General features: G+C 44.3%; 1 protein-coding gene across 4 annotated transcripts; it reads left to right on the forward strand.

The window, feature by feature from the left end:
- Nucleotides 1-3,299: 3,299 nt before the first annotated feature.
- On the forward strand, nt 3,300-52,032 carry CCDC62 (coiled-coil domain containing 62). Of its 4 annotated transcripts, none has more exons than XM_038763666.1 (13): nt 3,300-3,403; nt 16,012-16,204; nt 17,260-17,426; nt 20,029-20,130; nt 22,183-22,354; nt 23,077-23,178; nt 25,854-25,942; nt 28,061-28,176; nt 34,690-35,442; nt 39,366-39,531; nt 43,191-43,316; nt 48,135-48,248; nt 51,338-52,032. In XM_038763666.1, exons 1-12 carry the CDS (start codon nt 3,368-3,370, stop codon nt 48,225-48,227), a joined length of 2,115 nt encoding a protein of 704 aa, XP_038619594.1. In that variant the 5' UTR covers nt 3,300-3,367; the 3' UTR covers nt 48,228-48,248; nt 51,338-52,032. The 4 variants fall into 4 exon arrangements, with proteins under 4 accessions (XP_038619594.1, XP_038619595.1, XP_038619596.1 ...); XM_038763667.1 differs by having other exon boundaries at nt 48,135-48,233; XM_038763668.1 differs by lacking the exon at nt 3,300-3,403 and adding an exon at nt 3,467-3,625.
- The last annotated feature ends 8,916 nt before the right edge of the window (nt 52,033-60,948 follow it).

Genomic DNA, 60,948 nt, shown 5'->3' on the forward strand with positions numbered 1-60,948 from the left:
TATTTGGCTCAGGAAAAGTCGTGATGCAATCCATCAGTCAATCATTAACCAATCAGGGGTATCGACTGAATGCCTCCTGAGGGCTTGGCACCGTATTCACAGCTCAGGAAAGCAGAGCAGATTAGGGCCCTCAGCCCTTGGCCTTCTTCCCGCCGCCATTTTACGAGGCGCTCTCGCGAGAGCTGGCGCAACTTCGCGCCTCTTCGAAGCGCCCCTGTGGCGGGCGGTTTGGGGAGGCCGGGATGATGGCGGCGGTTGTCCCGGCTGGCCACCAAGTCGCCGGGCGACTAAAGAATTAGTGAGACAGCATGTGACTGCCGAAAGTTTTAATAAAGTTTTCATTGGTAAGACCGAAGACCGAATAACGCACCCTGCGGGCTCATTTCCTTAAGGGAAAAGGCCCCGAGGGCCCGATACAATGGGCTTATATACTGCTGTTGCTGATCACAGTAGATTTGAAAACAGTGGGGACTGGATTGGTACAGATTTGGTGCAGAGCTGGACGGAGTCTATCTCCCTATTTGGTTTGGTTCCTCCAGTGGCTACCAATCAATCTGCGCATCAGGCAGAAACTCCTCACCCCGGGCTTCAAGGCTGTCCATCCACCCCCTCGCCCCCTCCTACCTCCCCTCCCTTCTGTCCTTCTCCAGCCCAGCCCGCACCCTCGGCTCCTCCGCCGCTAACCTCCTCACCGTTAGGCCTCGCTCTCGCCCGTCCCGCCATCGACCCCCAGCCCACGTCCTCCCCCGGGCCTGGAATGCCCCCAATCCCTCTGCCCACCCGCCAAGCTAGCTCTCTTCCTCCCTTCAAGGCCCTGCTGAGAGCTCACCTCCTCCAGGAGGCCTTCCCAGACTGAGCCCCTTCCTTCCTCTCCCCCTCGTCTCCCTCTCCATCCCCCCATCTTACCTCCTTCCCTTCCCCACAGCACCTGTATATATTTGTACATATTTATTACTCTATTTTACTTGTACATATCTATCCTATTTATTTTATTTTGTTAGTATGTTTGGTTTTGTTCTCTGTCTCCCCCTTTTAGACTGTGAGCCCACTGTTGGGTAGGGATTATCTCTATATGTTGCCAACTTGGACTTCCCAAGCGCTTAGTACAGTGCTCTGCACATAGTAAGCGCTCAACAAATACGATTGATGATGACGATGATGATGACGATGGGCTGCAGGGTCTGAGGCCCATACCAGATATGGCAACAGAACCGCGTACATTCAAACAATATCTGCAACCTTCCCAGGGTGCATGAGGGGCCCCCGTCAGGGATGCGGTGAGGGGCGGCACTGCTTGGTGTCTTTTCCCCTTGGGGCGGGCGCTTCGTGTCCCGTCAGCCGCGCCCGGGCCCGGCCGCGGGGCTGAGGCGACGCCGCCGCCAAAGCCTCTCCTTTCCCGCCCGGAGACGAGGCGCGCCGGACTGCGCAGGCGCGCGGGGCTGAGGCGCCGCCGCCAAAGCCTCCCAGTTCCCGCCCGGAGACGAGGCGCGCGGGACTGCGCAGGCGCGCGGGGCTGAGGTAGCGCCGCCACAGCCTCCCAGTTCCCGCCCGTAGACGAGGCGCGCCGGACTGCGCAGGCGCGCGGGGCTGAGGAGGCGCCGCTAAAGCCTCCCAGTTCCCGCCCGGAGACGAGGCGCGCCGGACTGCGCAGGCGCCGCCACATTGTCCCCGTTCCCACCCGGAGACGAGGCCCGGACTGCGCAGGCGCGCGGGGCTGAGGCGCCGTCGCCAAAGCCTCAGTTCCCGCCCAGAGACGAGACGCGCGGGGCTGAGGAGGCGCCGCCACAGCCTCTCAGTTCCCGCCCGGAGACGAAGCGCGAAGGACTGCGCAGGCGCGCGGGGCTGAGGAGACGCCACAGCCTTTCAGTTCCCGCTCGGAGACGAGGCGCCGCCACAGCCTTTCAATTCCCGCCCGGAGACGAGGCGCGCCGGACTGCGCAGGCGCGCGGGGCTGAGGAGGCGTCGCCACAGCCCTCAGTTCCCGCCCGGAGACGAGGCGTGCCGGACTGCGCAGGCGCGTGGGGCTGAGGCGCCGCCGCCGCCAAAGCCTCAGTTTCTGCCCGGAGACGAGGCGCGCAGGGCTGAGGAGACGCCACAGCCTCCCAGTTCCAGCCCGCAGACGAGGCGCGCCGGACTGCGTAGGCGCGCGAGGCTGAGGAGGCGCCGCCAGAGCCTCTCAGTTCCCGCCCGGAGACGAGGCGCGCCGGACTGCGCAGGCGCGCGAGGCTGAGGTGTCGCCGCCACACACTTTAAGTTCCCGCCCGGAGACGAGGCGCGGCGGACTGCGCAGGCGCGCGGGGCCTTTTAGCTCTCGCCCGGAGACGAGGCGCGGCGGACTAAGCAGGCGCGCGGGGCTGAGGAGGCGCCGCTACAGCCTCCCCGTTCCCACCCGGAGACGAGGCCCGGACTGCGCAGGCGCGCGGGGCTAAGGCGCCGTCGATAAAGCCTCAGTTCCCGCCCGGAGACGAGGCGCGCCGGACTGCGCAGACGCGCAGGGCTGAGAAGGCGCCGCCACAGCCTTCCAGTTCCCGCCCGGAGACGAGGCTAGCAGGACTGCGCAGGCGCGCGAGGCTGAGGAAGTGCCGCAACAGCCTCTCAGTTCCCGCCCGGAGACGAGGCGCGTCGGACTGCGCAGGCGCGCGGGGCCTTCCGGTTCTCGCCCGGAGACGAGGCGCGCCGGACTGCGCAGGCGCGCGGGCCTGAGGAGGCGCCGCCACAGCCTCTCAGTTCCCGCCCGGAGACGAGGCTAGCAGGACTGCGCAGGCGCGCGAGGCTGTGGAGGTGCCGCCGCAGCCTCTCAGTTCCCGCCCGGAGACGAGGCGCGTCGGACTGCGCAGGCGCGCGGGGACTTCCAGTTCTCGCCCGGAGACGAGGCGCGCCGGACTGCGCAGGCGCGCGGGGCTGAGGAGGCGCCGCCACAGTCTCAGTTCCCGCCCGGAGACGAGGCGTGCAGGACTGCGCAGGCGCGCGGGGCCCAGGCGCCGTCGCCAAAGCCTCAGTTCCCGCCCGGAGGCGAGGCGCTCCGGACTGCGCAGGCGCGCGAGGCTGAGGTGGCGCCGCCACAGCCTCTCAGTTCCCGCTCGGAGACGAGGCGCGCCGGACTGCGCAGGCGCGCGAGGCTGAGGAGGCGCCGCCACAGACTCTCAGTTCCCGCCCGGAGACGAGGCGCGTCGGAACTGCGCAGGCGCGCGGGGGCCTTCCAGTTCTCGCCCGGAGACGAGGCGCGCCGGACTGCGCAGGCGCGCGAGGCTGAGGAGGCGCCGCCCCAGCCTCTCAGTTCCCGCCCGGAGACGAGGCGCGGCGGACTGCGCAGGCGCGCGGGGCTGCGCAGGCGCGGGGCGGCCCAAACGGAAATCGGCTTCCCGCCATGTGCACCTCACACCTCTCCTCGGCGCCTCCCAAGGTACCAAGGCGTCGAAGCCGTCGGGGCCCAGGGCCCCGACCCGCCATGCCGGTCGTGCTCATAATCAATCATTCATCATTCAGGGCTGAATGGCTTACCAGGGTTGTGACGCTTCCCAAGCACTTCCTTTGGCATTCCTACTTGTTCCCTGACAAAGCCAAGAAGGCCACACTGCAGAATTGGCACCTGCAGAGATGATTGGGGTGCCAGGGCCAATTGCAGGTATTTGCAAGCTGAGAGAGGGCCTCTAATCAATTCTTCAAAATGTTAAGAGCAAAGAACTACGCAAAAGCGCACTGGGTCCCTTCAAGGCCCTGCTGAGAGCTCACCTCCTCCAGGAGGCCTTCCCAGACTGAGCCCCTTCCTTCCTCTCCCCCTCATCCCCCTCTCCATCCCCCCATCTTACCTCCCTCCCTTCCCCACAGCACCTGTATATATGTATATATGTTTGTACATATTTTTTACTCTATTTTTTATTTATTTAATTTATTTGTACATATCTATTCTATTCATTTTATTTTGTTAGTATGTTTGGTCTCTGTCTCCCCCTTTTAGACTGTGAGCCCAATGTTGGGTAGGGACTGTCTCTATATGTTGCCAATTTGTACTTCCCAAGCGCTTAGTACAGTGCTCTGCACATAGTAAGCGCTCAATAAATACGATTGATGATGATGATGATGATGGGCATGAGGAACGGCCTAGGTTCATTCATTTATTCATTCAATTGTATTTATTTAGCGCTTACTGTGGGCAGAGTACTGTACTAAGTGCTTGGGAGAGGACAATTTAACAATAAACAGATACATTCTCTGGCCACATTCTCTATTTCCTAGAGAGGGAGACAGACGTTAGCAGATATGTACGTAAGTGCTGTGGAGCTGATGGGGTAGAGGTGAATAAAGGGAGCCAGTCAGCGTAAGTCAGAAGCCAGTGGGAGACAAGGAAAGGAGGGCATAGTTAGGAAAGGCCTCTCGGAGGAGATGTGCTTTCGTTAAGGCTTTGAAGCAGGGGAGAGTAATTGTCGATTTTGAGGAGGGTGGATATTCCAGGCCAGAGGCAGGGTGTGGGCTAGGGGTTGGCGGAGAGATAGACGAGATTGAGGTAAGGTGAGAAGGTCAATTTTCCCACCGGGGTCAGCCAATCACAGCCTTCAAAAAGGCTCTTGCATGTGCTATTTGACACAATCCAGCACAATTTTAAACCCCCCAGCAATGGGTGGTGAGGCCCTCACTAGGCTGCTTTAAGCAGAAAAAGTGTTATTGTCTGTAGTGCGCATAACAAAGTAATGGCCAAAATTTTTCACTGGATTTGGGTTTGGCGCTAGAGAAAACACCGGGATTTTTCCATAGAGCCTCTGGATGGAGATGCGGGGACCAGGGTAGTTCTCCATTTCACCAGAACTCTGTTGTATTGAAGTCTCCCATGTGCTTAGTTCAGTGCTCTGCACTCCTCCCCATTCCCCCGCCCTACCTTCTTCCCCTCCCCACAGCACCTGTATATATGTTTGTACAGATTTATTACTCTATTTTACTTGCACATATTTACTATTTATTTTGTTAATGCTGTGCATCTAGCTTTACTTCTATTTATTCTGATGGCTTGACCCCTGTCCACATGTTTTGTTTTGTTGTCTGTCTCCCCCCGTCTAGACTGTGAGCCCATTGTTGGGTAGGGACCGTCTCTATATCTTGTCAACTTGTACTTCCCAAGCGCTTAGTACAGTGCTCTGCACACAGTAAGCGCTCAATAAATACGATTGAATGAATGAATGAATTCTGACATTTGTTCAGCCCCGACTCTGTGCCAAGCAAGACTTTGGGCAAGTCACTTCACTTCTCTGTGCCTCAGTTACCTCATCTGTAAAATGGGGATTAAGACTGTGAGCCCCCCTTGGGACAACCTGAACACCTTGTAACTTCCCCAGCGCTTAGAACAGTGCTTTGCACATAGTAAGCGCTTAATAAATGCCATCATTATTATTATTTTTAAGCACTCTGCCCTAGGCATCCCAGACTTAGCCCCCTTTTTCATTCATTCAATCGTATTTATTGAGCGCTTACTGTGTGCAGAGCACCGTACTAAGCGCTTGGGAAGTACAAGTTGGCAACATATAGAGACGGTCCCTACCCAACAGTGGGCTCACAGTCTAGAAGGGGGAGACGGAGAACAAAACATATTAACAAAATAAAATAAATAGAATAAATATGTACAAATAAAATAAATAGAGTAATAAATACATACAAACACATGTACATATATACAGGTGCTGTGGGGAGGGGAAGGAGGTAAGGCGGCGGGGATGGGGAGAGGAAGGAGGGGGCTCAGTCTGGGAAGGCCTCCTGGAGGAGGTGAGCTCTCAGTAGGGCCGCCTCCTCCCCTCCTCCCCCGCCCTACCTCCTTCCCCTCCCCGCAGCATCTGTATATATGTTTGTACAGATTTATTACTCTATTTTACTTGTACATGTTTACTACTGTATTTATTTTGTTAATGATGTGCATATAGCTGTAATTCTATTTATTCTGACGACTTTGACACCTGTCTCCATGTTTTGTTTGGTTGTCTGTCTCCCCCTTCTAGACTGTGAGCCCGCTGTTGGGTAGGGACCGTCTCCCTCTGTTGGACTTCCCAAGCGCTTAGTACAGTGCTCTGCACACAGTAAGCGCTCGAGAAATACGATTAAATGAACGAATGAATGAATTCAAACAATCGTATTTCTAGACTGTGAGCCCATTGTTGGGTAGGGACCGTCTCTTTCTGTTGCCGACTTGGACTTCCCAAGCGCTTAGTACAGTGCTCTGCACACAGTAAGCGCTCGAGAAATACGATTGAATGAACGAATTAATGAATTCATCCAATCGTATTTCTAGACTGTGAGCCCGTTGTTGGGTAGGGACCGTCTCTCTCTGTTGCCAATTTGTACCTCTTAAGCGCTTAATACAGTGCTCTGCACACAGTACGTTCTCAATAAATACGGTTGAATGAATGAATGATGATGATGGTATTTGTTAATAATAATGGTGCCGTTTATTAAGTGCATACTATGTGCAAAGCACTGTTCTAAGCTATGGGGAGGTTACAAGGTGTTCAGGTTGTCCCACGTGGGGCTCACAGTCTCAATCCCTATTTCACAGATGAGGTAACTGAGGCACAGAGAAGCTGACTTGCCCAAAATCACACAGCTGACAATTGGCGGAGCTGGGATTTGAACCCACGACCTCTGACTCCAAAGCCCGGGCTTCTTCCACCGAGCCACGCTGCTTCTCTAAGCACTTACTATGTGCCAAGCACTGTTCTAAGCACTGGAAATAATAAAAAACTCAATTCTTCAGTCATTTGAAGGCACAGCAAGGCCTGATAGAAATGTGGGGTTGCATATAAGCACACACATGTAGGTTTACTATTAAGAAATGCATAATTCCTGATTTCAAATTTTATAATAAACTCATCTGTGAGCTGAGAACCCATTATGCTACATTTTAGACAGTACTGTCCTAAAATAACACAATCAGCCAGGACCACTCAATCCATAGAGTGTAACAAGTACCTGCTGATGCTAATAATTGTGGTATATTCTTAGTGCATTGTACTGAACACACGTAAGAATTCAGTAGAGGTAAACGATACAATCGCTAGCCTCAACAAGCTTACAGTCTAACTGGGGAGACAGACATGAAAGAATTTTCACATCATTGGAAAAAGAAGGGACAGATGGATATGTAACTTGATACGTGTTTTGTTTTGTTGTCTATCTCCCCCTTCTAGACTGTGAGCCCGTTATTGGGTAGGGACCGTCTCTATATGTTGCCGACTTGTACTTCTCAAGCGCTTAGTACAGTGTTCTGCACACAGTAAGCTCTCAATAAATACAATTGAATGAATGAATGTGTACAGATTTGAGTGGATTGTGAGTACAAATATGGTAATAATAACACTGGTATCTGTTAAGCATCTCCTATGAATCAAGCACTGTTCTAAGGACTGGGGTAGAGACAAGTTAATTAGGTTGGACACAGTCCCTACCCCACAGGGATCTCACAGTCTAAAAGTGGGGGAGAAGCTGCGTGGCTCAGTGGAAAGAGCCCGGGCTTGGGAGCCAGAGGCCGTGGGTTCTAATCCCGACTCCGCCACATGTCTGCTGTGTGACCTTGGGCAAGTCACTTCACTTCTCTTCCTCCCTTCAAGGCCCTACTGAGAGCTCACCTCCTCCAGGAGGCCTTCCCAGACTGAGCCCCTTCCCTCCTCTCCCCCTCGTCCCCCTCTCCATCCCCCCCATCTTACCTCCTTCCCTTCCCCACAGCACCTGTATATATGTATATATGTTTGTACATATTTATTACTCTATTTATTTTACTTGTACATATCTATTCTATTTATTTTATTGTGTTAGTATGTTTGGTTTTGTTCTCTGTCTCCCCCTTTTAGACTGTGAGCCCACTGTTGGGTAGGGACTGTATATGTTGCCAACTTGTACTTCCCAAGCGCTTAGTACAGTGCTCTGCACACAGTAAGCGCTCAATAAATGCAATTGATTGATTGATTGATTGATTCTCTGAGCCTCAGTTACCTCATCTGTCAAATGGGGATGAAGACTGTGAGCCCCCCGTGGGACAACCTGGTCACCTTGTATCCCCCCAGAGCTTAGAACAGTGTGTTGCACATAGTAAGTGCTTAACAAATGCCATCATCATCAACAAGTATTGGACCCCATTTTTAATAATAATGATGGTATTCGTTAATCACTTGCCATGTGCAAAGCACTGTTTTAAGTGCTGGGGGGATACAAGGTGATCAGGTTTTCCCACATGAGGCTCCCAGTTTTAATCCCCATTTTACAGATGAGGTAACCGAGGCACAGAGAAGTTGTGACTTGCCCAAGGTCACACAGAAAACAAGCGGCAGAGCCGGGATTAGAACCCATGGGCTCTGACTCCCAAGCCCGGGCCCTTTCCACCGAGCCACGCTGCTTCTCTAATGAGGAAACTGAGGCACAGAGAAGTTAAGTGATATGTCCAAGGTCACGCAGCACACAAGGGCCAGAGCTGGGATTAGAACCCAGGCCCCGTGAGGCCCAAGCCCAGACTCTTTTTCTACTAGGTCCCACTGCTTCTCTAGGAAAAGAGGAGAGTTAGAGGAGTTAGCGCTTAAGTAATGGGGTCCATGGGATGTATATGTAAGTGAGCACTAAAATGAACAGGGGGGCCAAGGGAACCCAGCCTTTTACCCGCCGGCTCCTGTTCAATCAATCAATCAATCAATCGCTTTTATTGAGCGCTTACTGTGTGCAGAGCACTGTACTAAGCGCTTGGGAAGTACAAGTTGGCAACAAAGCAAAACATATTAAGAAAATAAAATTCATTCATTCATTCAGTCGTCTTTATTGAGCGCTTACTGTGTGCAGAGCACTGTACTAAGAGCTTGGGAAGTACAAGTTGGCAACAAAACAGAACATATTAACAAAAAAAGTCATTCATTCATTCAGTCGTATTTATTGAGCGCTTACTGCATGCAGAGCACTGTACGAAGTGCTTGGGAAGTACAAGTTGGCAACAAAACATATTAAGAAAATAAAATTCATTCATTCATTCAGTATGGAGCGCTCCCTGTGTGCAGAGCACTGTACTAAGCGCTTGGGAAGTACAAGTTGGCAACAAAACAAAACATATTAAGAAAATAAAATTCATTCATTCATTCAATCGTATTTATTGAGCACATACTGTGTGCAGAGCACTGTACTAAGTGCTTGGGAAGTACAAGTTGGCAACAAAACAAAACATTAACAAAATAAAATTCACTCATTCATTGTCGCAATTATTGAGCACTTACTGCGTGCAGAGCACTGTACTAAACGCTTGGGAAGTACAAGTTGGCAACAAAACATTAACAAAATAAAATTCATTCATTCAGTCGTATTTATTGAGCGCTCACTGTGTGCAGAGCACTGTACTAAGCGCTTAGGAAGCACAAGCTGGCAACAAAACATTAAGAAAATAAAATTCATTCAGTCAGTCAGTCGTCTTTATTGAGCGCTCCCTCTGGAGACACAGGGGCTCTAGGAAGATAAAACTTGGGGAGAAGAAAAATAAATCAGGGAAAGCCTCTTGGAAGAAATGGAATTTTAGACGGGCTTTTTAGTCATAAATTCATTCAGTAGTATTGGTTGAGCGTTTACTGTATGCAGAGCACCATCCTAAAAGCTTAGAAGAGTACGATGCAACAATAAACCGACAAATTCAGTTTACAATCTAGAGGTGGGGAGACAGGAGAAGAGCTCTCGAAGGGGAGTCCTCTGGTAAGTGGATTTTTAAGGGGGAGGGAGATCCAGGCAAGAGGAAGGTTGGGAACAAGGGGTTGGCCGTGAGAAACATGAGAACAAGATACAGTGATTAGGATAGTTTGAGAGCAAAGAAGAATTTGAGCTGTATAGGAGAAAAGAATTGTTAAATAAGAGAGAGAGAGCTGACGTAGCTCCTTTTAAAGCCAATGGTCTGGAATTTCTGCTCCAAGTGGACCATGTCTAATTTCCTTTTTTTTTTTTTTCTCTGTCTCCCCCTTTTAGACTGTGAGCCCAATGTTGGGTAGGGACTGTCTCTATATGTTGCCAATTTGTACTTCCCAAGCGCTTAGTACAGTGCTCTGCACATAGTAAGTGCTCAATAAATACGATTGATTGATTCCATTTGTTTATTTTCTTCTAATGCCTAGTACAGTGCTCTTGCCTACAGTAAACACTTAATAAATACTATTACTTCTACTACGAAAAGCTACTCCAAGCATGCCTTCAGGTTCCTTCATTCATTCATTCAATCGTATTTATTGAGCGCTTACTGTGTGCAGAGCAGTGGACTAAGCTCTTGGGAAGTACCAATCGGCAACATGTAGAGACGGTCCCTACCCAACAGCGGGCTCACAGTCTAGAAGGGGGAGACAGACAGCAAAACAAAACAAGTAGACAGGTATCAATGCTATCAGGTATCAAACAGTGCTCTGCACATAGTAAGTGCTCAATAAATACGATTGATGATGATGATCAATGCTACCAGAATAAATAGAATTATAGCTATGTACACATCATTAATAAAATACAGTATGTACACATAAAATATTTTAAATAAATAAGTAAAGTAATAAATATGTAGAAATATATACAAATGCTGTGGGGAGTGGAAGGGAGAAGGGGAGGGGGGTGATGAGGGGAGGGGAGGAAAAAAGGGGGCTCAGTCTGGGAAGGCCTCCTGGAGGGGGTGAGCTTTTAGTAGGGCTTTAGAGGGTTGAAGAGAGCTGGTTTGGCGGATGTGTGGAGGGAGGGCATTCCAGGCCAGAGGAAGGACGGGGGCCAGGGGTTGACAGCAGGACAAGTGAGAACGAGGCCCAGTGAGGAGGTTAGCGGCGGCAGAAGAGCGGAGGGTGCGGGCTGGGCTGGAGAAGGAGAGAAGGGAGGTGAGGTAGGAGGGGGCCAGGGGATGGACAGCCTTGAAGCAGAGAGTGAGGAGTTTTTGCTTGATTCGTAGGTTGACAGGCAACCACTGGAGATTTTTGAGGAGGGGAGTGACATGCCCAGAGCGTTTCTGTACAAAGATAATCCGGGCAGCAGAGTGAAGTATAGGCTGAAGTGGGGAGAGACAGGAGGATGGGTGATCAGAAAGGAGGCTGATGCAATAATCCAGTCGGGATAGGATGAGAGATTCAACCAGCAAGGTAGCGGTTTGGATGGAGAGGAAAGGGCGGATCTTGGCGATGTTGTGGAGGTGAGACCGGCAGGTTTTGATGACGGATTGGATGTGTGGGGTGAATAATAATAATGATGATGGCATTTATTAAGCGCTTACTATGTGCAAAGCACTGTTCTAAGCGCTGGGGAGGTTACAAGGTGATCAGGTTGTCCCACGAGGGGCTCACGGGCTTAATCCCCATTTTACAGATGAGGTCACTGAGGCCCAGAGAAGTTAAGTGACTTGCCCAAGGTCACACAGCTGACAACTGGCGGAGCTGGGATTTGAACCCATAACCTCTGACTCCAAAGCACGGACTTTTTCCACTGAGCCACGCTGCTTCTTGAATGAGAGAGCGGAGTCAACGATGACACCAAGGTTATGGGCTTGTGAGACAGGAAGGATGGTAGTGCCGTCCACAGTGACGGGAATGGAAAGTCAGGGAGAGGACAGGGTTTCGGAGGGAACATAAGGAGCTCAGTCTTGGATATGTTGAGTTTTAGATGGCAGGCAGACATCCAGATGGAGATGTCCTGAAGGCAGGAGGAGATACGAGCCTTGCAAATATCCCCCGTCACCACCAAGGAAAGCATCCATGGAAACTGCCGCCTTCCCTCCCACGGTTGAGGGCCCCTTCTCTCAGCATGCTCTGGGTCCTCTGGGACAGGAATAAAAGCTGCTCATTCATTCAATCGTATTTATTGAGCGCTTACTGTGTGCAGAGCACTGGACTAAGCGCTTGGCACTGGACTAAGCGCTCCTACACTCACCCTCAGCATGAGGCCTCCACAAAACCCTAGGAAGATTGGTGGCTGCGGGTGGGCCCTGAACTGAGCCCAGAGGAGCCGGAGACCCTGCCCCTCTAGCTACTTCCCCCTCCTGATTTTGTTTTTATGGTGTGCATTTGTGTGTGTACATGTGTGTGTGTGTTTGACTGTTTCATCGTTCCCGATGTGTCCGTCTCCAGTCCCTTCTCCCACTTAAACTCTCAAATGCCCCCCAAGGAGCTGGACCATGTGCAGTTCCTATCTATGTAATCTCTTCCCGTGTGTAATTCAGTGCTCTGCACAGACTAAACACTATAACACTATTACTACTACTACCAATGAGAATTTTTGAGAAGTCCAGCGGCATGAGGAGAACAGTGTGGTAGGAAAATTTTAGTGGATAGACCACGGGCCTCCGGTGTCAGAGGGTCATGGGTTCTTATCCCAGCTCTGCCATTTGTCTGCCATGTGGCCTTGGGCAAGTAACTTCTCTTCTCTTCTCCTGTATATATCATCATCATCATCAATCGTATTTATTGAGCGCTTACTGTGTGCAGAGCACTGTACTAAGCGTTTGGGAAGTACAAATTGGCAACATATAGAGACGGTCCCTGCCCAACAGTGGGCTCACAGTCTAAAAGGGGGAGACAGAGAACAAAACCAAACAAACTAGCAAAATAAAATAAATAGAATAGATATGTACAAGTAAAATAAATAAATAAATAGAGTAATAAATATGTACAAACATATATACATATATAAAGGTGCTGTGGGGAAGGGAAGGAGGTAAGATGGGGGTGATGAAGAGGGGGACGAGGGGAAGAGGAGGGAAGGGGCTCAGTCTGGGAAGGCCTCCTGGAGGAGGTGAGCTCCCAGTAGGGCCTGTATGTATGTACATATGTTTGCACATATTTATTACTCTATTTATTTATTTATTTATTTATTTATTTATTTATTTATCTTACTTGTACATATCTATTCGATTTTATTTTGTTAGTATGCTTTGTTTTGTTCTCTGTCTCCCCCTTCTAGACTGTGAGCCCTCTGTTGGGTAGGGACTGCCTCTATGTGTTGCCGACCTGTACTTCCCAAGCGCTTAGTCCAGTGCTCTGCACACAGTAAGCGCTCAATAAATACGATCGATTGATTCTCTGTGGCTCAGTTACCTCATCTGTAAATTGAGGATTGAGCCTGGAAGCCCCATGTGGGCATGTGGGACAGGGACTGTGTCCAACTCAATTTGCTTGTAACCACCCCAGTGCTTAGTACAGTGCTTGAATCAGAGTAAGCGCTTAACAAATACCACAATTATTTTCTGGGCAGAATAGTATGGACTGGAGAGGGGAGGCAGGGAGCCCAGAGAGGAGGCTGATGCAGCATTCTAGCCATGATGTTACAGGGGTGGAGGTCCTTTGGATGCCAAAGTAGGGTCAGACCCCAGATGTGGAGGGAAAATTGACATGGTTTAGGGACAGGGCGGAGTGTGAGAGTTGGAAAGCGGAGAGGAAGCGAGGACAATATTGCGATTGCAGGCTTCGGAGGTACGAAGGATGGTGTTGAATTGTGATGGGAAAGAGCCAGAATCAAAATGGAAAAAGTCCAATTTAAATTGTTTTAATTATTTATATACAATTTAAATGGTTTACTGTAGTATATGTTTATGCCTTCATATGGCTTATCTAGTCATTCCTGTATATATGTGTATATGTTTCTACATATTTATTACTCTATTTATTTTACTTGTACATATCTATTCTATTTATTTTATTTTGTTAGTATGTTTGGTTTGTTCCCTGTCTCCCCCTTTTAGACTGTGAGCCCACTGTTGGGTAGGGACTGTCTCTACATGTTGCCAACTTGGATTTCCCAAGCGCTTAGTACAGTGCTCTGCATACAGTAAGCACTCAATAAATACGATTGATTGATTGATTGATTCCATTATTCGTGGGTTTCAACCAGGTGTATTTGAACTACTTCCTGCTTTATCCTCATTATTTATCTTACTTGTACATATCTATTCTATTTTATTTTGTTAGTATGTTTGGTTTTGTTCTCTGTCTCCCCCTTCTAGACTGTGAGCCCTCTGTTGGGTAGGGACTGTCTCTATGTGTGGCCGACTTGTACTTCCCAAGCGCTTAGTACAGTGCTCTGCACACAGTAATGATAAATCCCTGAGGACAGGGAACATGTATCTTTTTTCTTTCTTTGTATTTTAATGGCATTTGTTAAGCTCTTTCTCTGTGCCAAACACTAGTGGAAATGCAGGGGTAGATGTAAATGAATCAGGTGGGACAGAGTCCCTGTCCTGCCGGGCCTCACAGTTTAGGTAGGAGGGAATAGGATTTAATCCCCATTTTACAGATGAGGAAACTGAGGCACAGAGTAGTTAATTGACTTTCCCAAGGCCACCCAGCGAACAAGTAGCACAGCCAGGTTTAGAACTCAGATGCTCTGATTTCCAGGTCAGTGCTCTTTCCACTAGGCCACACTGCTTGCTATTGTTGTTGTTTTCCAGGTGCTGAGTACAGTGTCTAGCACTTAGTAGGCACTCAGTAATAATTCATTGATTAATGGTCGTGGCTTTAGTGGAAAGAGCCCAGGTTTGGGAGTCAGAGGTGGTGGGTTCCAATCCTAGCTCCACCACTTGTCAGCTGTGTGACCTTGGGTAAGTCACTTCACTTCTCTGGGCCTCAGTGACCTCATCTGTCAAATGGGGATGAAGCCTGTGAGCCCCACATGGGAAAACCTGATGACCTTGTATCTCCCCCAGCACTTAGAAGAGTGCTTGGCACATAGTAAGCACTTAACAAATGCCAATATTATTATTATTATTATTATTAATAATGATTAGAGAAGCAGTGTGGCCTAGTGGAAAGAGCATGGACCTAAGGAGGCAGAGGACCTGGTTTCTAATTCTGACTCTGCCACTTGTCTGCTGGGTGACCTTGGGCAAGTCATTTATATTTATTACTCTATTTATTTTACTTTTACATATCTATTCTATTTATTTTATTTTGTTAGTATGTTTGGTTTTGTTCTCCGTCTCCCCCTTTTAGACTGTGAGCCCACTGTTGGGTAGGGACTGTCTCTATATGTTGCCAACTTGTACTTCCCAAGCGCTAAGTCCAGTGCTCTGCTCACAGTAAATGCTCAATAAATACGATTGATGATGATGATTATTTAACTGCTCTCTGCCTCGGGTGTCTCTCCTGTAAAATGGGGATTAAGACTATAAGCCCCATGTCAGCACTTAAAACAGTGCTTGGCACATAGTAAGTGCTTAACAAATGCCATCATTATTATATGGGACATGGACTGTGTCCAACCTGATTATCTTGTACCTACCCCAACGCTTAGTATAGTGCTTGGCACATAGGTGCTTAAAAGAAACCATAAAAAATTAATCGATTATATCAAATTTAGAGCAGTGTCGACCGGAGTCTTAGTCCTACAAATGTCATTAGCAGTTAAAAGCTATTGATGAGCTAATCCTCAACTTCATTAAATTTTTGTAAGCTGTCTTTGCATCCAGTGTGGTTTTTATTTAGTTATATTTTACCAGATCATATAATAAAATATTACTCATTTAGTTTTCCTTACCAATTTAAAATTTAATTTGCCCACCTTTGCATTATTTTATATTGCCTGGTACACTTTGACTCAGAAATTTGATCCAGAGAAGCAGCATAGCCACTGCTAAGTCACTTAATGGCCCTGTGCCTCAGTTACGTCGTCTGTAAAATGGGGATTAAGACTGTGAGTCCCACATCGGGGCGTGGACTGTGTCTAGACTGATTAACATCTGTCTATTCCAGTGCTTGGCAAATAGGAAGCGCTTAACAAATATAATTAAATAAATTAAATAAATAAAATATGAGGGGACAGTACACGGATTTAGATACAATAGATCATTCAGCGAGAATACATTTTTCTTTTAAAAAGTGTTATACCTTTGGGAATTGTAGATGGGAACCTATGTGGCATTTTTTCATTTTTACTTGAACTATTTCACTTTTTATTAAAAAAACTAGAAGCAAGTAGAGCACTGCGATATCTTTTGGTTCAGTTTTATTGTAAGATTTGTCTTTGCGTAGTATTTTTTGCATTGTCAAGCCATTTTCTTTGTCACAGAACCTCAGTTCAATACTTGAGACTGCCACTATTGAGAAACAGAGGAAAGAACTGCAGCTGTTGATTGGGGAATTAAAAGATCGAGATAAAGAACTCAATGGTATGGTCGCAGAGCATCAAAGACAGCAACTATCTTGGGAGGGTGATCGGCAGAAAGTGTTGACTTTGGAAGAACGATGTAGCAAATTAGAAAGTGAGTACCTACTCCAAACTGCACAGCACGATTTCAAGCACAGTTGTGTTACTTCTTTTTAACCACTCTCCGTGTTCTTGAATTAGCTCAATAACTGTGACCGTGATGTGGTTAATTTAGTCCTAACTCATTGGAAACAGTCATTTTATTTTCCAATCACAATTCCTTCGTGATCCTGAGTCCTCGCAAAAACCTCCTTCAGTATAAGGACTGTCCTTCACGTGATTTCTTTTTTCCGTGTCGCAAAAATCTCCTTCAGTATAAGAACTGTCCTTCACATGATTTCTTTTTTCCGTGTCGTTCTGCCAATGCTCTCTTATTGACTGAACCCCTTCCATGATCACTAGATGGGTGTGGAAATAATAAAAGTGTGGAGAAAAGCACTGTAGAACCTAAAGAAGGGTATGTATTCTAATAGCGACTTTACAACTTAGATTTATACTGACATTCCTGAAATGTTTCCTTTTGTAAAATGATTGATTTAATAGTCTGTTCATATTCACGATGAGTACCTAAATTTTACTGAGATGATTGTAGTGTTTTCCCCACATATCCAGAATTTCAGTGTACAAAAGAATTATATTTCTCATGCTTAGCTCTGTAGCTTGTAGGCTGTTAAGTTTTTTGTGGGAAGGGGTTGTGAGTACCAACTGTATTGTACTTTCCCAAGTGCTTACTACAGTGTTCAGTGCCCAGTAAATACCACTGATTGAGTGACAGCTTATCATTTTTAAGGATGTAAAACTAAGTAGGCTCGTTGTGGGCAAGGAACATGTCTTCTAACTCTGTTTTATTGTGCTCTCGCAAGCATGTAGTACAGTGCTTTGCACACAGTAAGTGCTCGATAAATGTGATTGAATGAAATACCATTGATTGAATAATTAATTAAGAAGACACGTGGTTGACAAAATTACATCTATTGGACCGATCGAGATAAAAATTTTAAATTTTTTTTAAATGTTTTAGTTCCTTTGCCCTTTTAACCACTAGTTTTGAAGTTAGTACACTTTCAAGTTATTAGCTAGTTCACCAAGCCTTGCTTTCATTTCCCTCAGATGAACTACACAAGAGAAGCGAAATTATCAGGACACTTACAAAAAGAATAAAAATTCTTGAATCCCAGCAGAATGATCGCCAGGTGGTTCTTGAATCGACTCAAATGCAGCTACAAGAACTGGCTGAGAAAGCAGCAGGTGCCTCTCTCCGCTGTGAGGAACTTGAAGTAGGTTACATGATGTTTAAAATTGAGGAGTACAAATTGTATGTATTTAGGTCAGTGCAGTGTGTATTTAAAGTCACGTTCCTTTAAAAATACATTTCCAAAAATTAGTAATGGTATTTATTAAGTGGTTACTATGTGCTGAGCAGTGTAATACACAAATGGGAAAACATAGAGCCCTACTGAGAGCTCATTTCCTCCAGGAGGCCTTCCCAGACTGAGCCCCCCCTTTTCCTCTGCTCCTCCTCCCCTCCCCATTGCCCCCACTCCCTCCCTCTGCCCTACCTCTTCCCCTCCCCACAGCACTTGTATATATTTGTGCATATTTCTTACCCGATTTTATTAATGATGCGCATATATCTATAATTCTATTGATCTATTTTGATGGTATTGACACCTGTCTGCTTGTTTTGTTGTCTGTCTCCCCCTTCTAGACTGTGAGCCCGTTGTTGGGTAGGGATTGTCTAGAGCACTAGACTAAGCAATTGGGAAAGTACAAATCAATGGAGTTGGTAGACTTGATCCCTGCCCACAAGAATTTTGCAGTCTGAGAGTCTAAAGGGGGTTACAAGCATTAAAATAAATTACAGAGGGAAAATGACAGAGTATAAGAATATGTATGTAAGAACTGTGGGACTGAACGTGGGATGAATATCAGGTAATAGTAATAATGGCATTTATTAAGCGCTTACGATGTGCAAAGCACTGTTCTAAGCGCTGGGGTGGTTACAAGGTGATCGGGTTGGCCCACGGGGGGCCCACAGTCTTCATCCCCATTTTACGGATGAGGCCCAGAGAAGTGAAGTGACTTGCCCAAAGTCACACAGCTGACAATTGGTGGAGCCAGGATTCGAACCCATGACCTGTGACTCCAAAGCCCGGGCTCTTTCCACTGAGCCACGCTGCGATCCAGGTGCATAGGAAGCGTGGAAGGGAGGGCAGGTAGAGGAAATGAGGTCTTAGTCGGGGAAGGCATCCTGGAGGAGTTGTGATTTAGGAGGGCTTTGAAAGGGGAGGAGAGTAGCGGTCTGTAGGATATGAAGGGGGAAGGAGCTCCAAGCCAGAGGGAGGATTGTTGCAGAGAGTCAGCGGCAAGATTGACAAGATCGAGAGTCAGTTGGCACCATCCTTCCCCTATCGGGAGCCTGCAACCTTGGCATTATCCCTCTACTTTGACCCCCATGTTGACAGGTTTGCATAAGTTGGCATATGTTGCCAACTTGTACTTCCCAAGCGCTTAGTACAGTGCTCTGCACACAGTAAGCGCTCAATAAATACGATTGATGATGATGATGATGATGACAATAACCAAATCCTGTCGGTTTTTCCTCCACAACATTTCCAGGACCCACCCCTACCTCTCCTTTCAAACCGCCGCCACATCGGATAAGCACTCATCGAATCCCGACTTGATTATTGCTACTCTCCCTGCGTGCAGTCTCTCTCCTCTCCAGTTCATGCTTTTCTGCTGCAGGTCCTGCCCAGGTCCCTCCACTGCTCAGAAGTCTCAAATGATTGTCCATTCCACTCTGCATCAAGCAGAAGCTCTTCGGCACTGGTTTTAAGGGATTCAGTCCACTTTTTCTCTCCTACAGAGTAATAATTATCATTATTATGGTATTTGTTAAGTGCTTATTATGTGCCAGACACGCTACTAAGCACTGGAGTGGATCGAAGCAAATCGGGTTGGACACAGTCCCTGTCATCATCAATCGTATTTATTGAGCGCTTACTGTGTGCAGAGCACTGTACGTAAGGTTCACAGTCTCGAACCCCATATTACAGATTCATTCATTCATTCATTTAATCGTATTTATTGAGCGCTTACTGTGTGCAGAGCACTGTACTAAGCGCTTGGGAAGTACAAGTTTGCAGCATATAGAGACGGTCCCTACCCAACTGCGGGCTCACAGTCTGGAAGTAACGAGATGAAGATGGACAGATGAAGTAACGGAGGCACAGAGAAGTTAAGTGACTTGCCCAAGGTCACACAGCAGACATATCCACTCTGTTCTCCCTATACATTCCTCTTCACACGCTTCCTTTTTCTCAAGTTAACCACCCTATTGTGCCTTGTTCTTATGTTTCCTGCTGACAACCTCTAGCTTTCAGCCTCTCTCCTACCTGTAATTCTTTCTCTCTTTAAACGTGACTATCCTATAGATCTCCAGAGCCCTTCTGAAATCACATCTCCTCCAGGCGGCCTTCCCCAATTAATTTTTAATTTCTCCCATTTATAGTTCCCCAACCGCCGCTTCATCACTTCCTTGCCACTTAATCACTTAAGTATTCTCCCTCCCATAAGGCATATGTGTGTACCATTCTCCCATTACTTGAGCACCAGCTCATGTTCGTATTCCCCCTTTCCTTCTAACTCCTATCTGTAATCAACTGTAGTGTTTAGCTTCCCACCCTATGGTATAAATTAATTGAGGGCAGGAGTCATGTTCACCAATTCTTTTGTATTTTCCCAAACTTTTAATACGGTGCCGTGCACACAGGCGTTCGATCTACTATTGCTTAATTTATTGGTTACTACAGGTAATAGTGGTAATGAAGGCCCAAGAGATGAATTTCTGTTTTTTTCTTTTTATTTTCCCTCCAGGGGAAAAATCATAATCTCAGCAGTTCAGTTATGGACCTTTCAGCCCAAGTAGGACAGTTACAAGCTCGGGAACAGACACTCACTACTATGATCTCACTGAAGGTAACTTAGACACAGATAATCTAGTTTATTTATTGTTGAATACAAATACAGCTGGAGCTAGGCCCCGTGAAATTGTTGGCAGAATGATTACGTAAATACTGCCCTACATTTGTTGGTAAAAATGTGAAAACACCATCACAGGAAACCAAAAATTGGTATTTTAACTTTTCATTAGCAGGTTCTGCTTTTTATTGAACTGTAATAAATTATTGGTGTCAAATCCAATCATTTTCCTAATAAGCCAGAGATGTCACATCTTCCACTGCTGAATCTGGCGTAGAATAGCTGTATTTAGGTTTGAAGATGATGTTGCTGACAGGGAGATCGTCTTGGTATGTGGGTGTCACTGAGAGAGAACCTCTAGCTGCGTAGTTGCATACTTTGCCCATGCAAATCTAGTCCACCTTTTCTGGCTCCCTTTCCACTTGGGTGAGCGTTGCTCAGATACCAGTGACTAAGAAGGGGAAAGGAATGCCCTTCCGTCAGCAGGACTTACGCTTGAATTGTTGTTCAGTAGTGGTGGTGGTCCTGTGCCCAGCAACACACATCGGGAGAATGGGTGCAGAATATCTCTGGGACCTCAAAGCAGCAGCAGACATCACTTTGCCCTCCCCCGTCTGGCAAACCACTGTGGCATTTCGTTGGCTTAGGAAGAATTGCGGGAGAGTTCTTTTCCACTTCCTTGTGAATACCAGGAAAAAAACAAAATGCGGAAAACAACAAAGAACAAGTGAAGTAACATGGCCTAGAGCCTGGGTTCTAATCCTGGCTCCACCACTTGTCCGCTGCGTGACCTTGGACGACTTACTTAACTTCTCTACGCTTTATTGACCTCATCTGCAAAATGAGGATTAAGACTCTGAGCCCCGTGTGAGACATGGACTGTATCCAACCTGGTTAGGCTGTATCTACCCCAGCACTTAGTATGGTTTCTGGCACGTAGTAAGCGCTTAAAAAATCCCATAAAAAGATAACGAAAGATAGAGTTTCCCTCCACAAACAATGCAGCCTGGAGCTGGAAAACATCCGGAGTGTTAGAGCAGGGTAAATGCAAGCAAGAGCACCTGTTTCAGCTGATACAGCCCGACTTCTGCTTCTGGGGAGGTGAAGGAGGCCAGTCTGCAGTAACTGTTTGCTAGTGAAACCAATCTCTGGCAGCTCCTGCTCAAATGAGGAAAGACAGTGCTCTGCACACAGTAAGCACCCACTAAATACGATTGACTGACGACTGATGTCTCCAAAACAGAGAGCAACCAGTATCTCCCTCCCTGAGCCGTCCTTCGTCAGGTTTCATCAGGCTGCGGGGCTGCGATGTTGACTCCGTGGCCTGCCACTCATTCATTCATTCATTCATTCAATGGTATTTATTGAGCGCTTACTGTGTGCAGAGCACTGTACTAAGCGCTTGGAAAGTACAATTCGGCAACACATAGGGCCGGTCCCTACCCAATAACGGGTTCACAGTCTAGAAGGGGGAGACAGGCAACAAAACAAAACAAGGAGACAGGTGTCAATACCATCAAAATAGATCAAGTGAATTATCATTGATATGCAGCACCCCATTGGGAGAGATTACAAAAAGGCTCAATAAGTACTATTGATTGATGGATTGATTGATTGTGCCCTGGATCCAGTTCACTGTTGCTGCGTGAGACTTTCACTTCCAATGTACAAAGTATTGGCAATCAATAATTATGGTATTTGTTAAGCATTTACTATGTGCCAAGCACTGTTCTAAGCACTGGGGTAGATTCAGAGTGATCAGGTTGTCCCATATGGAGCTCACCGTCTTAATCCCCATTTTACAGATGAGGGAACTGAGGCACAGAGAAGTTAAGTGATTTGAGTTGAGTCAAGTTGAGTTGGTACTGGAGGAGGGAGCTCTGCCTAAAGGCTTCAGGAATTTTTAAATGAATATTTTCTAAAGTAAGAGGTAAGAACGCAATTAGCTATTTTGGTTACAGTTAGCACTCTTGGGAAATTGGCTTCTCCTAGTTTACATCCTCCAAATCTGGGTAGTTGACATTTAAACTAATTTGCAATTTTCTCCAGGACAAAGATATAGTTGAAGCTGTCAATCACATCGTAGACTGTTCAAGTAAATTTAAATTGCTAGAACACGCTTTGTGTGATGCCAAGGTGGTAGAATCCTGTATTATCAAGGAAAAGCAAGATTATAAGCAGAAATTGAAGGCACTAAAGTTTGAAATGAATAAACTGAGAGGTAAGAAATAATTATATTATTTTAAGATTTATTTGCACATTATACCTCACATTAGTCAGTTTTATCTAGGGATTTTTCAGGTACCATTTTGATTTTTTTAAGGAATGAAGTTCATATTTATCCAAACAGTTGAGGGGGAAATGATTTTCATCTAAGTATGATTTGAAATTGTCTTTAGTTGATACGTTTGAATCTAGACGTAAATATTTTTTTCTGGTTTGGGCTTTAAAATTAAGGTATCATAAATGTATTTTCCTATTCTGAAAAATGACATTTTAATAGTGCAAAGATTTAAGATCAATAAGTCAGTGGTATTTATTGAGCACCTACTGTGTGCAGAGCACTGTAGTAAGCACTGTTTAGGCGAGAAGGTGCTGGGTTAATTGAGACTCGTAAGTCCTCCCCTCTTCAACTGTGCCAAGTCATTAGGAAAGAAACTCTCTTGTGATTGTGAAAAATGTGTATTTAATACAGGTGATCAAAACAAATGTCTTAATGATTTAAGCACTGCCCCGTTGATGCCCAAATATTACAGCGATCGCTTGTTGGAAACTGACTCAATAAAACCATTATATGGGCCATGAGCCTGGGTAAGAACAGTCAGAGAATGAAAAAAGAGGTCATCGCTTGTGTCTAAGAAAGGAAAGCAGGTTTTAGAATGGCATGTACTCTCCGCGTTTTTGTTTCAACCTAAAAATAGATTATTTTTATTTTGATTAAAGATGACCTGAGTGAAAAGATAGCAGAAAATAATGAGCAGAGAGAAGAGATCATTCGCCTCAAACAAGAGAAGAGTAGCTTGCATGATGAGTTGATCTTTACAGGTAAGGGGAGACAGCTTGTTTAGGGGACTCTCTGTTTCCATAGGGTGTTCTTTTCATTATGTGACCCAATATGGCACGTGATGTTCCTTTGACTTGTTTAATTATTGCTCTGTTCTTTACTAGCGCAAACTCCCTTTGATTAGCAGGTAATAAGAAATTACACCCCTTTCTAAAGTAGAACTTTTAGAATCTCTTTTTCTCGCTGAAAGATCTTACTCATTCACAAGTCATTAATGATGAAGGATGTTTATTTTGGTGATGATGACGATGGTATTTGTGAAGTGCTCACTACGGGCCAGACACCATACTAAAGCGCTGGAGTGGATAAAAGCAGATCGAGTTGGACACAGTTCCTGTCCCATGTGGGGCTCACAGTCTCAACCCCCAGTTTACACATGAAATGACTGAGGCACGGAGAAGTGAAGCGACTTGCCCAAGGCCACACAGCAGACAAGTGGTAGAGCCAGGATTAGTTTCACGAAGAAGGCTGCCTGTCTACTTGTTCTGTTTTGTTCTCTGTCTCCCCGTCCTAGACTGTGCACCCATTGTTGGGTAGGGACCATCTCTATATGTTGCCGACTTGGACTTCCCAAGCGCTTGGTACCGTGCTCTGCACACAGTAAGCGCTCAATAAATACAATTTAATGAATGAAGGGAGAGAAAATTACTAGGGCATGTACTTTATTGTCTTCTTTTTGTAAATTCCAGATGAAATGAGAAGTACCAAAAAACAAGTGCGGGATTTCACGCATTCTCTCCTGCTTAGAACTCCCTCCCCCTGCATATCTAACCTACCATCTTCAAAATGCTGCAAAGATTGGATCTTCTCCAAGAAGCCTTCCCTGACTAAGCTCTCATCCCCCCTCCCTATTTTCCCTCCTTACTGCCACACTCAAGCACGTAGTCCCACCCACTAAACTCTTTCCAGCGCTTAGAACAGTGCTTGGCACGTAGTAAGCGCTTAACAAATACCGTCATCATCATTATTATTATTAGGTACTCACAGCCCTTATATAAATATCCTTATTCTCTGTTGCTTCTCTTACCTCTAATGTATTTTAATATCTCCCACACTGAACTGTAAGCTCCTGAAGGGCAGAGATTGTGGCTACTTATTGTACGCTCCTAAGCACTTGGTACAGTGCTCTGCATGCAATAAAGGCTCAGTAAATATGATCGATTGATAGGTTACTGTAACCTGGTTGCAAGTAGATGAAATATTGAATATATTCAGGTCTTTCCTGCCACCAACTTCTTGCTCAGACCCTCCCCCGTCAAGTTCAACAGACCACAGCTCTGTCCATTTTCAAAGCCCTTCTGAAATCACATCTCCTCCAAGAGGCCTTTCCCCAGTGTCATCATCGTGATCATTATCATCCACAATGATATTTTTTGAGCACTTTCCGTGTGCAGGCTATATTGAGCACTTGGGAGGGTTCAACACAACAGAGTTAGGAGACACATTCCCTGCCCACAATGAGTTTACAGTCTAGAGGAGGAGACATTAATTTCTAATCTCCCCAGTTTATGTCTCCCCCAAATGCCACCTAAGCACTTTTATGCTATTTAAGTTCTCTCAACCTCCCAAAGCACTTGCAAACATATTCTATCACTTAACCCTTGTACATATCGTCTTTCCTTCATCCTCTTCCCTGTAGTTGATTTTAGTTTATGTCTTCTCAACTAGATTGTATGCCCCTTGAAGGCAGGGATCATATCTACTAATTCTGTTGTACTCTTCCAAGTGCTTAGATTTTTAAAGTATTATTACTATTATTGGGGTGGCTCTTAGTTGCAAAATCCGGACGGTTGTTTCAGTGTCCTTTTGTCCCATGGTATTCAAGAAAGTTGCCCACGATTTAATACAGATTTACAGAAACTGTGAAAAATATTGGGAAGAGAAATATAGCGTTCTTTCTTTTTGTAAGTAAAAGTATTATGGCATATTTTGAGGAGAATGCTGATATTTGGACTTCTAAGTCATTATTGAAGAAAAAAATAGCGAACTAACTAGAAGCAGGAATGCCCTCTGTCCACCCATCCGCCAAACTAGCTCTCTTCAAACCCCTACTCACCTCCTCCAGGAAGCTCACCTCCTCCAGGAGGCCTTCCCAGACTGAGCTCCCCTTTTCCTCTGCTCCTTCACCCCTCCCCATCGCCCCCACTCCCTCCCTCTGCCCTTCCCCCTTCCCCTCCCCACAGCACTTGTGTATATTTGTACATTTTTATTACTCTATTTTATTAATGATGTGTATATAGCTATAAGTCTATTGATCTATTTTGATGGTATTGACACCTGTATCCTTGTTTTGTTTTGTTGCCTGCCTCCCCCTTCTAGACTGTGAGCCCGTTGTTGGGTAGGGAACGTCCCTATATGTTGCCGAATTGTACTTTCCAAGCGCTTAGTACAGTGCTCTGCACACAGTAAGCGCTCAATAAATACCATTGAATGAATGAACGAATTTAAAGATGTCTTGGAGTTTTAAGTAGAAATAAATGTGTATTCAAGCCATTATTCCAATTGAACAGACTTGCTGTTTTTAGCCATTGCTGCTTGTGCAATTCACCTGCTTGATCTTCAGAAGAATTTTTAAATTTGAGAAAATACCTTTTGGAAATGAGCCTCTTGTTTATTGACTAATGAATGATTTTATGTATTTTTTTTTTTTGCAAAGGGGAAAGAGAAAAAAGGAAAGAACAATTGCTTGAAATTGCAAAGTCAAAGCAAGAGAGGACAGACACCCAACTGCATAATTTGCGACAGGTATTCCCTCAATTGTGGCTTTGCTCATAAATTCTGAAAGCAGTGTAACTATGAAGAGGGTATATTAATACATAAAAAATGGGAGAAATTCCATGATTGAGGAAACCATTTTACTTAATCAATCAGTGATATTTATTGTATTTACTGCACAGCGTGGCTCAATGGAAAGAGCCCGGGCTTGGGAGTCAGAGGTCGTGGGTTCAAATCCCAGCTCCGCCAATTGTCAGCTGTGTGACTTTGGGCAAGTCACTTCACTTCTCTGTACCTCAGTTCCCTCATCTGTAAAATGGGGATGAAGACTGTGAGCCCCACGTGGGACAACCTGATCACCTTGTATCCTCCCCAGCGCTTAGAACAGTGCTTTGCACGTAGTAAGCACTTAACAAATGCCATCATTAATTAATTAATTAATTACAAGCCCTTGGGAGAGTACAATATAACAGTGTAACAAAGTTGGTAGACACATTCCCTACCCACAACTAGCGTACAGTCTAGAGGAGGAGACAGGTACTAATATAAATAAATGAATTACAGATATGTACATAAGGGCAGTGGGGCTGAAGGAAGGTGACTAAAGGGAGCAAATCAGGGTGATGCAGAAGGGAGTGGGAGAAGAGGAAATGAGGGTTCAGCTAGGGAAAGCCTCTTGGATGAGAGTCTGCCTTCAATAAGGCTTTTAAGGTAGGAAGAGTAATTGTCTGCCAGATTCACTTTTGTAGGCCTCAGTTACCTCACTGTAAAATGGGGATTGAGTCTGTTAGCCCCACGTGGGATAGGGACTGTGTCCAACCAGATTTCCTTGTATCCACCGCAGTGCTTAGAACAGTGCCGCGGACATAGTAAACACTTAACAAATACCACTGTCATTATTATTATTATCATTATTATTGTTATATGAAGAGGGAGGCTGTTCCAGGCCAGAGACAGGGTGTGGGTAATAATATAATGGCATTTATTAAGCGCTTACTATGTGCAAAGCACTGTTCTAAGCGCTGAAGAGGTCAGCAGTGAGATAGATTCATTCATTCATTCATTCATTCAATCATATTTATTGAGCGCTTACTGTGTGCAGAGCACTGCACTAAGCGCTTGGGAAGTCCAAGTTGGCAACATCTAGAGATGGTCCCTACCCAACAGCGGGCTCACAGTGTAGAAGGGGGAGACAGACAACAAAACAAAACATATCAGCAAAATAAAGTAAATAGAATAAATATGTACAAGTAAAATAAATAGAGTAATAAATATGTACAAACATATATACATATATATTGGTGTTGTGGGGAGGGGAAGGAGGTAAGGCGGGGGGGAGGGGGAGAGGAAGGAGCTTAGTACAGTGCTGTGCACACAGTAAGCGCTCAATAAATACGATTGATTGATTGATTGATTGATTGAGGGGGCTCAGTCTGGGAAGTCCTGGAGGAGGTGAGCTCTCAGTAGGGCTTTGAAGGGAGGAAGAGAGCTAACTTGGTGGGTGTGGGGAGGGAGGGCGTTCCATGAGATTGAGGTACAGTGAGTAGGTTGGCATTAGAAGAGCGAAGTATAGAGGCTGGGTTGTAGTAAGAGAGTAGCGAGGTGAGGTAGGAGGGGGCAAGGTGATTGATTGCTTTAAAGCCGATGGTAAGGAGTCTCTGTTTGATGCGGAGTTGGAGGGCTACCAGTGGAGGTTCTTGAGGAATGGGGAAATGTGGACTGAACATTTCTGTAGACAAATAATCTGGGCAGCTGAGCAGAGTATGAACTGGAGTGGGGAGAGGCAGGAGGCAGGGAGGTCGGCAAGAAGGCTGATACAGTAATCAAGGCAGAGTAAAATAAGTGCTTGGATTACTATGGTAGCAGTTTGGATAGAGAGGAAAGGGCAGATTTTATCTATGTTACTACTGAATTTGGAAATATTCTGAAGCATGATTGTATAGCCTCCGTTTAGCCGGGTTAGACATTGTCTTGATTTTGTAATTAAAGGTTTGAGCTTACATTACTTGCTGCTGTAAATAATGAGTATGAAAAAGTAAGCGTATTATTTTCTATTTCCCTTACGCTAGTATTCTGGTCGTAATGTGCCGAATTATAGACCTGAAGAGTTGTGTTCTTTTACTGACTTTTATAAACATCTGTGTTCAGATCTATGTAAAACAGCAAAGTGATCTGCAGTTTCTCCATTTCAACATGGAGAATTCTCAGGAGTTAATGCAGGCATGTGACTCAAATGTGCATGATTCAAAAGTTCATGAAACAAGGTAAGTGAGGTGCCCGTTGATGTGTGAGCTCTTATTTCAGGAGATAAAGCATGCCATAGTTATCACTGTAAACATAAATAGTCGTGAGACCTGTTTTTCTGGGGAGGGGATGGAATTTCAGAGTTCTACTCCTACCTCAGCCATTGACTTGATGAAAGCCACCCTCGTAACTTGTTCGTCTTATTTCCTTATTCAGCTATAGACAATGCGTGCATGTAATGAGTGAATGTCTGCCATCTACATGCCAAGGTTTTATTCCGAGACCCAGCTGATAGTTATTTAAAGTTTTATCAGTAAATTACATTTTAAACCTCTAGATGTCAATTCAGGTACAGTACTAAATGTATAATGCAGATGTATGATATATAATTCAATGATTTACATGTAGTTAGGAAATAAGGTAGCAAGTTAAGGACTAAGCAAATTATGATACTGATGCAATTTCACAGAGAAGCAGCGTGGCTCAGTGGAAAGAGCACGGGGTTTGGAGTCAGAGGTCATGGGTTCGAGTCCCAGCTCCGCCACATGCCTGCTGTGTGACCTTGGACAAGTCATTTAACTTCTCTGAGCCTCAGTTACCTTTATCTGTAAAATGGGGATTAAGACTGTGAGCCCCACGTGGGACAACCTGATCACCTTGTATCCCCCCCAGCGCTTAGAACAGTGCTTTGCACATAGTAGGCGCTTAACAAATGCCATTATTATTATTATTATTATTATTATTAATCTGCTTAGGTCACAAAACATTTTTGGAATACATTTGTCCAAAGAATATTACTTAGAGTAAGCATACTGTTCATAATGATATTATGTTATAATATGACATGGTATAGTATTTTACTTAGAATAAAGTTGAATTTTGAAGTATGGGTTTTTTATGGATCCTTATGAGACCTTCATTTTTCTCAAAGGACTGTTAGAACTCTGAATTCTAATATTTGTGATTTACATCCAGGAGCATACTACTACTACTACTACTAATAGTGACGGTATTTGTTAAGTGCTTACTACATGCTAGGCTCTGTACTAAGCGCTGGGGTGGATACAAGCAAATTGGGTTGAACACAGTCCCTTGTCCCACATGGGGCTCAGTCTCAATCCCCATTTTACAGATGAGGTAACTGAAGCGCAGAGAAGTGAAGCGACTTACCCGAGGTCACACAGCAGACAAGTGGTGGAGCTGGGATTAGAACCCATGACCTACTGACTGCCGGGCGCATGCTCTAAGCACTGTGCCCTGCTGCTTCTCTACTAGAAATACTAGCTATATTAGAAATTTAGGTTTAAATTCTTGGCTCTTAATCCTCATCCTCCTCAACCACTCAGCTGCCTTCGACACTGTGGCCTTCTGAAAACATCGTCGAACCTTGGCTTCACTGATGCTGTCTTCTCCTGGTTCTCCCATCTCTCTGGTTTCTCATTCTCCGCCTCTTTCCCTGACTCCTCCTGTGCCTCCCATTTTCTAACTGTGGGAATTCCTCAAGGGTCGGTCCTGTGTCCCCCTCTATTCCCCTTCAACACCCATTCCCTTGGAGAAGTCCTTCACTTGGAGAAGCAGCGTGGCTCAGTGGAAAGAGCCCAGGCTTTGGAGTCAGAGGTCATGGGTTCAAATCCTAGCTCTGCCAGTTGTCAGCTGTGTGACTTTGGGCAAATCAATTAACTTCTCTGTGCCTCAGTTCCCTCATCTGTAAAATGAGGATTAAGACTGTGAGCCCCCCCATGGGACAACCTGATCACCTTGTAACCTCCCCAGCGCTTAGAACAGTGCTATGCACATAGTAAGCGCTTAATAAATGCCATCATCATCATTATTATTATTATTACCATCCCTATGTGGATGATTCCAAAATCTACACCTCCAGCCCTGATTTTTCTCCTTCTTTGCCGACTCGTATTTCCTCCTGCCTTCGGTACATCTCTACTTGAGTGTCCCCTGGACACCTCAAACTTAACACGTCCAAAACAGAACTCCTCATCTTCCCACCCGAACTCTTAAGTTTGACATTCCCATCACTGTGGACTGCACCACTATCTTCCCTGTCTCACAAACCCATAGCTTTGGCAGCATCCATTCATTCATTCATTCAATCGTAGTTATTGAGCACTTACTGTGTGCAAAACACTGTACTAAGCGCTTGGGAGAGTACACTATATCAACAAACAGATACATTCTTGCTTACAACAAGCTCACCTTGACTCATATCCCTCATTCAACCCACATATTCAATCTGCCACCAAATCTTGTTGGTTTTATCTTCACAACACTGCTAAAATCCATCCTTTCCTTGCTAAGCAAACTGCTACACATTGGTCCGAGTTCTTGTCCTGTCCTGCATCCTCTCCCCCTCATCCCCCTCTCCATCCCCCCCATCTTACCTCCTTCCCTTCCCCACAGCACCTGTATATATGTATATATGTTTGTACATATTTATTACTCCATTTATTTATTTATTTATTTATTTTACTTGTACATATCTATTCTATTTATTTTATTTTGTTAGTATGTTTGGTTTTGTTCTCTGTCTCTCCCTTTTAGACTGTGAGCCCACTGTTGGGTAAGGACTGTCTCTATATGTTGCCAACTTGTACTTCCCAAGCGCTTAGTACAGTGCTCTGCACACAGTAAACGCTCAATAAATACGATTGATGATGATGATGATGATGATGACTACCGCATCAGCTTCTTCTCTGGCCTTCCTGCCTCCTGTCTCTTGCCACTCCAGTTCATACTTAATAATCATCTTCATCATCATTGTTATGGTATTTTTTAAGTGCTTACTATGTGCCAGGCACTGTACTAAGCTCTGGGGCAGATACAAGCAAATCCGGTTGGACACGGTCCCTGTCCTGCGTGGGGCTCGCAGTCTCCATCTCCATTTTACAGATGTGGGGACTAGGCCCAGAGAAGTAAAATGACTTGCCCAAGGTCCTAGAGAAGCAGCATGGCTCAGTGGAAAGAGCCCGTGCTTTGGAGTCAGAGGTCAGGGGCTCAAATCCCGGCTCCACCAGTTGTCAGCTGTGTGACTTTGGGCAAGTCACTTCACTTCTCTGGGCCTCAGTTCCCTCATCTGTAAAATAGAGATTAAGACTGTGAGCCCCACCAGGGACGATCTGATCACTTTGTAACCTCCCCAGCGCTTAGAACAGTGCTTTGCACATAGTAAGCACTTAATAAATGCCATTATTATTATTAGGCAGGCAAGTGATGGAGCCAGAATTAGAACCCATGACCTTCTGACTCCCAAGCCTGTGCTCTTTCATCATCATCATCATCAATCGTATTTATTGAGCGCTTACTGTGTGCAGAGCACTGTACTAAGCGCTTGGGAAGTACAAATTGGCAACATATAGAGACAGTCCCTACCCAACAGTGGGCTCACAGTCTAAAAGGGGGAGACAGAGAACAAAACCAAACATACTAACAAAATAAAATAAATTGGGCTTTCCGCTACACCATCCTACTTCTCTCTGCTGCTCATCTGAGCAGCAGAAAAATGATCTCATTTTTCTACAGAACCGTTCGGTCCCTGTTTCTCCGCTGCTCAGGAGCCTCCAGTGGTTGCCCATCCCTCCCCTCATCAAACAGAAACTCCTTACCAAAATAAACAAAAACAAAAAATTAACAAAATAAAATAAATACAATAGATAAGTACTAGTAAAATAAATAAATAAATAGAGTAATGAATATGTACAAACATATATACCTTAAAGCTTTCAATCACCTTGCTACCTCCCGACTTATCTCTTTGATTTCCTATTACAGCCCAGCCCACACACTTGGCCGCTCAGATGCCTACCTACTCACTGTACCTCGGTCTCATCTGTCTCGCTGCCGATCCCGCGCCCACATCCCGCCTCTGGACTTGAGCTCCCTCCCCCTTGGTATCCGACAGACGATCACGCACCCCACCTTCAAAACCTTATTGAAAGTACATTTCCTCCGATAGGTCTTCCCCGACCAAGCCCTCATTTCCTTCTCTCTCACTCCCTTCTGCATCAACCTTGCACTTGGGATTTGCCCCTTCATTCAGCTCACTCTCATCCCCACAGCACTCAGGTACATATGCATAATTTATTTTAATGTCTGTCTCCCTGTTAACTCCGTGAGGGCAGGGAACTTGCCTATTGACTATGTTATGTTGTATTCTAACAAGCACTTGGAACAGTGCTGTGCACACAGTAAGGGCTTAATCAATCAATCAGTCATATTTATTGAGCGCTTACTGTGTGCAGCGCACTGTACTAAGCACTTGGGAAGTACAAGTTGGCAAAATATAGAGACAGTCCCTACCCAACAGTGGGCTCACGGTCTAGAAGGGGGAGACAGAGAACAAAACCAAACATATTAAGAAAATAAAATAAATAGAATAGATAAGTACAAGTAAAATAAATAAATAAAGTAATAAATATGTACAAACATCTATACATATATACAGGTGCTGTGGGGAAGGGAAGGAGGTAAGATGGCAGGGATGGAGGTGGGGGCAAGGGGGAGAGGAAGGAGGGGGCTCAGTCTGGGAAGGCCTCCTGACTGATTAATTGCATAGGCATGCAAGTCAATCAGTCAGTCAGTCGTATTTATTGAGCACTTACTGTGTGCAGAGCACTGTACTAAGCGCTTGGGAAGTACAAGTTGGCAACATACAGAGATAGTCCCTATCCAACAGTGGGCTCACAGTCTAGAAGGGGGAGACAGAGAACAAAACCAAACGTATTAACGAAATAAAATAAATGCAATAGATAAGTACAAGTAAAGTAAATAAATAAATAGAGTAATGAATATGTACAAACATATATCCATATATACAGGTGCTGTGGGGAAGGGAAGGAGGTAAGACGGGGGTGATGGAGAGGGGGACGAGAGGGTTGCAAGTGTGTACTATGTTTAAGAACAGAAAGTATTATAAGGTTTGAACCCTTTCCTTAAGCAGTACAATTCATGATACATATAGTTCTCTTTCATATCGTATTAGAGAAGCAGTATGGCTTAGTGGCAATACCCTGGGCTTGGGAGTCAGAGGTCATGGGTTCTAATTCCGACTCCGCCACTTGTCCGCTGTGTGACTGTGGGCAAGCCACTTCACTTCTCTGTGCCTCAGTTACCTTATCTGTAAAATGAGGATTAAGACTGTGAGCTACACATGGGACAACCTGATTACCTTATATCTACCCCAGTGCTTAGAACAGTGCTTGGCACGTAGTGAGCGTTTAACAAATACCATCATTGTCACTGTTGCATATGACGAAATCATTGACGGTTAAGTTCACCTATGAGAGAGAGAGAGAGAGAGTGTGTGTGTACATATGTTTGGCTGAAATGGTGAATGTGGGATCCACAGTTCCAACAAGATTGTGCACACAAAAGGTTGTCCCTTCTTGTATTTTCTTGCTTAATGTTGCAGTGTCTGGCGCTGTTTTCTCTTTTGCCTCTGAGTCATATCCTGACTAGGCTATTGAATAAGTCCCCTGACTGGGCTTCCTATCCAGTCTCCCCTTTCTCCAGTCCACATGCCATTCTGCTGCCTGGATCATTTTTCTAAAACATGTTCTGCAAACTTTTCTCCACTTTTCAAAAATTTGCAGTGGTTACCCATTCTACTCCACATCAAGCAGAAACCCCTAAGGCGGTCCATCAGCTCTCTGCCTCACTCCTATTGATCCATTCTTTTCTCCCATTCCACCCCAGTTCACATTCTTCATTCCTCTCCAGGTAACATATATTCTATGCCTCATTCTTGCCTACCTCATATCCAGTGTTTTGCTCACCCCTTTCCTCCTCCTGGAACTCCTTCCCCCTTCAAATCTGCCAAACCACAGATCTCCCCATCTTCAAAGCCTGTCTGTAATCTAACCTCCCTCTAGGAGCTTTCTCCAATCATTTTTTCTTCTCCCTACATCACATCCTAGGAAACAGCATGGCATAATAGATAGAGCACGGGTTTGGGAGTCAGAAGATCCCGTGTTCTAATTCTGGCTCCACCATTTTCTTCTTTGTGACCTTGGGCAAGTCACTTCACTTCTCTGGGCCTATTACCTCATCTGTAAAATGGAGATTGAGACTGTGAGCCCCACCTGTGTCCAACCCGATTTGCTTGTCTCCACCCAAGTGCTTAGTACATTGCCCGGCACATAGAAAGCGCGTAACAAAATACCATAATTATTATTCTCCCAATGACCACCTTAACACTTTTGTGCCAACTTATTCCACCTTGGCACTTATAGGACTTGTATGCACAGCGATTAACATCCTCTACTATTTAATTATTTGCTCATTCACATATCTATCTTTCCATTCTCTTCATCATCCTATTTACAGTTGTGTCTATTTACAGTTAAATTGTGAGCTCCTTGAGGGTTGGGATTGTGTCTTCTAACTCTACTGTCCTCTCCCAATTAGAATTGGCAGACACGTTTTCTGCCCAGTACAATGCTTAGAATATAGTAGCTGCTCAATAACTGTGATCGGTTGATTGATCAATCTTGTTTTTAACTGCTCCCTTTTTTATGTTACAGTAAAGAGATGGTCTTAGCAGACCTTGAAAATAGCAACCAGAAAGTCACCTTTAAGAGAGAGAGAAATCAAAAAGTATCTTTAAAGGATCCAGAATTCGACACCACACAAGCTCAACAATGTAAGGCACGTGAAAGCAGTTGTGATGTGTACAAAGGGGAGAAGAAGGAGCAAGTGAATGCTTCAGACGAGAAAAGTATCACCACCACCTCATATCCACTTAAAGGTTCAGTACAAGAACTAAAGACTCTGCTTAAGAAAGATGCAATGGAAGATAATTCATCAAGTGTTTTGGAATCAGGGAGGAAAGCGGTGGTGGACATTAACAGTCCAAAATCAGCAAGAAATTGTGAAGTGTCTCCAAATGAAATTCAGAACAGAGAGAAGTACCTCAGTGGAGCATCTAACCATAAGCATTGGCACGATCTCAGTGTTTACATGGGCTTAGCTAACTGTTCTAGATCAAAGGAACTTGAAAAACTGCGCGTCGAATGTCAAGATCAGATGTCTGAGGCTGCCGAAGTCTCGTTCCTCCACATGAACGAAACCAGCAGACAGGATGAGGGTAATATTTGTGAGTCGGCCTGCTGCCATCCGAGCAACTTCATAGTTGAAGCTCCATGCCACACCTCAGTCTCCGATTTGGAATGGATGAAGATTTTCAAACCTTCAAAAGTAGAGAGAACCGTCCGGCACAGGACCGTTTGCTTATGTTCGGGGGCTGTCTGTGGAATAAAAGGTCCCACTTTGAAAAGGTTAGATTAGCCACACTTGCAAACACCCAGGGCAAATGTATAACCTCAGAATGTGGAAATGTCCGAAGGGCTCTCTCCTGACCATTTATTACAATTATTATTATTATGGTATTTGTTAAGGGCTTACTATGTGCCAAGCACTGGGGAAGTTACCGGGTAATCAGATTGTCCCATGTGGGGCTCACATTTTTTAATCCCCATTTTACAGGTGAGGTAACTGAGGCACAGAGAAGGTAAGTGACTTGCCCAAGGTCACATAGCAGACAAGTGGCGGAGCCGGGATTAGAGCCCACGACCTCTGACTCCCAAGCCTGGGCTCTTTCCACTGAGCCACGCTGCTTCTGTGATTTTCAATCACACTGTGTACGTGCCAGGTGTATATTTAAGTTAAAAGAGAATCAGATGTACATAATAACCATATTTGCATTTAAAATGCAAACATCCACTGCACCCATGAAAAGCTTAACCACATGGTCACCGTGGCCCTCCAACTAAACGAAAGGGCTTTGATGTAGCTTCCAAGTCATTATCATCTTTATATAGGATTACTTCTGAGCTGAAGGATTTGCATGAAAACATAACCAGTTGTTGTTATTGTGAGGGCCTGGACAAACATGTTCTTAAAAAAACAGGCTGGTGGATTCTCATTAAGAATGGAATGTTGCTCTGGAACATTTTTTTTCCTAGACTTTCCTTTGACTTGCCTTTGACACTGCCCTTTTCATTCCTTGAGTGGTATTACATGGCTCTGTCTTTTCATTTTATCTCTTCCCCCACCCTAGCCTAAAAAAGGGTCTTAACATGAAAATATATCTGCCTGCCTCAGTGTTGCTTCAGATTTTTTCCCCCCAAAGTATTTTATGATGCAAGAGAATGGATACTTCATTCATTCATTCAATCGTATTTATTGAGTGCTTACTGTGTGCAGAGCACTGTACTTCTGTTTAATTCATTCATTCATTCAATTGTATTTATTGAGCGCTTACTGTGTGCAGAACACTGTACTAAGCGCTTGGGAAGTACAAGTTGGCAACAATAGAGACGGTCCCTACCCAACAGTGGGCTTACAGTCTACAAGGGGGAGATGGAGAACAAAACAAAACATATTGACAAAATAGAATAAATATGTACAAATAAAATAAGTAAATAAATAGAGTAATACGTACAAACATGACTGCTAAGGGCCATTAGCTCCATAGTTCAGTAAATATGCATAAATTATTATGTTTTGAAATGTGCACAATTTACATGGCAAAAGAATTGCCAAATATTGTAGTTCTTTTAATACCATGAAAATGTCTGGCAGAGTTTAAATAAAGATGCATAGACTTTTAAATATGGAAAATGATGACACTTTCCCTTTGTTTTTGGACAGAGACCCTCTTTTGTCAACGGGTCAGGGTTTATCTCGTGTTGATTTCCGCAAGATTTAAAACTCAAAACATCAATAATACTAATACTTCTAATAATGATAATTATGGTTTTTGTTAAGTGCTTAAGCAAGTTCTGTGCTAAAGCAAGTCCTCTAAACTGTAAGCTCCTTGTGGGGAGAGATCGGTCTACCATCTCTGTTCCATTGTACTCTCTCAGGGGCTTAGTATAGTGCTCTGCGTACAGTAAGGGCTCAATAAATGCCGTTGATTGACCGATTAATTGATTGACCGATTAATTAATTAAGTTGGGCCCAATCCCTTCCACACGTGGGGTTCATGGTTTTAAGTATTACATTTCTGAATGTTTTTAGAGCTAAATGTCAAAGTTTCTGCTCCGCACGTCATTCACCCAACACCTTAGCTGGTCATTTTAGTGCAATCTAATGAGCCATCTTTAGCTGTAATTACCCATCCGAGGGCAAACCTGCAGAAGATTCTTCAGTACCAAAACAGCGTAGAACTTTATTAGAAGATTTTGTGAGATGAGAGAAAAATCGCCACACTGAAGTATTTCCCCTTTATTAACTCTTGTCAGCAGGAGAGTCAGTGGGTGCATCTTGCTTACGGTGATCGTTGAGGTTCTTGCTTTCGTGTGTGTACCGTTGAGTGTCAAATGTGTGACTAAGTGAAGTTAATGAAACTCCCTGCTTCTCCATAAGATTGTAAGGACTAGTACCTAACGCTCGATAAATGCGTATTTCAGTAAGGAGAGTGGGAGGTATTTGGCCAAAATATTCCGTCATTTTCTAAAATTCATTCATCCATTCATTCAATCGTATTTATTGAGCGCTTACTGTGTGCAGAGCACTGTACTAAAATGATTTTATATGCTAAATGTAGATATTCCTATCTTAAGTAGGGGAGAGAAGAAGTCGTGGAAGCCACGAGGTGGTTCGTTTCTTAGCATAAGAATCTGAACAACCTTTGTAATCAGGCCACGCGACTCCACTTGAGGCCCTTCAACAACTTATCCAGAGGCTGGCTCCAGCCAGCTCCTTAGCCTGACCCTTCAGATGGGGTAGACCTCTTCTCCCATCGCAATTGATGGTAGCAGCAGGCACTTTTCCCACCTTGCAAGTTCCCCCGCCTTAAGGGTGCTCTGTGATATTCAGAAGAGAGACAGTGTAGTGGTATTTCACTTCTTCCTCCCATCCCCTCCTCTTCCTGCTGGCCCTGATTCTTATCATTGGCCCCAGTTCTGGTAGGTAAAGAGCTGGGGGAGCTAGTCAGAAAGAGGAAAGAGGGAAAAGGTGAGCCCTGTTCTAGACCGTAAGCCCGTTTCTAGACTGTGAGCCTATTGTTGGGTATGCTTAATGAAACAAATGAAAGAAGAACAAGATGACAAAATCTCGAAGAAACCGAGAGATTGTGCAGCTTAAAGAAGACCAACAGAAACGAGACGTGGGTTGGAGGATTTTTAACTCTAGGACACTGCTATCATTGTGTTAGTGGAATCAAGCAGATTGAGTCCCTTCCTTCCTCTCCCCCTCGTCCCCCTCTCCATCCCCCCCATCTTACCTCCTTCCCTTCCCCACAGCACCTGTGTATATGTATATATGTTTGTACATATTTATTAGTCTATTTATTTATTTATTTTACTTGTACATACCTATTCTATATATTTCATTTTGTTAGTATGTTTGGTTTTGTTCTCTGTCTCCCCCTTTTAGACTGTGAGCCCACTGTTGGGTAGGGACTGTCTCTATATGTTGCCAATTTGTACTTCCCAAGCGCTTAGTACAGTGCTCTGCACATAGTAAGCGCTCAATAAATACGATTGATGATGATGATGATGAGTGGATTTGAAAAATCAAAACAAAAACCCGACAACAACCATTCACACTATCTTGATGGGGTTATCCCTTTATCCCTGATTGAGTTTATCACTGAAGCATTCGGCTTTTAGGAGGAAACTTTTGACGACAGTCACGCATCAGTAAAATTATATTTGGTTTCTTACCCAGTCAGAGGGCTTCTCTCAGACTTAGCATTCTCGAGCATATTTAGCCTTTTGTGCTGTTGCTTCTCGATACCTTTTTTGATCTTGATCGAGAAGCAACATGGCCTAGTGGCAAGAGCCCGGGATTGGAAGTCAGAGGTCGTGGGTTCTAATCCTGGCTCTGCCACTTGTCTGCTGTGTGACCTTGGGCAAGTCACTTAACCTCTCTGTGTTACCTCATCTGTAAAATGGGGATTGAGACTGTGAGCCCCAGGTTGGACAGGGACTGTGTCCAACTTAATTACCTTGTATATATCCCAGTGCTTGGCACATAGTAACTTATACTTCCCTAGCGCTTAGTACAGTGCTCTGCACACAGTAAGTGCTCAATAAATACGATTGATGATGATAGTAAGTGCTTAACAAATACCATTATTATTATTATTATTATTATTATTATTATTATTATTGTTATTGTGTAGTATCCAGTCTTATGTTACTTGTCTATTTAGGACCTTAGTATTGAGAAAGTCTTTGTAATTTATTGACAGCCAGCGAATAGTCAGCTTGCATTCCCGTTGCTTGGGCTCTCCTTTGATATCCACCCTGAAAAAAGACAAGCTTCTGAAATGTAAGAAATCCCACGAAGCAGACTTGCCCTCTGAGACCAAGGACTCATGTGAAATCCACTCAGACCCCAAGTCTCCAGTCCATCAGGTCAGTGAAGAGCATACATTGATTCAAGTAGGGCTGAAAAATCCTGAGGACTTCGGTTTAATGCAGTTGTTGGCTTGAATTTGTTGAAACTCTTTTCCACTGAGTTAGAGGCAGCAGAAAGCAGAGCGGCAAAGGTAAGATCCCAGCTCCCTGTGATTGCCTCCGCTCTCCGTCAACATCCCCACTCCATCACTCCTCTGTGCCTCCCTCAGCTATTTCCTTCGTATTTCTCCGTGCCCATCTTAGATTTTGGAGGCGAGGAGGACCCACTCCTCTTTTAAGGAATCCCGTGAAATAAGTACCCATAATTAAATGGTAGCCAAGCACTTTTTCTTGGTTCACAGACTGTGAAATAAATGACAAATTAAGCATTCTTCTGGAAAAATTTAGAGACCTTAGAAAAGTTCATAAGAGACCTTTTGCCATGCTGTGAAGTTTATACAGCGTGGCTCAATGGAAAGAGCATGGGCTTGGGAGTCAGAGGTCATGGGTTCAAATTCCTCCCTCCTGGAGGCCTTCCCAGACTGAGCCCCTTCCTTCCTCTCCCCCTCGTCCCCCTCTCCATCCTCCCATCTTACCTCCTTCCCTTCCCCACAGCACCTGTATATATGTATATATGTTTGTACGTATTTATTACTCTATTTATTTATTTTACTTGTACCTATCTATTCTATTTATTTTATTTTGTTAGTATGTTTGGTTTTGTTCTCCATCTCCCCCTTTTAGACTGTGAGCCCACTGTTGGGTAGGGACCGTCTCTATATGTTGCCAACTTGGACTTCCCAAGCACTTAGTACAGTGCTCTGCACACAGTAAGCGCTCAATAAATACGATTGATTGATTGATTGAATTCCAGCTGTGCCAATTGTCAGCTGTGTGACCTTGGGCAAGTCACTTAACTTCTCTGTGCCTCAGTTACCTCATCTGTAAAATGGGGATTTAGACTCTGAGCCTGCTGTTGGGTAAAGGACCGTCTCTATATGTTGCCAACTTGTACTTCCCAAGCGCTTAGTACAGTGATCTGCACAGAGTAAGTGCTCAATAAATACGATTGAATGAATGAATGAATGGGGATTAAGACTGTGAGCCGCACGTGGGACAACCTGATCACCTTGTATCCTCCCCAGTGCTTAGAGCAGTGCTTTGGACATAGTAAGCACTTAACAAATGCCATCATCATTATTATTATTATTATTATTCATCTCCGAGAATAACATAAAGCTTCCCCAGAAACACTTGAATCTCTTCTGCTACTGTAGTTTCCCAATATCTGTCAGGGTTCCGCCTTCGGAGAGGTGAAAACCAAAATAACTATTTTGCATTAGTGTTTTATTTAAACACTCCATGCAAACAGTGAATACCACTGATAATGACAAAGCTTAGCTGCCGCAAATTTTTCTCCTCCCAGTCCTTATAGCTGGAGGAAGCAGGAAGTAGTGATTTTCAGAGCAGTTCGGCCATCAACAGAGATTTAGTAATATCTGGTGATTTTCTAACATTGTCCCCTTCCCATTCCCATTCCCATTCCCACCCCACACCTCTGTGGGAAGCTACTGCTTAGAGTAGTGCTTTACCCAGAGCAGGTGCTCAGATATTAAATGAGTGATTGAAGGGGCACTATATGAGGTACAGTTAATCGGAGTTGTAAATGAACCCATCAGACTTAGCGTATTGCTTCATTTTATTGATAACATGTCATAACTGGGGAACTAGAGTAAGCAATCTTTTATTTCTAATGATGGCAGTTCAGTAGCTGAACCTTAAACACCATTGATGGTCCTAATGTGGTAATTGGACAGATGGAAAAAAAACAACCTTTCAAAAGAAAAAGGAAAAAAAAAAGACTGGGCCCTAAATGCAATCAATTCCAGCATAGTCGGGAATTGATTGGGTTCCGTGCAAGTTAAAATGAAGCACACGAAGAAGCAGATCAAACAGGACACGTTACACGGCACAGCTGCACATTTGGGAATAGCAGCAAGTCTTGGATGAAATTGTTTCCTATCAGTCTTGCCAAGGCTTCTGGGGTTGAGATGTGCTAATTAAGACTATTAGGAGTTGAATTTGAAGGAGCAAAAAAAGTCATGGTTCTTTTTATCATAAGGGTGTTACATAATTAGTTGGCACGACTTGTAAATTCTGTTTATTTAGCTTGGTGGATCTTCTAAGATCAAAAACTGAAATGTGTCAAAATAAATAGATTTCTGTTTCTGGCCTGCTGTACCACTCCAGGCTCAAAGCCACATTTAATTAGTTGCTGTTCTCATTTGCATTGGTAGTGGTAATAGCGTTTATGGAGCACCTCCTGTTCGCAGAAAGCACTGTACTAAGCACTGGAAAAGAAGTTCACGGGTTAATTATAGGCACAGTCCTTGGCCCCCAAAGGGCTCAAATATCAAGAATAAGCAGTGGGGAGGAGTGGCAACAGTCACGTGAGGAAAGACAAACTGAAAATGTAAAAGTCCAGGACAACGATAAACAGCAAGCGTTTCAGGCTCCTCCTCCTCCTCCTCCTCCTCCTCATCATTCGTATTTATTGAGCGCTTACTGTGTGCAGAGCACTGTACTAAGCGCTTGGGAAATACAAGTTGGTAACATATAGAGACAGTCCCTACCCAGCAGTGGGCTCACAGTCTAAAAGGGGGAGACAGAGAACAAAACCAAACATACTAACAAAATAAAATAAATAGAATAGATGGTGCGGACCATCAGTCCCAGCCACAACCAACAGTCTAAAATTTGAGAATGTTTTTTCACTTTTTCAGCCCTTTCTGGGCTGGAGCATCTTACCTCCTTCCCTTCCCCACAGCACCTGTATATATGTATATCTGTTTGTACATATTTATTACTCTATTTATTTATTTATTTATTTTGCTTGTACATATCTATTCTATTTATTTTATTTTGTTAGTATGTTTGGTTTTGTTCTCTGTCTTCCCCTTTTAGACTGTGAGCCCACTGTTGGGTAGGGACCGTCTCTATATGTTGCCAACTTGTACTTCCCAAGCGCTTAGTACAGTGCTCTGCACACAGTAAGCGCCCAATAAATATGATTGATTGATTGATTGGAGCAGAGGCTGATGGGAGTCCCAAAGCCAGGGGGTTGGGCAGTCCCTCTACCTCCTTCCCTTCCCCACAGCACCTGTATATATGTTTGTACATATTTATTACTCTATTTATTTTACTTGTACATATCTATTCTATTTATTATATTTTGTTAATATGTTTGGTTTTGTTCCCAGTCTCCCCCTTCTAGACTGTGAGCCCACTGTTGGGTAGGGACTGTCTCTATATGTTGCCAACTTGGACTTCCCAAGCGCTTAGTACAATGCCCTGCATGCAGTAAGCGCTCAATAAATACGATTGATTGATTGATTGATTGATGTGGAGAGCTCTGGAGGTCCGGACCAGGTGGCCCAAGCGCTTAGTACAGTGCTCTGCACACAGTAAGCGCTCAATAAATACGATTGATTGATTGATTGACGGGTGTAGGGCTCATCCTGCAGCCGATGGGAGTCCCAGTGGCATGAGAGTGGGCAACTTCTCTCCCGTGCTGTGGGCCCCAGAGGTCAGGAGCATGCGGAGTGGTCGCTGCCCGATAACACATAGCCAAATGCTTCTCGATATCATTAATGTGTTCAAATTATTCTGCCTCCTAGGATGACTGTTCTCCTACAAGTAAGCTTCAGCACTTGCTGGAGGAATCACGCCAGATGGTGGCAAATCTGGAACTTTGTACCATGCTCCCCATAAGTCTTGGTAATCCCAGCGGCAGCCCCAACACAGTATGTATTTATTTTGTCTGGTAAATAGGTTCGAAAAGGCTGAATAAATATTCAGATACGTCTGTATGGCAACATATACGCGCACACACCACCTTCTGGGTTGCTGCCGTGAACAGCTGTTTGGGCAGGGTGGGTCACGGGGAGGTGGAAGGTGGGTGCCTCTCACACTGTAAGCGCTCAATAAATACGATTGATTGATTGATTGATTGATTGGACACCTCCCCTTTTCCTCACCCCTGTCCCGGCTCCAGCCTCTGCAGCCATTTTAGAGAAGAGGCGGCAGAGGTAAGTGCCCTCTGAGAGGGGTGGCTGTCTTCACACCCCACTCAACATCCACACACCACCACTCTTTTGTGACTCCTTTAACCATTGTCCTCACACAGGCCCATTATGGGTTTTGGAAGCGAGGATCTCATCAGCTCCCTTCCCCTCCATGATTCCACCAACTCCCTTTGGTTTGATCTTCCCTCCAGTCCCCATGAGCCCTTCCTCCAGTTTCCCACAGATCACCTTTCCTTTGGATTTGAATGTATGGGTAGGTGCCTTGTGGGTGCCATACCATTGTGAATCGTGGATTTTTTTCGGCTAGGATTACGGAATGGCAAATGCGATAGTCGCGGAACATTCTGCTTAAGTGAACAGTTTCCTTGACTGAACAGAGCCCTTAAAAGTTCTTGATAGGGGTCTCAAAATATTGAACAGTATAACTAATTATGACCCGGAAGTCAGTCTTCGACCTGTGAACTGTCAAACATTCAGCAGTTAAACTCCTGATGATACTGGTCAATGACTAAAGAACACGATGTTGGATCGGAAGAGACCCTCCATACAGGTTTTGAGAGCATTGTGAGATGGAGGCAAAAATGAAAATAGCAAGCATATCACGAGATCAGCATCATTATCATTTCTTGAACAGCTAATGTCTACTAGGCTTTTGGGAGAAAAGAATCTAAGTGGACGACTTGCTGCCAGTCCTTGAGGATCTTACTTTCTAAGTTCGAGACTTTGTGAATAAGAAAACAAGGGCGGTACAGATGGAAAAAACAGAAGAAAGCAAAAAATAAACCCGGACTGATGGGGTGGCATTACTAGGGAGGTGGGAATTAGTCAGTGTTAGCTGGACCCCACTTGACTTCTCCGCAGTGGAAAGAGCACGGGCTTTGGAGAAGCAGCGTGGCTCAGTGGAAATAGTCCGGGCTTTGGAGTCAGAGATCATGGGTTCGAAACCCAGCTCCACCACTTGCCAGCTGTGTGACTTTGGGCAAGTCACTTAACTTCTCTGAGAGCTGAGAGCTCACCTCCTCCAGGAGGCCTTCCCAGACTGAGCCCCTTCCTTCCTCTCCCCCTCGTCCCCCTCTCCATCCCCCCATCTTACCTCCTTCCCTTCCCCACAGCACCTGTATATATGTATATATGGTTGCACATATTTATTACTCTATTTATTTATTTATTTATTTGTTTTACTTGTACATTTCTATCCTATTTATTTTATTTTGTTGGTATGTTTGGTTTTGTTCTCTGTCTCCCCCTTTTAGACTGTGAGCCCACTGTTGGGTAGGGACTGTCTCTATGTGTTGCCAATTTGTACTTCCCAAGCGCTTAGTACAGTGCTCTGCACATAGTAAGCGCTCAATAAATACGATTGATTGATTGATTGATTGATTCTCTGTGCCTCAGTTACCTCATCTGTAAAATGGGGATGAAGACTGTGAGCCCCACATGGGACAACCTGATCACCTTATATCGCCTCCAGCGCTTAGAACAGTGCTTTGCACATAGTAAGCGCTTAATAAATGCCATCATCATTATTATTATTATTTGGAGTCAGAGTTCATGGGTTCAAATCCCGGCTCCGCCAGTTGTCAGCTGTGTGACTTTGGGCAAGTCACTTCTCTGTGCCTCAGTTCCCTCGTCTGTAAAATGGGGATGAAGACTGTGAGCCCCCCACGGGACAACCCGTTCACCTTGTCATCTCCCCAGCGCTTAGAACAGTGCTTTGCACATAGTAAGCGCTTAATAAATGCCATTATTATTATTATTATTATTATTTTCAAACACGAATAGAACTGAGCTTATTGCCTGTGGCTCCCTCGCCCTCAGCAGAATGCCCCTCTCTGCTGAAAGACGCAAAGACCAAGAGATCCGGGACCCCCAATGCCCAGATCCCAGCATACAAGGGCCCAAATGTGCGCCCGAGAGAGAGACCCCTGCCCCACTCTCAGGCTCACATTTGATCCCCCAGCATTCATGTAAGCCTTGTTACGTAGAGTCTAGAGCGATGTTAGTCACTTCCTTCTTTGCCCACACCGTCCACTACACAGGCTTAGCATCAATCGGTCAGTGATATTTATTGAGCACAGACTCTGTGCATTCATTCATTCATTCAATCGTATTTATTGAGCGCTTACTGTGTGCAGAGCACTGTACTAAGCGCCTGGGAAGTACAAGTTGGCAACATATAGAGTCGGTTCCTACCCAACAGTGGGCTCACTGTCTAGAAGGGGAGAGTCCTAAGCACTTGCAGGAGTTGTTAGATACATTTCCTGCCCCCAAGGAACTTACAGTCCAGAGCTGGAGACAGACAGACATAAAATAAGATTATGTCGCTTATTTTATTTTATCTATTTATTCTTATAATAATAGTAATGATGGCATTTGTTAAGCACTTACTATGTGCAAAGCACTGTTCTAAGCGCTGGGAGGAATACAAGGTGATCAGGTTGTCCCATGTGGGGCTCACAGTTGTAATCCCCGTTTTACAGATGAGGGAACTGAGGCTCAGAGAAGTTAAGTGACTTGCCCAAGGTCACACAGCAGACATGTGGCAGAGCCGGGATTCGAACCCATGACCTCTGACTCTAAAGCCCAGGCTCTTTCCACTGAGCCACGCTGCTTCTTATGTACTTATTTTATTTTAGAGCTGTGGGACTTAGGGTGAGGAGAATTAACAATACCAAAAGTATACCCTGGCTTGTTGATAATAATAATAGTAATAATAATAATAGTATTTGTTAAGTGCTTTCTGTGTGCCAGGCACTGTTCTAAACACTGGGGTAGATACAAGGTTATCATGTTGTCCCACGTGGGGCTCACAGTCTTAATCCCTGTTTTACAGATGAGGTAACTGAGGCACAGAGAAGTGAAGTGACTTGCTCAAAGTCACACAGCTGACAAGTGGCGGAGCCGGAATTAGAACCCATGACCTCAAACTCCCAAAGCCGGGCTCTTCATCAATCGTCATCAATCGTATTTATTGAGCGCTTACTGTGTGCAGAGCACTGTACTAAGCGCTTGGGAAGTACAAGTTGGCAACATATAGAGACAGTCCCTACCCAACAGTGGGCTCACAGTCTAAAAGGGCTCTTTCCACTAAACAGTGCTGCTTCCCCATACATACATACGTACATACATACACTTGGCATGACCATTCACATCAGTCTCTTACTATGTAAAGATTGTCATCCCACCACACATGTTTGGTTGATGTGGCAAGGGCTCAGGTCAGCATGTGTTTCAGGGCATTTTCATTCTTTACATACAACCCTATCACTGTCTTGGGGAGCTGGTTCCCCTAGAAAATGTCCCCATTAAGTCTTAGCAACATTAACCTTGTCCACTCCCAACCCAGGGAATGCTTTTAAAGGTGGGGTTTGAAGGGAGAAAGAATATAGCTTCGTGTTGGCACCGGTACCAGAAAGCAGAATGGTGTAGTGTATAATAATTGTGGTATTAAGTGTTTACTATGTGCCAAGCACTGTACTAAGTGCTGGGGAAGATAAAAGCTAATCGGGTCGGACACAGTCCCTGTTTCACGTAGGGCTCACAGGCTTCATCCCCACTTTACAGATGAGGGGCAGCATGGTTCAGTGGAAAGAGCCCGGGCTTTGGAGTCAGAGGTCATGGGTTCAAATCCCGGCTCCGCCAACTGTCAGCTGTGTGGCTTTGGGCAGGTCACTTAACTTCTCCGTGCCTCAGTTACCTCATCTGGAAAATGGGGATTGAGACTATGAGCCCCCCGTGGGACAACCTGATCACCTTGTAACCTCCCCGGCGCTTAGAACAGTGCTTTGCACACAGTAAGCGCTTAACAAATGCCATCATTATTATCATTATTATGAGGGAACTAAGTCACGGAGAAATGAAGTGACTTGCCCAAGGCCACATAGCAAAGTGGCAGAGCTGGGATTAGAACCCAAGGCCTCAGGCTCTCAGGCCCATGCTCTTTCCATTAGGCCACACTGCTCCTCTGGTAAGTGCTTAACAAATATAAAAAAAACCCCAGGTTTTGTCATTCCGAAACCTAGTTTATTTCCCTTAAATAAATGAATTGTAGGCATTATAAAACAATCAATTCTAAAGGATTTTAATTTGGAGAGGATTTTAAAAAACAACGTTCAGAGCTTTAGTAAGTTTCAAGGGGGAATTCATCCCAGTAATGGCTTTTGAAGTGTCCGGGAGGAAGCCTTTGACAAGCGGTGTCTAAGTCAGTGATGCTTTGAGTGCCTGTTGGCAGTAAAATCACCTGCCTGGCAGGGAAGACAATTGAATTGTCTTCAGACACAGTTCTACCACTGCGTGTCTGATTCAGTATTTCCCAGTGGCTGGCCAGTGGAGGACAACTTTTTTGTTAATAATATGTCACGCTTCCAGATCACATGAAAGACTTACAGTCAAAGAAATCACCCTTTTATTATTTCTGAAATTCATTATTTTATTAAATTTTATTGATTAAATTTATCATTTCTAAAATTGCTTCACTGAATGCATCCTTTTTTTAATCTTCTTGGTCCCAAGTGCTAATTTTGGGTTATTTTGTAGACATCAGAACCTGCAGAATCGAAAGAAATTCGCAAAGCACAGCTGCCAGCGACTGATGGAAACGAAATTCGGCTTGCCCGATTTTCTGTATGATTTTGAGTAAGTCACCTCTGAGTAAGTCTCTCCTTTTGTCTGCTTTGGGATTTAATATCAATCAATCAATCAATCAATCAATCGTATTTATTGAGTGCTTACTATGTGCAGAGCACTGTACTAAGCTCTTGGGAAGTACAAATTGGCAACACATAGAGACAGTCCCTACCCAACAGTGGGCTCACAGTCTAAAAGGGGGAGACAGAGAACAGAACCAAACATACCAACAAAATAAAATAAATAGGATAGAAATGTACAAGTAAAATAAATAAATAAATAAATAGAGTAATAAATATATACAACCATATATACATATATACAGGTGCTGTGGGGAAGGGAAGGAGGTAAGATGGGGGGATGGAGAGGCAGCATGTAGCATGTGCTGGTTGTTATGTGCAGATCAATCAATCAGTCGTATTTATTGAGCACTTACTGTGTGCAGAGCACTGTACTAAGCGCTTAGTACTAAGATGCCTGAGTCACGAGACCTAGGTTCTAGTCTCACTCTGCCACTGGCTCTGTGACCTTAGGCAAATCACTTAACTTCTCTGGACCTCAGTTTCATGATCTTTAAAATGGAGATACTGATACCTGCTCTTCCTCCTTCTTAGGCTGGGAGTCCTATGTGAGATAAGGAATGTGTCTGAACCGATTATTACCTACCTATCCCAGCCCTTAGCAAAATTTGACCCGTAGTAAGCACTCAGTAAATATTACTGTTTTAAATCAGTATTTTGGCACTATCTATAAGGAAAAGGTAAGGCCATGCATTTGCAAACTGGAGTCATAAACATCCCTTTTCCCAATGTAACGGAAATTGGAATGGCAGTGAAGGTTAGAGGGAAAAAATCTGAATCCCAAAGCATGCTGACTTATTAATATAAAGGAATGAAGACTACCAATAGTAACTCCTATAAGGTGCTCCTATTTTTGGTTTAGAAGTACTTCTAAAGAAAATCCTGTGTTGAAAGAAATGATTTACGTTTGATTATGTTTATTAAAAAAACCTTTGTAAGCAGTAGTAGTAAATAGTATTTATTAAGCACGTATGATGTGGAAAACACTGTATTAAGCCCTGGGAAAAACCACGTGGGTGAGAATGAGATACAGTCCCTGGCCCTCACGGGGCTTGCAATCTAAAAATGAAGGAGGATGGGTAGACTGGTGACAGACACATAATGAAAGATGAAACAATAAGGAAATAAAGACAACATAAAAGACAAGGACAAAGAAAAATACCAAAACAAAAAGCAAAATTTAACAGGATACTGTGGCTACAGCAGTAGAGATTCAAGCTCCTGGCAGCTCAGAACTTTAAAAATACCACTAGAATGATGATGGCGGAGCGCCTTGGCATGATTAGCCTGTATTTCAGTTTGCTTCCCCTCCATCAGGGCCTGGATTAATTAGTCCAGTGCCCACAGTAGATGTTCAGTTATATTACAATGGATGACCCAGGCATCCAATTTGAGCTGTTGGAGTCATCTAAAGAGATTTAAAATCTGGGGGCTAAGCACCATGTCATGAGTTAGAGCCAATAAATCTTGAGTCTGGATTTTTAAAAATTCAAATGAGCCCCCTTTGAAATGAAACGGTTTAATAATTCTGTTGCATATAGAAAATGAGAGAATATTCCAGTAGCACTTCACTGGTGGCATGGTGGGAAAGAGACGTTTTCAGTAACCTCTCTATTTCTGCCAAAGTAGTATTAGTATTCCTCTCCATCCAAACCGCTACCCTGCTGGTTCAATCTCTCATCCTATCCCGACTGGATTACTGCATCAGCCTCCTCTCTGATCTCCCGTCCTCCTGTCTCTCCCCACTTCAGTCTATATTTCACACTCCTGCCCGGATCATCTTTGTGCAGAAACGCTCTGGACATGTTACTCCCCTCCTCAAAAATCTCCAGTGGCTACCAATCAACCTATGCATCAAGCAAAAACTCCTCACTCTTGGCTTCAAGCCTCTCCATCCCCTCGCCCCCATCTACCTCACCTCCCTTCTTTCCTTCTCCAGCCCAGCCCGCACCCTCCGCTCCTCTGCCGCTAACCTCCTCACCGTACCTCGCTCTCGCCTGTCCCGCCGTCGACCCCCGGCCCACGTCCTCCCCCGGGCCTGGAATGCCCTCCCTCTGCTCATCCGCCAAACTAGCTCTCTTCCTCCCTTCAAAGCCCTACTGAGAGCTTACCTCCTCCAGGAGGCCTTCCCAGATTGAGCCCCCTCTTTCCTCTCCCCCTCCCCACCCCCCCGCCCTATCTCCTTCCCCTCCCCACAGCACCTGTATATATGTTTGTACAAATTTATTACTCTATTTATTTTACTTGTACATATTTACTATTCTATTTATTTTGTTAGTGATGTGCATCTAGCTTTACTTCTATTTATTCTGATGACTTGACACCTGTCCACATGTTTTGTTTTGTCGTCTGTCTCCCCCCTCTAGACTGTGAGCCCGTTGGTGGGTAGGGACCGTCTCTATATGTTGCCAACTTGTACTTCCCAAGCGCTTAGTACAGTGCTCTGCACACAGTAGGCGCTCGATAAATACTATTGAATGAATGAATAGTAGTAGTACTGATAGTATTTACTAAGTGCTAACTGTGTGGCAAGCATTGAGAAAGACTGTATGTATTAGGTCTTCAAGGAGCTCACAGGCAATCCAAAGTGGAGAGAGGGGACTCAAAGCAGACACATAAGAAAAAAAAATGAATCAGTAAAAAACACTAAAACAACATAAAAGCAGGAACAAACACACCAAAAAAAGAAAAAGCAGTAGGGTTCTGTGTCTTAGAGGAGCATTTTTGGCTCCTTGCAAGTCAGAGTCCAAGTTGCAGCCGCAGTAATTGCCACAGCTACAGTAGCCATCACAGTCTCCCTAAGATTGTAAAATTTGTGAAGCTTTAGTCTGTTGTTGTTTGTGACCGTCCCACTGCAGTGGTACAAGCCAGACGTGGAATGAGTTAAAGAGATTTGAATGTCCTTCCTTGATTATGTCTTCTGTTTTACATCTGCTTATATAGTTGAGAGGCAAGCATTTAAGAACATCGGGGAATTATAGATTGTAGGTCAGTACTCATTGATTTTTTAATGTGCTTTTTCTCCCTCTTCAGGCTTTTCACCTAGTATTTGGAAGGAAGGAAATGGATCTACCTACCGGACATTATCATCCTTCACTCGCGAAAAAGATCTTAGGGTTTGAAATTCCAGCATTTAACATTTGCTTTCATGTTGCCCAAGTTCCAAAATACCCTTTGAACTTGATAAATATAAATGAACTAGTATTGGAATTATGCTATAATAAAATGAGTTCCTGTACGGATGTGTATTTAGGTTAAATGTTAGGAAAGCCAATTTTTAAAATATATGCAAATCAAAATGGGAACTTCTGTAATTGATTTTGAAATATCTCTTTGGCCGAACGTAACTGATTAGAATTGCCAGTCTTGTTTCCAGAGCCTATTGTTTTCACTCAGAACTTTGTCACATAAGTAAGAATGAAATATTGCATTGTTGTTATAAACTGGAAAATACCTCAGAGGGGATTGAAAATTCAAGTAAAAAAATGGCAGAACAATGCACACTCATAATTATGAACTGCCTATTTAAAAAAAGTGTGTTACGATAGTAGTTTTAAATGATCTATTTTTTACCCCTAAGAAATGTAAAGAGTATGAGGCTTAACTTGTAAAGTCATTTGGCAATTCAAAAAATATATGATGAGCATTTCTGGCTACTTTTAAGAGACTAGATCCACTGCCTTCAGTGAAAATATTTTCAAGAATAAAGTGAATTTGTTTTTCTTTTATCTCATTAACTAGCAGTGGTTGTTTCTCAGAACCAAAGAAAGGGATGAAGGAAATGGAGGAAGGAAACGAAGAAGAAATTGGTACTCTGAGACAACCATGTACTTATGTTCTTGAGGAAGGTTCTTGCTAGTGTATTATCTTCCAAATCCAACAGCCTCTACTCCCTCCTAATCCTCCTTGACCTCTCAACTGCCTTTGACACTGTCGACCACCCCCCGCTCCTGGAAACATTATCTAACCTTGGCTTCAATGACATTGTCCTCTTCTGGTTCTCCTCCTATCTCTCTGGCCACTCATTCTCCATCTCTTTCCCAGACTCATCCTCCGTCTCCCATCCCCTAACTGTGGGAGTCCCACAAGGCTCAGTTCTTGATCTCCTTCTATTCTGTTTACACCCACTCTCTTAGGGAATTCATTTGCTCCCGTGGCTTCAGCTACCATTTCCACATGGGTGATTCCAAATCTACATCTCCAGCCCTGATCCCTCTCCTTCTCTACAGTCTCGTATTTCCTCCTGCTTCCCAGACAGCTCTACATGGTTGTCCTACCGATACCTCAAATCTGACAAGTCCAAAACAGAGCTCCTCATCTTCCCATCTAAACCCTGTCCTCCCTTGATTTTCCCATCACTCTAGATAGCACCACCATGCTCCCTGGCTCATAAGCCCCTAACCTTGGCATTATCCTCCGCTCATCTCTCTCATTCAACCCACACATTGTCGGTCACCAGATCCTGTCGGTTTGACCTTCACAACATTGCTAAAACCCACCCTTTCTTATCCACCTAAACCAAGTACTTACCCTGCCTTGATTACTACATCGGCTTCCTTGCTGACATCCCTGCCTCCTGTCTCTCCCCACTCTTGTTCGTACTTCACTCCACTGCCTGGATCATTTTTCTACGAAACTGTTCAGATCCATGTCTCCCCACTCCTCAAGAACCACCAGTGATTGCCCATCCACCTCTGCATCAAACAGAAACTTCTTTGCACTGGCTTTAATCATCTTTGCCCCTCCTACCGTACCTCATTGGTTTCCTGCTACAACTCAGCATGCTCGCTTTGCTTCTCTAACACCAACCTACTCACCATACCGCAATCTTGTCTCTTTTGCCGCCGACCCCTCGCGCACATCCTCTGGCCTGGAATTATCTCCCCCTTTGCAGAGCCTCACTCTCCTCGTAGCACTTGTCTGCCCCACAGCACTTATGCACATATCCATAATTTATTTATTTATATTAATGTCTGTCTCCCCCTCAGACTGTAAACTGTTGGTGGGCAGGGGATGTGTCTACCAACTCTGTTTACACTGTACTCTCCCAAGGGCTTGGTACAGTGTTCTTTGCTCAATAAATACGATTGGTTGATTGATTGCTCTGCACGCACGAAGCACTCAATAAATCAGTAAATGTGATTGATTAGTTTACCTTTACCTAGGAATAGAGATTTATTTTTAAAAGTACTGCAGAGCACCTTCCTGTTGTATTCAATAGATACTTCTTCGTTCAAGGAAAGTTTTTAATATAACTTCAGAAGATTTTCGTGAATGAGGATTACCCGACCCTTTTGGTTTATGTAATCTGTGGGCTGAAAACAAGAGTAAAACGGGTCCCATTACATCCTTTTAATTGCATGCTTTCTGCCTCTGTATGAATTTCTGTAGCTCAGGAGTGTGAAACATATCATTTAGTTTCTAAAGAAAAATATGTCAGTAGGAAAGCTAAAATATCTTTAAGATGCTGAATTACAACAATCAATCAGTAGTATTTATTGAGCTCTTACTGTGTGCTAAGTGCTTGAGAGAGATCAGTACAACAGAGTTGGCAGGCATGTTCCCAGATGACAGCAAGCTTGCAGTCTCGAGAGGGAGACAGACATTAATATAAATAAATGAATTATAGGTATGTACACAAGTGATGTAGGGCTGAAGGTTGGGTGAATTACGAAGCACCCAAAGGATACAGGTCCAAGTGTATAGATGACGCAGAAGGGAAAGGGAGTTAGGGAAAGAGAACTTCTTGGAGGAGAAGAAGAAATCAAATTACAAAATAAATGAAAAACAAAGAAGCAAATGTGCTGACTGTTAAATAGAATTTGCAGGGAGAAAAAAAAAATTCAAGCTGTCAAAGTTAAGGTTCCAAGATGCCTGTGAATAATCATTTTCCAGGCCCAAGAACTACCAAATTTGAGACCTTATTTATTTATTTATTTGAGCATAAGGTGTTCCAAAATGTTTAGATATGTGAATTTTACCCTTTCTGATAATTCCCACAAATTACAGCAGAAGTCCTTTAGCCTTATGGAGAGCTCCTGGTTAAAGGTTAGTACACTTTAAAAACTATGTTTTAAAATCTGTTTTCATCAGTCATTAGAGAGGGGAATTGAATTGCCTACCAGAATTCATCTCAATTCTGATTGAGATTTTGTTTTCACCCAGGGGTATTTTCAGGATTGTTAAAAGGACTTTTTGAAGGAAATAAAGCACCAGAACAATTAGAATATTTGAACTCTGGATCAATCGTTTATTGAGTGCTTACTGTGTGAAATTTTTGTATAAGTAGCATATTTATGCTTCGAGACCAAAAGGGTTAAGGAAGTTGTGAAGTTGCAAGATAAGGTCTGCATCTTTACATTTCTTTTTATCTTGGGTTATCAATTCTACATTTCTTCCGGAAGCACTTACCTCTATGGCTGTATTTTGGTTAGACAGAAATAGCTTATTCATACTATTAGTATAGTGCATTACTGCTACTTCTCAGTCATTAGGTAAAGACTTTATTGAAGTCCATTACAGAAGGGTAAATCATTACTCCAGTTAAAATCGGGAATCTTAGCAACCTCCCCTGGAAGAAACTCAAGTAGGAAGTTGAGGGCATCATCATGATCATCATCAATCGTATTTATTGAGCGCTTACTATGTGCAGAGCACTGTACTAAGCGCTTGGGAAGTACAAATTGGCAACATATAGAGACAGTCCCTACCCAACAGTGGGCTCACAGTCTAAAAAGGGGAGAGTTTATATACATCACTTTGTTATATACATCACTTTGTTATATACATCTATATATATACATATATAGAGAGAGTTATATACATCACTTTGATGTATATAATTTTACAAGACATCTTTGTCCAAAATAATTCATCTCCCTCTGATTCCAGAGTGAGGGCATTGGCCATGAAAATAATAATAGTGGTATTGTTTAAGAGCTCACTACATGTCAAGCACAGTAGTAGATACAAGATAATCGGGTCCCGTATGGGGTTCTCACAGTCTAAGAAGGAGGGAATTGAATCCACATTTTGCAGTTGAAGTAACCGAGGCACAAAGAAGTTAAGCGAGTTGCCCAGCGTCACACAGCAGCAGGTGATGGAGCCGACATTAGAACCCAGATCCTCTGGGCCCGTGATCTTTCCGCTATGCTATGCTGCTTCTTTGAAGTCAAAATGCTGCCACTTGTTGGGGTCTAAGCCCAATGCAGGATTAGAGAATTAATTTTTTTTGCAGCTTGTAAGTGGGTTAAGGGCATGCTCTATTCTAACCCGGTCTTGCAAACGATGAAATTCTATTATAGGCTTTGTGAGTTTTTCCAATTAAATCCTCAAGAATACAGTGAAGCTTACCGTAAGCTCCTTGCAGGTAGGGCTGACGTCTACCAGGTGCTTAGACTGTGAGCCCGCTGTTGGGTAGGGACTGTCTCTATGTGTTGCCGACTTGTACTTCCCAAGCGCTTAGTACAGTGCTCTGCACACAGTAAGCGCTCAATAAATACAATTGATTGATTGCTCTGCACGCACGAAGCACTCAATAAACACCATCGATTGACTGATTGATTAATGGTTGCTCAGTGTGACTGCTGTAGCATATTAAAAGTGACAGGTGTTTTCCGTGAATTTGCAAAGCAAAGGCTTTACGGAAATCAGCTGAACAGATGGAGTGAAGAGGGGGAACCCTTTAGCCTCATTCAGAGTGCAGATCTTTCATAAACCTAACTCATTTTGTGTTTACACATATTTTTGTCCAATCTATCTATAAAAATAAACAGAAAAGAGGGGGAAGCAGTCACAGATGCTACTGTTATAGCTCACTGTGGGTGGTTGAGCGGATACCGACTAGAGAAATATACCTATTTTGTAGTCAGGTATCCCTGCCTTTGCTTCTTTCCCTTTCTGTTTCACTCTCTAACTGGATTCTCTCCCCAGTGACCTATTCTGCAACTCTTCTTTCCCTAAGTTCCAGGCCTCCTGCTCTCTGCCATTCCCCCTCACGTACTTCCCAAGCGCTTAGTACAGTGCTGTGCACACAGTAAGTGCTCAATAAATATGATTGATTGATTGATTGATTGATCTTTTGCCTCCTGCCTGTTTTTTTTTTTTAATGGTATTTGTTAAATGCTTACTATATATCAAGCACTGTTCTAAGCGCTGGGGTAGATCCAAGTTAATCAGATTGGACACAGCCCATGTTTCACATGGGGCTCAAAGTCTTAATCCCCATTTTGCAGAAGCAGAGAGAAGGAAAGCATCTTGCCCAGGGTCACACAGCAGACACGCGGCAGAACCGGTACTAGAACCCAGGGCCTTCTGACTTGCCGACCTCTAGACTGTAAACTCATTGTGGGCTGGGACTGTGTCTGTCATACTGAATTAGAACTAGAATTAGAACGAATTAGAAGAAAATTAGTCTCTCCCATTAATTCTACATATTCAAATGGCTCTGACTTTTGTATTCCAAGACACAGAGTTAATCTTGTAGAGCATTAGAAACTCCTTCTAATGGGCAACATTTTAAATATGTATTGTGGAGAGGATTCAAGTTGATTAGCTCTTAATTTTCCTTTAACTTATTTTATTAATGACATTTGTGTCATTTCATGTGTTCTGATTTCATAAGCAACTTATTATCTATCTATCCGTTATTATCCACAAAAGATAGTGTGTTAGACTGACTAAGAATATTGGAAAGAGGAAATCAAAAGCAGTTTAGAGGGTTTTGACCAAATAAATCCATGGGTTTCCCATCCACAAACGATGATGGTATAAACTTTGTTTCAGTGTTTTATTTGGGTTTCCTGCTAGAATGTTTCTACATGGACTGTGTTTACAGAATGCCTTCAATTACCTATGCGTAATTTTAATGTTCACATGTGTACATTTAATGCTCACCAGACTGAGCCCCCTTTTTCTTCTCCCCCTCCCCATCCCCTCCCGCCCTGCCTCCTTCCCCTCCCCACGGCACCTGTATATATGTTTGTACAGATTTATTACTCTATTTATTTTACTTGTACATATTTACTATTCTATTTATTTTACTTGTACATATTTACTATTCTATTTATTTTATTTTGTTACTATGTTTTGTTTTGTTGTCTGTCTTCCCCTTCTAGACTGTGAGCCTGCTGTTGGGTAGGGACTGTCTCTATATGTTGCCAACTTGGACTTCCCAAGCGCTTAGTCCAGTGCTCTGCACACAATAAGCGCTCAATAAATACGATTGAATGAATGAATGAATGAATGTTGTATTGTAGTCTCCCAAGAGCTTAGTACAGTGCCCTGCAGGCAGTGTTGCCAACTTGTACTTCCCAAGCGCTTAGTACAGTGCTCTGCACACAGTAAGCGCTCAATAAATATGATTGATTGATTGATTGCTCACTATAGTTGATTGTTTGATTCCCGTTGAGGTCCAGCCTTCCTAGTCAATCAGCACTCCTTGTTGACCCAGATGAGGTAATTTCTATTGCACAGAGCTTACATTAAACAAACTCAGGCAGAATATCACTTTTTGGTTCATTTGGAGAAAAGTAATTGGAAAGTGAATTATCAATAATACAAAATGTTGATGAAGTTTATTGAGCGTTTGCTATGTGCCAGGCGCCCGGCTAGGAAAGAGAACGATACATACCGCAGTTACTTGTGCAAACCGATTTTGGTTTTCTGGGTCATTAAAGTTGAAACTTTTAATTGGCCCAAGATTAAACATCACGAGTTTCAGGAGGGAGGATAACGTATTCGAATAACTGGGCTGTTTAAAAATATTTGCTAACATTGGCATCTTAGTTAATGAACACCTCTTGGTAGGTTTATAGGCTTGTTTTACAGTTGGTGCAAACGACCCCCCCCCCCCACCACCAAATCCGACAGACAGTGACTCTCCCCGCTTCAAAGGCTTATTGAAGGCACATCTCCTCCAAGAGGCCTTCCCGGATTAAGCCTCAGTTTCCTCAACTCCTACTCCCTTCTGCGTCGCCCCGACTCGCTCCCTTTGCTCTTCCCCTCTCCCGGCCTCACCACGCCAATGTCCATATCTGTACTTTTATTTATTTGCATTGATGTCTGTCTCCCCGCCTTGAGACTGTAAGCCCATTGTGGACAGGGAATATGACTTCATTGTTGGGATTGTACTCTCCCAAGCGCTTAGTACAGCGCTCTGCACACAGTAAGCGCTCAACAGATACGAATGAATGAATGAAATAGTGATGTATAGACCACTCTCACTAGGATTGATTCCTCCAGGCAGGTTCTGGGCAACTGAGGCCCATCCATCGTTCCCAGAAGGAGAACAGAGTCCAGGGTCCATCCCAACGGAACAGGCTGGTGTGAGCAGTTTAGGTGACCAAATGGCTCAGTGGAAAGAGCTCGGGCTTTGGAGTCCGAGGTCATGGGTTCAAATCCTGGCTCCGCCAATTGTCAGCCGCGTGACTTTGGGCAAAGTCACCTCACTTCTCTTGGCCTCAGTTCCCTCATCTGTAAAATGGGGATTAAGACTGGGAGCCCCCCGGGGGACAACCTGATCACCTTGTAACCCCCCCAGCGCTTAGAACAGTGCTTTGCACATAGTAAGCGCTTAATAAATGCCATTACAAAAAAAAATACATCGTTCTACTGTACTCTCCCAAGTGCTTAGTACAGTGTTTTGCACACAGTGAGCGCTCAATTAATGACTGAATGAACGGCAGACCGGATGACACCACTCTCCCACCGGTCTGCCATTCATTCAGTCATTAATTGAGCGCTCACTGTGTGCAAAACACTGTACTAAGCACTCGGGAGAGTCCAGTAGAAGGATAAACAGACACATTCCCTGCCCTTTACCTGTACTTTGCACGCCTTCTAGACTGTGAGCCCGTTATTGGGTAGGGATCGTCTCTATCTGTTGCCGAATTGTACTTTCCAAGCACTTAGTCCAGTGCTCCGCACACAGTAAGCGCTCAGTAAGTACGACGGAATGAACGAATACCTGGCTTTTTAAAAATCCCACTTCCCTTTCGTTTTATATGAATCACTCTACTTAGTCACCATTAACCAGATGCAACTGCAGTTGGTTTTAGTGCTTTGCGGTGTTGATAGACTGGCCAGGTAACCCAAGTGGTTGGTGATTGTTTTTTAACGAAAATAATCTATTTAATCAGTAGAACCGGACTTTCACCTTTCCTTCATTGGGTAAGGATCTGGCTGATGGGGGAGTTGATTTCTCCCCCTTTTAGACTGTGAGCCCACTGTTGGGTAGGGACTGTGTCTATATGTTGCCAATTTGTACTCCCCAAGCGCTTAGTACAGTGCTCTGCACATAGTAAGCGCTCAATAAATACGATTGATGATGATGATGATGATTACCTTTTACCTCCCTAACCTGCAGTTCTGAAAACGAAAGTTTATTGTGCCTTCCCAGATTGAGCCCCTTCCTTCCTCTCCCCCTCGTCCCCCTCTCCATCCCCCCATCTTACCTCCTTCCCTTCCCCTCAGCACCTGTATATATGGATATATGTTTGTACGTATTTATTACTCTATTTATTTATTTATTTTACTTGTACATATCTATTCTATTTATTTTATTTTGTTAGTATGTTTGGTTTTGTTCCCTGTCTCCCCCTTTTAGACTGTGAGCCCGCTGTTGGGTAGGGACTGCCTCTATATGTTGCCAATTTGTACTTCCCAAGCGCTTAGTACAGTGCTCTGCACATAGTAAGCGCTCAATAAATACGATTGATGACGATTGATGATTGTGCAGGTGAAGTTGCCGGAACAAACCGGGGACTTGAGAAAGGTGGAAAGCGGATCTACTTAATCCAGAGTAATAACGATGGTATTTGTTAAGCGCTTACTATGTGCCAAGCACTGTTCTAAGCGCTGGATAATAATAATGGTGATTGGTATTGAGGTGATTGTTTTGTTTTGTTCTCTGTCTCCCCCTTCTAGACTGTGAGCCCGCTGTTGGGTAGGGACCGTCTCTAGATGTTGCCAACTTGGACTTCCCAAGCACTTAGTAATAATAATAATAATGGCATTTATTAAGCGCTTACTATGTGCAAAGCACTGTTCTAAGCGCTGGGGAGGTTACAGGGTGATCAGGTTGTCCCACGGGGGGCTCACAGTCTTAATCCCCATTTAACAGATGAGGTAACAGAGGCACAGAGGAGTTAAGTGACTTGCCCAAAGTCACACAGCTGACAAGTGGGGGAGTCGGGATTTGAACCCATGACCTCTGACTCCAAAGCCCAGGCTCTTTCCACTGATCCATGCTGCTTCTCATGCACACAGTAAGCGCTCAATAAATATGATTGAATGAATGAATGAATGGTATAATGGTACCAGGCACTGTACTAAGTGCTGGGGTGGATACAAGTAAATAATAATAATTATGGTATTTGTTAAGCACTTACTATGTGCCAAGCACTGTTCTAAGCGCTGGGGTAGATACAAGGTGATGAGGTTGTCCCACGTGGGGCTCACAGTCTTAATCCCCATTTTACAGTTGAGGTAACTGAGGCACAGAGAAGTTAAGTGACTCGCCCAAGGTCACACAGCAGACAAGTGGTGGAGCCAGGATGAGAACCCACGTCCTCTGACTCCCAAGCCCGGGCTCTTTCCACTAAGCCACAGACCTGGTTGGACACAGTCCCTGTCCCATGTGTGGC

Source organism: Tachyglossus aculeatus, chromosome 21 (assembly GCF_015852505.1).
Source record: "Tachyglossus aculeatus isolate mTacAcu1 chromosome 21, mTacAcu1.pri, whole genome shotgun sequence".
Classification (NCBI taxonomy): domain Eukaryota; kingdom Metazoa; phylum Chordata; class Mammalia; order Monotremata; family Tachyglossidae; genus Tachyglossus; species Tachyglossus aculeatus.

Bases quoted from the DNA above. Each gene is read 5' to 3' on its own strand.
- CCDC62 (XM_038763666.1), top strand. From the start codon at position 3,368: ATGTGCACCTCACACCTCTCCTCGGCGCCTCCCAAG. The intron at 16,205-17,259 runs GTGAGTACCTAC...CATTTCCCTCAG, and splicing joins ACGATGTAGCAAATTAGAAA to ATGAACTACACAAGAGAAGC. The intron at 39,532-43,190 runs GTCAGTGAAGAG...TCTGCCTCCTAG, and splicing joins CCAAGTCTCCAGTCCATCAG to GATGACTGTTCTCCTACAAG.